Raw genomic sequence first — 72,089 nt, 5'->3', positions numbered from 1 at the left:
GTTTGAGTCAATATCCTCACAATTCAAGTAGGACGGGGTTGATATTGACGAAACCAATAATGTCAGCTCCCTAATCGAACATCTGTCCATGTTGAATGTCAAGGGACTAATATAGGAAGCAAATGTTGCTAACTCTAGTGAAGTTTATCAAAGAGGTTAACTCATGTGAAATTTATCAAAGAGGTTCATCCTCTGAGAAAATACTTGGAGTTTATAATAAGGGTTCGTATGTTCTTCCTATCAGAGATTTAATTCATGGAAATAATTGGAAGCTAGAGAGATAACTCTTCGAGTCAGTACTAGTGAGACCATTGCAACTATTGTCATAGGCAAACTTAAGTTATTTTTTGACAAGAAACGATATATGTTATTAGATGACGTATCTGTAGTTCTTAATATCAAGAGGAATTTAATCTTTGTTTCACCTGATTAAGCAGAATTATTCTCTCTCCATCTCATAAAATAAAATGTTTATTTTTAAGAATGGAATGGAAATAGGCTTTGCTTCAATAGAAAGTAACTTACATGTACTAAGGCTATTAGTTACAAAGGTTGTCCTAAATACTAAAATATTTAGAATGGCAACAACAATCAAGAGTTTTCTCTAAAGAAAATACCCACTTTTGGCATCTAAGATTAGGTCACATTAATCTCAATAGGATTGAGATCAATTACAAGTGGACTTCTAAATGGTTTAGAAGAAAACTCTTTACCTGTATGTGAGTCATGCTTTGAAGGCAAGATGAAAAAAATGACCTTTTACTGGAAAAGGTTATAGAGCCAAAGAGACCTTGGAGCTTATACACTCAGATTTCTGTTGTCCGATGAATGTAAAACCAAGAGGGGGTATGAATATTTCATCTCTTTCATAGATGATTATTCAAGATATAAGTATATTTGCCTAATGGAGCACAAGTCTAAAGCACTTGAAAAGTTCAAGAAATATAAGACTCAGGTTGAAAACTTGATAGGTAAAAAGACGAACACTACGATCTGATCGTGGTGGAGAGTATACGGACTTAAGATTCTGGAACTATTTGATAGAACATGGAATTATGTCTCAACTCTCAGCCACTAGCACATCTCAACTGAATGGTGAATCGGAAAGGAGAAATGTAACCCTTGCTCCATTTTAGGATTTGGAGATGTCCAGCTCATACACTCATGAAAAATCCCAAAAAGTTGGAACTTCGTTCGAGAGTATGCATGTTTGTAGGCTACCTCAAGGAAACGACATGTGGGTACTTCTTTGATTCAAATGAAAATAAAGTGTTTGTATCGACAAATGCTATCTTCTTGAAGAAGACCACATGAAAGACCACAAACCACAAAGAAAAATAGTTTTCAGTGAGATTTCTGATGATACTACTAAGACTTCAACAAGGTTTATTAACGAGGCTAGTACATCAACAAGGGTAGTTGTTGTCGGTTCATCTAGCCAAGCTAATCCATGTCAAGAGTTGAGATAGCCTCGGCGTAGTCAAGGATTGTGAACCCACATGTTCGCTACATGGGTTTAACAGAAGCCCAAGACATCATATCTAATGATGGGTTGAGGATCCATTGTCTTACAAGTAAGTAATAAAAGATATTGACAAAGATGAATAGATTAAAGACATGAATCAAGAAATGGAGTCAATGTACTTTAATTCTGTATGGGAGTTTGTAGATCAACCTGATGGGGTAAAATCTATAGGTTGTAGGCGAATCAATAAGAGAAAAATGGGTGTATATGGAAAGGTACAGACCTTTAAAGCTAGATTAATAGCAAAGGGTTATGCTCAGGTTAAAGGAGTAAATTATGAAGAAACTTTCTCACATGTTGTCATGTTAAAGTCTATTCAAATTATCTTGTCCATAACCAAATATTATGATTATGAGATATAGCAAATGGTAACCTTGAAGAGACCATCTACATGAATCAACCAAATGGATTCATTGAACAAGGTCAAGAGCAAAAGGCTTGCAAGCTTAATCGATCAATTTATTGACTGAAACAAGCATTTCGATCTTGGAATATAACATTTGATATTGCGATCAAATCTTATGGCTTTGACCAGAATGTTGATGAGCCTTGTGTTTACAAGAAATCATCAACAGCTCAGTAGCTTTCCTTGTTTTGTGTGGATGATATCCTACTAATTGAGAATGGTGTAGGCTTTTTGAAAAATGTAAAGAAATGGCTAGCCGACCAGATCTAAATGAAAGATTTGGGTGAGGCGTAGTTTGTTCTAGGGATCCAGATCATGAGGGATCATAAGAACAAAATGTTGGCTTGTCTCAGACATCATATATTGATAAGATGCTTGTCAAATATTCAATGCACAATTCCAAGAAGGTTTTATTACCTTTTAGGCATGGAATTGTTGTCTAAGGAGTATCTTAAGACTCCTTAAAAGGTTGAGAAAATGAGATGAGTTCTCTATGCACCGGAAATTGGCAACCTTATATATGCAATGTTATGTACCAACCAAACATTTGCTATACAGTCGAGATTGATAATTGATATAAGTCTAATCCAAAATTAAATCACTAGACAGTAGTGAAAACAATCCTCAAGTATCTACGGAGAACAAGGGACTATATGCTTGTATATGGAGCTAAGGATTTGATCTTTACAAGATACATTGTCTCTGTCTTTCAGACTAATAAGGATTCTAGGAAATCCACATTAGAATCAATGTTCACTTTGAATGAAGGGGCTATAGTACGACATAGCATTAAGCAAGGATGTATTACGGATTCTACTATGGAGCCAAAATATATAGGTTCTTGTGAAGCTGCCAAAGAAGTTGTTTGGCTAAAGAAGTTTCTTACTGATTTGGAAGTCGTTCCAAATATGCCTTTGTTAATCACACTTTATTGTGATAATGTGATGCTATGGTAAATTCTAAGAAACCTAGGAGTTGTAAAAGCGGCAAACTATTGAGCGCAAATATCATCTCATTAGGGTTGTATGTCCAAAAACCCATTATTTTTAAATATTAAACATATTCTATTTACAATAAAATTGTTATTGAGGTTTATTCAATAAAGTTGTTATTGAATATGTGAATTGCACCGTTTAAACTTTAAATTCTATAAACTAAGAACCCTTATATATAGCATGAATACTTGAACTTTATGTGGAGACATAAAAATGGATCAAGTTCGAGTAATAGCCAAAATGGTCTATAGTATAGGGATTAGGTTGGGTACCTTATCCTGGGGATACTATGCATGCGGCCCACTTTGTAACTGTTACAATAGTTGTAAAGTGATACAAATGATGTGATCTTGAATCGTTCAGTGGAGACATGCGAGTAGTGGCATCATATACAGAAGATGTTTGCATAAAAGAAGACCACGAAATAGTCACTTTTACTTTATAACACCATTTACTATCAAAACTGACTATTTTAAATCAATGACCTAGGTAACTCGATCTTAATACTAAGCTAACTATGAACTCTTGTTTATTCGGGATTATCCTTTAATCTGCATGGGTGAGAGTGGCTCAACATCGCCGACTCAATAAGCCTCCCATTTTAGGGGTAAGACCGGATAGATAGCTGGGAACATAGTTCTGCAAGATGAAATTCGCTCCTACCCGTTTCTATAGTTAGTAGAGAGGTTGTTCTCTTAAGCATTGACTCCATGTCTTGAACAAGGGGTCTCGCCCTCTTTAAGATCTAAGAGGGACTTGGTTTGGTGGTTGGACCACAAACCAATTGTTCATTAAAGAATCAGTGGTACTTAAAGGAACAAGATGTAATTTCAGGGGAAACAGTAATTTTGACCCAACTGCCATTACAAACAACTTGTGAAAGATCGATTTACTAATCATGTTTAAATCAAGTAGACAAAATTATATCTATATTGAGGAGAGTGCAGCTACTGGGCTTTAGTGCAGTGCCCCAATAGTTAATGAATGTTGATTAATTGGGTTAATAAGTTTAGTCGATTAATCTCAGATTGTTGGAGCTCATGATCTGTAGGTAAATTACGTTCCCCTGCTAGCTCATATTGAACTAAACCTTGCGACAATATAATGAGAGAATTTGAATTGTTCAAATTTGATTTAAGGAATAAGGTATTAATTAGACGTTTAATTATCGAATTAAACGAATTGGAGAGTTATGAATATTTAAATATGATTTAGATATTAACTACATGAATAGGGATTCATGTTTGAGATTGATGTTTTATTAATTTAATAGTTGATATTAAATTAATTTTATTAATTAAATTGTTTAATAATTTTTTTAAATTTTTATTTAAAATTAATTATAAGAATTGATTCTAAAATTGTTTTAGAATTAAGAAATAAATTATAACAATGAATTTTTAGAAATTTAATTTTAAAAATGTATTTAATTGGAAAATGGGTTTATCCCACATTTTCCATTAATTCCCATTTTCAATCCCATTTGTTTAGTCACCTAATTGGTGTCGATTTATGGTTAATCTAATTTGCATATAGTTCTTCTATATATAGAGATGATTATTTATTTAAAGTTTCATTCAATTTTAGAATTCTTGATAGTAGTGGTTCTCTCTAGCTTTCACATCATAAGCTCTCCAAACTCACAATATTCCCTTAAATTCATTCTCATTTTGGGACCCACAACCCCTTCCAAGGCTAAAGAATAGCGGAGAAGACTCTTGTGGTTGTCCAAGAGTTGTTTGTGATCAAATTCGTGCAAGGAAATGGTTGAATTTGGAGATTTTCAAAAGTTAATTTTTTGAAACCCTATTTTTCTGTTTTAAACTTGCATGCGTGTTTACTAAAATTAATGGAATTAGAGTGCTTATGATCCGAATTAATTTCGTTTGTTAATTGTTAACACCAATAACTGGTATCAGAGCATGGCATAAGCATTCAATTTATGTTAATTTTAGCTTGGTGTGTGTTTTTCATGAGATGAATACAATGGTTACTGAAATAGATACATTATGGATTTGGCATGTAGATTCCTCCTCAATTATGTTGCAATTATTGTAACTGACTCCTTTTTTATGGGTCTTAATGTGTGAAGAAGGGTCTGTAAATTTGTTAGAGTCGTTAAAGTTGAAATTAGGCTAGAATTGGAGAAGATTTGGAGCATGCGCAACATGAAAATAGAGTTGGTTCTACTTCTACCAAGAGGCGTCACGACATTGTTTTTCAAATTTTTCTCAGAATCACGAGAGCACCGTGACGCTCTTCAATAGCGACAAGGCATTATTCTTCCTTTAGTTCAGACGCACGAGCTCGTGAAGGATCTAGTCCTGCTGAACCGATTCAGTCATTTTCGGTCCGGTTCAGTTGATTTGGAACCTTGGAGGTTCGATTCGAGGGTCTTTTAGTCGGTTCGGGTCGGTTTGAGCAATTCAGGGGTGATTTGGAGCTGAAAACTCATTATTCTTGTAATAGTTTAGCTAATTGCTTGCTTAGGATGCCGAAACCAATCCATTTTAGTGTGTGTTTAATTAACTATGCATTATGAAATGTATGGTCTAATTAAATTAAATCTTGGATGTGCACAAAGTATGCCATGTAGATTTAAAATCCCACCATAGGAAAGCACGTTGCACGCATTTAAAGAATGTTATAAATTGTTATAATGTATAGTATGCATGTATAGGGTGTCATAAATTTTTAATATAAATTGTTATATTATATCATGAAATGCATTATGAATGTTATGGATGAATATCTATGTTATAATTGTTATAAAATGAATTAGAAATTTAAAATCTATAATAAAGATAAATGCACGCTCACCTAGGGTTGACAAATAACAACTTGTTTTAAATAGTTAAAATAGGTCGTTAGCTTAAATAACTTTGGTTACAAACTCACCCGGGTTAATCTTGTCTAAGGCTCGAGGTATTTAAGTTAACAATTTACAAAACACTTGCTTCTTGGGGATTGGTTCTTGATTATTGTTAACCCGATTTTATGAGCATGTGTGAACGATGTGATGTAATAAATGGTTTATCACTTAGACATTGTAGGTTAAATCCAGTATAAAAGTTATACTCAGATAAACACCTAGACTTAGGTTGTTTTTTAGCCGAAATATACCTAAGTAAAAGTATACCCAAATCGTCTAGAACACTTCACTAAGAGTTTAATGATATGTATGATATATTATTTTTAGCTCTCTATCCCTAAGATTTCACATCATAAGATTCATGCTCGATTTCGTGTCGCTTTTACCGTGGCTGCTCAATTCGGAAAATGTTTACATGGGTCAATAGCAAGGTGAATAGGGGAAGTAGTTCATAGTAAATGGGAGAAGGAAATGTGTCAAGATATCCTACGGTCTTCTTCATTAGATTGCACCGTGAGATTCCCATATTCCGCTTGCGTTTCATTTTTAGGTGACCACCCATTCGGAAGGTTGTGGCTTGGGAATCGGAACACCACAAACTCCAAAAATGGATAGGGTATCTTAGTTCCATCTTCAGCATTTTCGGCCCCTCGATAGCTATACTGTTCTCTGAGATCAGAAAATGGAGGGTTACACTTACAAGAGTTACTAAGTGTAGTAAGTTCTTGACCAAAAAGTGATAAATAAATGCTATAGGAATAAGAGTTATTCTGGTATTAGTATTTAATCAAGAATGTCTTGGTTCAATGAAAGAGTAATTGGCTACCCTTCGGTAGCGGTTATTCTTACTCACTAAAGTATCGTTGCAATTAATAATGAATATGGGCACATTATTACTTTTGCTAGAATTGATTGGATTTAGTAGCATTTCGCTAATAGAATTTGTTTATATTTTCAGCATGTCGAACTCTATTATACAACTACTTGCTTCTGATAAAATTAACGGTGATAACTACTCAACGTGGAAATCAAATATAAATATAATACTATTGATTGATGATCTAAGGTTTGTTTTAACAAAGAAATGTCCTCCGACTCCCAACTCTTCAACAGATCGAAATGTTTAAGATGCTTATGGTAGATGGGTTAGGGAAAATAAAAGGGTCTGAGCCTATATCTTAGCAAGTATATCAGATGCTTTGAAACATGAGAGCATGGTCATTGCTAAGGAGATCATGGATTCATTACAGGCAGTATTTGTACAATCGTCCTCACCTGTCAGGCATGATACTCTTTGAGAGGTCTACAACCACCATATAAAGGAAGGAACCTCTATTAGAGAACATATTCTGGATATGATGGAGGAAGTAAACACTACTTTCATAGATAAGAAAGCTGGGAATGCGAGACAAGGCAAATATGATTTACTCATTATTGAAACATGTTTAGTGGAAAATGACAAATTGACCTAGATATTAGATTCAAATGTCGTTAATTATATTTGTGCTTTCGCTCAAGAAACTAGTTCTTGGAGACAACGTGCAGAGGGCGACACGACTTTCAAAGTTGGTACAAGAAAAGTCGTCTCAGCTAAAGTAGTGGGAGACATGAAGTTGTTTTTTAGAGATAGATTCATTTTACTAGAAAATGTATATTGTTTTTTAACTATGAGAAAGAATTTGATGTCTATATCTTGTTTGTTAGAACAATTGTACAAAGTATCTTTTGAAATTAATGAAGTGTTCATTAATTAAAGAGATATTCAAATATGTTCTGAAAAACTTGAAAACAACTTATATGTGTTAAAACCAATTGAGGCTAAAGCTATTTTGAATACTGAGATATTTAAAACAACTGAAACTCAGAATAAAAGGCAAAAAGTTACTCCTAATACCAATCTTTGGCACTTGAAACTTGGATACATTAATCTCAATAGGATTGAAATATTAGTTAAAAGTTGACTCTTAAGTCAGTTAGAAGACAACTCTTTACCTTCATGTGATTCCTGTCTTGAGGGTAAGATGACCAAAAGATCTTTTACGGAAAAAGGTCTTAAAGCCAAAGAACCCTTAGAACTCATGCATTCAGACCTTTGTGGTCCAATGAATATCAAAGCACGGTGAGGGTATGAATATTTCATCAGTTTTATTGATGATTCTTCAAGATATTGCTATATTTACCTAATGCATCATATGTCTGAAACTCTTGGAAAGTTCAAGGAATATAAGGCTGAGTTTGAGAATCTATTAGGTAAATAATTAAAACACTTCGATTAGATTGAGGTGGTGAGTACATGGACTTAAGATCCCAGTACTATTTGATAGAACTCGAAATCTAGTCTCAACTCACAGCATCCAATACACCCCAGGAAAATGATGTATTGGAGAGAAGAAACAGAACTTTGTTAGACATGGTTCAATCGATGATGAGCTATGCTCAGTTGCCTAATTTGTTATGGGGATATGCAGTACAAATTGCAGTACATATTTTGAACATGATTCCTTTCAAAAATGTTTCAAAAACATCATACGCGAATTATGGAGAAGGCGTAAAGGTAGTTTATGTCACTTCAGGATTTAGGGATGTCTGACATATGTGTCGGTGCAAAACCCAAAGAAATTGGAACATCGTCTAAAATTATACCTATTTGAATGATACTCCAAAGAGATAAAAAGAGGTCAGTTTTATGATCCTTAAGATGAAGAAATGTTTGTATCGACAAATGTTACATTCTTAGAGGAAGACCACATGAGAAATCATCAACCTCGTAGTAAGCTAGTATTGAATTAAATTTCCAAAGAAGCTAGAGATAGACCAACTAGAGTTATTAATCAAGTTGGTCCTTCGACAAGAGTTGTTGAGGAGCAGGAACATCTGGTCAGTCACATCCTTCTCGAGTGTTGAGAGAGCCACATGTAGTGGGAGGGTTGTTCAATAGCCTGACCGTTACATGGGTTTAACAGAAACTGAGGTCGTTATACTTGATGATGGCTTAGAGGATTTGTTGACGTTTAAACAGGCAATGCAAGATGTAGACCGAGATCAGTGGATCAAAGTTATGGACCTCGAAATGGAGTCTATGTATTTCAATTCAGTCTGGAAACTTGTTGATCAACCAGAAATGGTAAAATCTATTGGTTGCAAATGGATCTACAAGAGGAAACAAGACCAAGCCGGTAAGATATAGACATTTAAGGCTTGACTTAAGGCAATAGAGTTTACCTTAAGAGGGGGGTGAACTATAAAGAAACCTTTTCTCCCGTTGCCATGCTAAAGTAGATAAGGATACTCTTGTCCAAAGCCACTTTTTATGATTATGAGATCTGGCAAATGGATGTAAAGACGGCCTTTTTGAATGGCCATTTTGAGGAGATTATCTATATGGCTCAAACTAAGGGGTTCATAAAACAGGGTCAAAAGAAAAAGGTTTGCAAGCTAAAATGATACATTTATGAATTGGAACAAGCGTCTAGATCCTAGAATATGAGATTTGACACTGCGATCAAATCTTATGGCTTTGAATAGTACATTGACGAACGTTATATTTGCAAGAAGATTGTCAACAAAACTATAGCATTTTTAATATTGTATGTTGATGTTATCCTACCCATTGGGAATGATGTAGGATTCCTGGTTGACATTAAGAGATTGTTAGCAATACAATTCCAAATGAAAGATTTGGGAGAAATACAATATGTTCTTAGAATCTAAATCGTTCAGAATTATAAGACTACAGTTAAGAACTTGCTAGTGACCCAATTCCAAATGAAAGATTCAGGAGAGGCTCAGTTTGTTTTGGGTATACAGATCTTTCGGGATCGTAAGAACAAAGTGCTAGCGTTGTCTCAGGCATTGTATATCGACAAAATCTTGCTCGAGTACTCGATGCAGGACTCCAAAAGGAGCCTACTACCATTCAGGCATGGAGTCACTTTGTCTAAGGACGTGTGTCTTAAGACGCCTCAAGAGGTTGAGGAAATGAGACGGGTCCCATATGCACTGTTGTTGGCAATTTAATGTATGTGATGCTCTACATTAGACCAGATATCTGCTATGCTATGGAAATAGTCAGTAGGTATCAATCTAACCCAGGCCAGGGTCACTAGACTACAGTTAAGGACATCCTTAAGTATCTTCGAAGAACGAGGGACTACATGCTCGTGTATGGGTCTAGGGATTTGATCCTTACTGGATACATGGATTTTAACTTTCAGACTGATAAGAACTCTCGAAAGTCTACTTCATGGTCAGCCTTTACTCTTAACGAAGAAGCTGTAGTGTGGCGGAGCATTAAGTAGGGTGCATCGCCGACTCCACAATGGAGGCCGAGTATGTAGCGGCTTGTGAAGCTACTAAAGAGGTCGTCTGGCTCAAGAAGTTCTTGACAGAGCTGAAATTTGTTCCAGATATGTCTAGGCCCATCACCCTCTATTGTGACAATAGTGGTATTGTGGCAAACTCCAAGGAGCCCAGAAATTAGTGGCGCGGCAAACACATAGAGCGGAAGTATCATCTGATTCGTGAGATAGTGCATCAAGGAGACATGATCATCACGAAGATCACCGTGGAGAAAAATGTTGTTGATCTGTTTACGAAGGCTCTCACGGCTACAGGGTTTGACGGTCACCTTCAGAGCATGGGTCTACGGAACCGCCAGTGGCTAGACTAGGACAAATGGGAGATTTTATTGCACTGGGTTTTTATGCCCTAGTTTATTGTTTTGTACTTGTTTTTGTACTCTCCACTTCTCTTTAGGAAAAGTTGGAAATTGTTTGGGTTTGTGCCCTAAAGTCTCATGTCCTGAAGTTTGTAAACAATTTTGTACAAACACTTGTGATGTATAATACATATGATATTTACTTCACTTTTTTTACTTTTCACATTTAGATGTTTTTATTTTACCACAAACCAATAAACTAAATATCTCTGGTTGTCTTTATGTAACAAGAAGCATGTATGTAGTGACTTACAAGTGGATCATGTCTTAAGTGACAACCAAAATGGTCTGTAGTATACGGATATAGGAGGAAAACCTTATCTTGGTAACATCATGGATGCAACCCGCTTTGTGGAATAGTTACAAGTGTTGTGACTTGTTACAGATGGTCTGATCCTGATCATTCATGTAGGGGACATGTGAGTAGGGGCGTCCTATACAAAGAGTTTGTATAAGACTTGACCACGAAGTGTTAACATCTCGTCTTATAACTCTGTTCATGATAGAGACTTCACTTCATTCAGATGACCATAGGTAACATGACCTCAATCCTGAGTGAGTTAGGAACTCCTGCCACTGAGTGGTAGTCTTTTTATTTACATGGAGGCGAGTGGCTAGAGCGCCGACTCAAACCTACCACTTTGGGGATTCATTTGATTTAGGAGCTGGGAACTCAGCTTCACAAGATGGAGTTCACTCCTTCCTTGAAAAAAGGGTAAGTATATAAATTACTCTCTTAAGGACTAATCTCGGGGCTTGAACGATGTGGCACCACACTAAAGGATCTCTTAAACAAGAGAAGCCATGAGCGGAAGCATATCTTCCCGATTTCATTGTGACAGAATTACCAAACAAATATTCTAACAAATAGATATGTATTGTAACACTAATTACTGGCATGCTTTAACAATTAAAATACAAAAGACTGAGTAAACATACTAGTTAAAGACAATCTTCAATCAAACTCAGTCCACCAGAAGTGAACTTCTCTACACTTCTTATCGCCTAGCAAACAGTCGCCTAACAGCACCACGGTTGTCTACTCAATCAGCAGTGCACGAACCAATAGCAACCGGGGACGGCACCACCACTTGAAGCCCTCGGTATTTTCAGAGTGAGAATCCAAAGGCTGAACTTTGATGGAATTGGTAGAGGAAGAAGGAAAAGATGATCATGTTGAACGAATAAGCAAATGGGAGATAGTAGAAGACTGTTATATAGTCGGGTGCTTGTCATTTAGGAAAAAGGTACACGATCGTGTAGGTTTAGTTAAGCGATCTTCTATCAAAAGGTAAGCGGTCATTTAGGTCTGCTCGGTATGCTAAGCGATCGTATAGGAAAAGTAAACAATCATTTAGCGTGGGGTGTGCGATCGTTTAGAAAGATGGGCACTATCGTATAGGCTTTCAACGTTATGTGATTGTATAGGTTCACACCATGAATGATTTTTCATGCACGTCCTTTTTTGTCTCTCGTAAAAATGAAAAAAAAAATTATTTTACTCTTCAGTTACAAGAAATGAATTCGAACTTCCCACTTTTGCATGATTCCAGAGAATTACTCGGCCAATTATCTCATAACTGCCTAATTAATTAAATAATGAATATAATCATATTATATTCTTAACCTATAGTTTGATATCATATATCTAGAATAGTTTTTTCTCCTCTATTTGATAGAAATCATATTTATATCCAATTTCTTCTAAAATAATGTATCTCATATATTTAGTCAATTATATCATATATAATTAACTAGTTCAATTATATCATATATAATCGAACTCCCTCTTGTCAATTTGAAAATTTCAAATTGACCCAAAAACTGATTCTCAACTTTATCCAAACTACCAAGGGGACCTTATGAACCTATGGTTCGAAGATCCAACGGTAGATGAATAGCTGACTAAACTCTTTAGCCACAAGATCCACCATCCGTTAACTGCCAGGCATTCCACTAAAGTCCAACAGTTCAACTCTTCTTACCACAGATATATTTCTATGTCCATCGGATATAACCAATTATGAGTACGATGACCCTTCACAGATGCTCTTAAGTACAGCTTGGCCAATTTACCAAGTTATATCTCACTCCTTAAGTACCATTGATCCCTCAAATGAACAATACAAAATAGTCCAACTATGTATGAACACCTCTCGGGCCAAGAGAAGGTGTGTGACGCCACATCATTCAAGCCTTGGAATCAGCCCTTAAGGGACCTATCTATCTGCTTACCCCTGTTTCGGAGAAGAAGTGAATTTCATCTTGTGTAGCTGAGTTCCCAACTCCCAAATCAGACGAATCCCCAAAGTGGTAGGTTCATAAGGTCCCTTTGATAGCTTGGATACAAGTTGAGAATCAGTTTTTGGGTCAGTTTGAAATGTTCAAATTGATAAGTGGGAGTTCGATTATATATGATATAATTAAACTAGTTAATTATATATGATATAATTAACTTTATGTATGAGATGCATTAATTTGGAGGAAATTGGATATAAATATGATTTATATCTAGTGCAGAAAAAATATTATGATTAATATATGATATTAATCCATAGGTTATGAATATGATATGATTATATTCATTGTCTATCAATTGGACGGTTAAAGGGATAATAAGTCGGCGTCTCTTATGTTTTCATAACAGATGAGTAAGTTAAAGAATCTCTTTGAGACGCTTAAATAGCTCACTATGTGTTAAGCATTGTATGCATGGACATTGTGTTGAAGTGTGTCATCGCTTAGCAAAACTTGTGCTTATACGATAGTGCTTGAACGATCGCTTACCTATACGATAGTGTTGAGCAATCGCTTAATGCTTACACCTGCACACCCTATTTACTAAACGATCGTTTACCCTTTTGTAAGCGATTGTTTAGCGCCCGATATTTACCAAACGATCATATAAACGATCGCTTAGCTTTTCTTACACGATCGTTTAGACGATCGCTTACCTTTTCCTACACGATCGTATACTTCACCTAAACGATAAATCATTTTGTCTATATGATAGACGCGTCTATCTCCCACTTGTTTAATCGGTATATACGATCTCCCTTCCTCCTTCCCTTTACCAAATCCGAACAAAGCCCACCCTTTGGGTTCTCACTCCGAGAATACTGAGGGCTCTGAGTAGTGGAGTCATCCCCATTTCCTTCTGTTCATGTGGAGACTGTTCAAGGTAGACGATTGGGATTATCTGAGTGATAACTTACCGTCTCAGTGAAAGCGAGATTTTCTATGAAGAATAAGTCTTCAACTTGTATGATCTCTCGATCTCTTATTTATTGTTCCTTTGAGCATGCCAATAATTTAGCAATATGAATGCATATTAGTGTATTTAAATGTAGATGTGGAAATTCGGTCATAATGAATTGAAAAGATCCGCTTCCGCTCGTAGGTACTCTTGAATAAGAGTTCCTTCAAAAGCGACCTTTTAATGAAAAGATTAGAGCCAAAGAACCCTTGGAGCTTATACATTCATACCTCTGTGGCCCGATGAATGTTAAAACAACGGGAGGTTTTAATACTTCGTCACTTTTACTGATGGTTATTCGAGATATAGGTATGTTTACCTAACGAAACATAAGTTTGATACACTTGAAAGTTCAAGGCATAAGGCTGAAGTTGAAAATTTATTAGGTAAAAGGATAAAAACATTTCGATTAGATCGAGGTGAAGAGTACATGGATATATGATTTCTTAACTATATGATAGAACATGGAATCACATCTCAACTCTCAGCATCTGATCCATCTCAACAAAATGGTGTATCATAAAGGATAAACATAACCCTATTAGACATGGTTCAATCCATTATGAGTTATGTTTTTCTACCAATCTTGTTCTAGGGTTATGTAGTGGACATTACAGCATACCTTTTGAACCAAGTTCCATCAAAGAGTGCACCTTTTGAATTAAGGAGAGGTCGTAAAATTAGTTTACGGAATCTCAAGATTTGAGGATGCTCAGCACATGTGCTTGTGGCAAATCCGAAGAAATTGGAACTACGTTCAAAATTGTGCCTCTTTGTAGGTTACTCTGAAGAAACGAGAGTCAGCCTCTTTTATGATCCAAAAGAGAATAAAGTATTTGTATCGACAAATGCAGCTTTCTTGGAGGAATACCGCATTAGAGAGCATAAATCAACAAGTAAAATCGTATTAAATGAACTCACCAATGAAGCGACTGAAACTTCAACAGGAGTTGTTGAAGAATGCAACACTTCAACAAAAGTTGTTCATATTGCTTCATCAAGTCAATCACATCGTACTCAAGAGTTGAAGGAGCCTCAACGTAGTGGGAGAGTTAAAACCCAACCCTTTCACTATTTCGGTTTAACTAAAACTCAAAGTATCATACAAAATGATAACGTTGAGGATCCATTAACCTACAAGCATGCAATGCATGATGTGGACAAGGATGAATGGATTAAAGCCATGAATCAATAAATGGAGTCTTTGTACTCTAATTCTGTCTGGAAACTTGTAGATCAACCTGATGGGGTAATACCTATAGGTTGTAAGTGGATTTACAAGAGAAAAAGAGGTGTAGATGGAAAGGTGCAAACCTTTAAGGCGAGATTAGTAGCAAAGGGTTATACCCAGGTTGAAGGAGTGAACTATGAGAAAACCTTCTCACCTGTTGCTATGATAAAATCTATCTGGTTTCTTTTGTACATTGCCACATTATGACTGTGAAATATGGTGAATGGATGTCAAGACTGCCTTTTTGAATGGTAATATTAAGGAGACGATCTACATTTCTCAGCCAAAAGAATTCATTGAACAAGGTCAAGAGCAAAATATTTGTAAGCTGAATCGGTCCATCTATGGATTGAAACAAGCATCTCGATCTTGGAACATAAGGTTTGACGTTACAGTCAAAACCTATGGCTTCAATAAAATGTTGATGAACCTTGTGTTTACAAAAAGATCATTTACGGTTTAGTAGCATTCTTGGTGTTATTTGTAGATGATATCCTACTCATTGGGACTGATTTAGGTTTTCTGACCAAAATTAAGGAATGGTTGGCTAATCAATTCCAAATGAAATATTTGTGTGAAGCACAATTTGTTCTCAGGATCCAAATCATTAGGGATCATAAGAACATATCTCTAGCCTTGTCTCAAGCATCGTATATTGACAAAATGTTTGTTAAGTATTTGATGCGAAATTCCAAGAAAGGTTTACTAGCTTTTAGGCATGGAATTATGTTGTCTAAGAAATAATGTCCTAAGACACCTCAAAAAGTTGAGGAAATGAGAGGGATTCCTTATGCATCAGCAATCGGTAGCCTTATGTATGACATGCTGTGTACTATGCCCGACATCTGCCATGTAGTGGGAGTCGTTAGCATATATTAATCCAATCCAGGATTTGATCACTGGACAATGATTAAAGCCATTCTTAAGTATCTTAAGAGAACGATAAACTATATGCTTGTGTATGTTACTAAGGATTTAATCCTTACAGGATACACTAACTATGATTTTCAGACTGATAAAATTTATAGGAAATCCACATCAAGATCAGTGTTCACTCTAAATAGAGGAGCTATAGTATGGGGCAGCATTAAGCAAAGATGTATTGTAAATTCCACTATGGAGGTAGAATATGTAGTTGCTTGTAAAGCTACTAAAGAAGCTGGCTGGCTCAAGAATTTTCTGACGGATTTGGAAGTCATCCCAAACATGAATCTTCCTATCACCCTATATTTTGATAATAGTAATGCAGTGGCAAACTCCAAAGAGTCTCGAAGTCACAAACGAGGAAAACACATTGAGCACAAGTATCATCTCATTAGGGAGGTTGTGCAATGGGAAAATATGCTCATCACATAGATTTCCTTGGGGCACAACGTTGCTGATCCATTTACAAAGGTTCTTACAGCTAAAGTTTTTTAGGGCCACTTGGAAAGCATGGGTCTACAAGATATGAGTCATAAAATCTAGGGCAAGTGGGAGATGATGTTGGGTATATTCTATGCCTTAGTTTATTGTATTGTATTTGATACTGTACACTCCACTCGTTTTAGGACAAGTGGGAGATTGTTGGATTTGGTTTCTTAAATCTCATGTATCTTTTTGTAAATATAAATCATATATTTAATAAAATAAAGGGTATTTTATTAACATTTAGACTTCGTTAATTCAATTCGATAAACTAAGATCCAAGGTTATTTTATGTAACTTAAAACATGTATGTGGTTGACATACAGGTCGATCATGTTTAAGTAATAACCTTAATGGTCTTTAGTATTTGGATAAGGCTAGGTACCATATCCTGTTGACAGTACGAATACGACCCGCTTTGTAGTTGTTACAAGTATTACAAAGTGCTACAAATGATCTGATCATGATCGTTCATGTAGAGACATGTGAGCGACAGTATTCTATACAAAGAGTTTGTACAAGACCGAACCACAAAATGAATAGTTTCTCTATTCAACACCGTTACTAGAAAAGACTTACATTTCACTAGGATGGCCATAGGTGACTTGCCCTTAATCCTAAGTGAGGTGTGAATCCTTGTTTATGAGGGCAATCCTTTGATCTGTATGGGTGAGAGTGACTATGTTAACCAACTCAAAAAGTCTACCATTTTGGGGCTTTGTCTGAGTAAGGAGATGGGAACACAACTACACAAGATGGAATTCACTCCTTCCGAACTTAGGAAAAGTAGATAAATTGGGTTCTTAATAGTAGATTCTGGGTTTTGAACAATGAGGCCTCAACCTCTCATTGGTCCGAGAGATGTTAGTTTATAGTTGGACTATAAACTATTTTTTTATTAGATGAATCAATATTACTCAATGAGTTAGATGTAACTATAGGGGCAAAATGGTAAATTAGTCCAGTTATACTTACGAGCGATTTGTGAAGGTTCATCGTACTGTTGATTGATTATATCCAATGAACACAGAAATATATCTGTAGAGCGAAGAGAGCAGCTATCAAACTTTGGCACCTAAGACTAGGACTTATCAAACTCAATAGGATTGAGAGATTGGTGAAGAATGGACTTTTAAATGAGTACAGATATATTTCGGTATCCATTGGATATAACCAATCAACAGTATGATGACCCTTCACAAATTGCTCGTAAGTACAGTTGGGCCAAATTATCATTTTGTCCCTATAGTTACATCTAACTCCTTAAGTACCATTGATCCCTCTAATGAACAATAGATCATAGTCCTACTATGACTAAACCGCTCTCGAGCCAGGAGAGGGTGTAGCGTCACATTGTTCAAGACCTGGAATTAGCCCTTAAGGGAACAATTTATCTACTTACCCCTGCTTTAGGGAAGGAGTGAATTCCATCTTGTATAGCTATGTTCACAGCTCCCCAATCAGATGAATCCCTAAAATGGTAGGCTTGTTGAGTCAGCAATCTGACCACTCTCACCCATACAAATCAAAGGGCCACCCTCATAGGTAGGATTTCACAACTCACTCAGGATTCAGGTCATGTTACCTATGGTCATCCTGGTGAAATGTAAGTCTCCATTATGAACAGGCTTATATAATGAGACTAAACATTTCGTGGTCCGATCTTATACAAACTCCTTTGTATAGAATATCCCCGCTTGCATGTCTATACATGAATGATTAGGATCAAATCATTTGTAGCACTTTACAACAATTATAACACCTACAAAGTGAGCCATACTTATAGTGTCACCAGGATAAGGTACGCAGCCTTATCCATCTACTACAGACCATTTAGGTTATCACTTAAACATGATCCACCCATATGTCTCCACATACATGTTCAAGTTACAAAGATAACATTGGATGTTAATTTATTGGTTTGTGGTTAATGCAACTAAAATATCACATATTTTATAGACAATGAATAAAATATCAAATATTTTATTAAAAACATAATGAGTTTATTCATACAATATTTACAAACTATAGGACACTATGAGATTTAGAGCATCAACCCCAACAGTCTCTACATGAATGACCAGGATCATATCATTTGTAGCACTTTACAACACTTGTAACACCTACAAAGTGGGCCATATCCATAATGTCACCAGGATAAGGTATTCGGTCTTATCCATCTACTACAGACTGCTTAGGTTATTGTTTAAATAAGATTTACTTGTATGTTTCTACATACTTATTTAAATTAATGAAATAACCTAAGATCTTAGTTTATTGGATTGAATATATACTGATAAAATAACACTTACTTTCATAAAATAACACTTATTTTATTAACAAAAATATGTTTATACAAAGTTTACAAACTACGAGATTACAAGGAGATTTAGGAAACCAATCCCAACAATATATTCTCTCATGCCCTATAGATTTAATATGAATCAAATTCACATTAATTTTAACCTATAGTTTAATATGAATCCAATTCACATTAGTTTAATATTTGAATCATTCAAGTGTTAATGCTCTCACATTATAAAGTTTAATTTGAAAAAAAAAAAACTTTATATTATAATGTATCTTATACATTATACTAATTTCCTTAATTAATTTGAACATTTCAAATTCCTTCAACACTAAATACCTTTGTTTAACCCATTATGAGCTAGCAGAGAGACTTGATGCACTTACAGTTATAGGCTCCAATGATTCAAGATTAATTAATTAAACTCTTTAACTATAATAATCAACTTTCATTAACTATATGGAACTCCACTAAAGACTCATTGCATTGCTATAAATTGTAGTATATTGATGTGTTCATTGAATTAACCATATTTTATAAGTCAGCCATTCACAAATTGTTCATAATTACAGCTGGGTTAAATTATTGTTTTACTCCTATAATTACCTCTTGTACCTTAAGTATCACTGATCTTCTAACGAACAATTTTGTTCATGGTCCAACTATAAATAAAGTTCTCTTGAGCCAGTGAGAGGGTGAAGTCTCATTGTTCAAGTCTCTGAGTCAGCACTTAAGGAAACAATTTGTCTACTTTCCCTAAAGTGGGGAAGAAGTGAATTTCATCTTATGAAGCTATGTTCCCAGCTCTTCACTTTGTATTGTTTCCAAAATGGTAGACTTATTGAGTCGACAGCTAAGGTCACTCTCACCCATACAAAGCAAAGAACGACCCCTTATAAGCAAGAGTTCATAACTCACTCAGGATTGATCGAGTTACATGGTTATCGTTTGAAATATAATTCTCTTCAATTAACAATGTTTCAAAGAGAGATTACATTTCATGGTCCGGTCTTATACAGGCTTACTATACATGAGACCTCCACTTGCACGTCATCATATGAACAATTTTATCAAATTATTTGTAGTACTTACAACTGTTGTAACATTTCCAAAGTGGGTCGTATCCATAGTGTTATTAGGATGAGGTATCCAACCTTATCCATATACTATAGACCTTTCAAGTTATTCCTTCAACACGATCTAGTTGTATGTTAACATACTGTTTAAGTTACATTAAATAGCCCCAGATCTTAGTTTATTGGATTTTTAATTATGCAAATAAAAGAATACTTTATTCATGAAATAAATATTTTATTTATTTATTTACAAATTCACACAGATTACAAGATTTAGGACATAAATCCTAACCATACACAATTGAAAATTATTCATTGACCTCATACATTTAGATAAGTTCAAAACATGATTTGACCTCATACACAATTGAAAATTATTCATTGACCTCATACATTCATTGACCTTAATAGATGGTCTAGTTTGGTTTGCCTATGTGAACATAGAACAAACAATTTTTTTTTTTTTTAACAATTTCAAAAGGTTAAATGAAACTTTTGAAAGTTTAGACATATGATTAAATCAAGGAAATTATACAAATTACCCACGAATTATAGAGTATTTTATAATTACACTTCTAAACTTGTAATTTGGTCAATTACCCTTCAACTATGTGGTTCGTTAAAATTACACTTTTGAACTTTTACTTTTATCAATTAACCCTTATAGTTGTTTATTGTTGCAATCAACCTATTTGTCAGTCTTCATGTTGATATATACAATTTAAATTTTGATATCAATATCAACATCAATTTTTTATTTTTTTTATTTTTTTAATGATTATCAATGGTTCAATATTATGTTAAGCTTGTCAATTTATGGTATGTCAATATTTTAATCATTTAATGAGCATTAAAAGTTAAATCCAACTTCATCTTAAACTTAAATATTTTTTTAATTATTATCTAAGTGAAAATTTTCAATTTTACTTTACATTATAGTTCATTAATTTTGTCAATTTTCTTTCAAAACCTTAAATTTCATCATATGTCACTGCACAATTGCATGCATATGTAATTTATGAATAATGATTGTTGAGGGTTGTTTAACACAAGTCAAAAAGCCCACAGACAGATCTAAGCTTTGGGTGTTGAGAAAGAGCATAGGGGAGTGCACATCCCAAAAGGAACACTTTGGGGGTTTAGACGATTAGCCGAGTTGGTAAAATGTATACCAATCAAGAAATAAATTGAGCTGAAACCAAATTGGACCTTGCAACTTTGAGTGCCAAAAGCATTCCCGGCACCTCTACTGTCACACGCAACCATGGGCATGTATCAGAAGAATAGCATATAAATAGCTCATTCAACCACCCGAAGAGGGAGAGTAAGTAATCCTCAAAGGAGAGATCCAACCTTATTTCTTTTTGTATTTAGTTGAATTAGTCACTCTAATACTAACTTAAGCATCACAGTGGAATAGGCTTGGCACCAAACTGGTGCGATGATCTCTTACGCAAGCTAATTCGAACAATAACAAGACTAGACTAAATGGAGGTGAGATAGAGGGGAAATTTGTACGGATGACCCAATTTTTTGGTCCAAAATGTCAAATGACCCATTTTTAAAAAATAATATCAATTGACCCTCTGCTGACATCATCGCCATACCAAATTACGTAAATTGCCCTTACTTCTTCGTCTTCTTTCCTTTTTACTGAGAACCCACCAAAACTAAAAACTCTTCATACTTGTAACAAAAATGGATAACTTCATACTCTCTCAATCTTCATACTTGTAACAAAAATGGATAACTTCATACTCTCTCAATCTTCATACTTGTAACAAAAAACAATAACTCCATACTCTCTCAATCTCGCTCTCTCTCAACATCTTGCTCTATCAATCTCGCTCTCTCTCTGAACATCTCGCTCTCTCAATATCACTCTCTCAATCTTTGAACTTTGAACCTTGAACCATATAATGTTCTACATACCATTGATATAATGAAAAGAACAGTAGCTCAATTATGCATGTTCTGATAAAATTCTGATATTAAACTTTGAACTTTGAACTTACATAAAAAATACATGTTCAATTATACAATGAAAAGAGCAGTAGCTCCATTATACATAAAAAATGCATGTTCTGATAAAATTCTGATATTGAACTTTGAACTTTGAACTTTGAACTTTCATAAAAAATATATGTTCAATTATACAATGAATGTTTTTATATACATAAAAAATAAATGAATGTTTTTACATACATAAAAAGTAAATGTTTTTACATAAATAAAATACACAATAAAAAATATATATTCTATACACATAAAAAATATGGAGTGTTTGCTCATAAAAAATACATCTATGTAAAAACATTTATTTTTTATGTATGTAAAAACATTCATTTATTTTTTTATGTATGTAAAAACATTCATTGTATAATTGAACATATATTTTTTATGAAAGTTCAAAGTTCAATATCAGAATTTTATCAGAACATGCATTTTTTATGTATAATGGAGCTACTACTCTTTTGATTGTATAATTGAACATGTATTTTTTATGTAAGTTCAAAGTTCAAAGTTCAATATCGGAATTTTATCAGAACATGCATAATTGAGCTTAGAATATTATATGGTTCAAGGTTCAAAGTCCAAAGATTGAGAGAGCGAGATTGTGAGAGAATGCAAGATGTTCAGAGAGAGCTTCTCACTCTCACAAACTCCAGAAGGTCTTTTCCATTCAGACATGTGACCAAGTGGATTTATAGGCTCCGCATACGCAGTCATTAGAGAGTCCACTGTATAAAATCAACTGCAAAGACTGTGGATGGGTATATTCTTTCCTTGGCAGCAACAATTGCATGCGAACATAGGATACCAAGTGAGTTAAATTCCTTACACGTGCATTCTTTCGTGTGAAGATTGACAATATCGTCCAATCGATTATCTCGCACGTGTACCCGATAACAATCAATAGGCTCCACCCGATACCGTCTGCCCTTATCGACTTCACTTGCCAATCGGGTTTCACAGTAATCAGAGTGCAATGTCATTTGAGATGTCTAGTAATTCCTCCGTTCATAGAACCACGATTGGAGCATTCCTCTAACATGTTCAATCAAGCATACTATGGGCATTAGTCGATACTCTTTAGTTAAGGAATTGAAATACTCTGCATTGTTGGATGTCATGTTATCATATCTTTGTTCTATTTAGTAAACTCGTGTCCACCTTTGAAGACCGATGTCTTCCAAATATTTCGTGATAGCACCGTCTTTAAAACTGCAGAGTTTGTCCCATTTTATCTGGAACTCTGTCATGTGAAATGCCCTTACTGCATCTTTAAATATCTCAACAACCATGTTATCCTTAAAGTTTGTAACCAGATTCTGTTCTATATACCATATGCACAATCCATGAAATGCTGTGGGAAAAAATGCACGAATAGCATTGCCGATAGATACCATCCGATCAGACACATACACCAGATTATCGGGTTCTTTGATACTGCATTTCAAGTTTGATATAAACCATTTCCATGATTGATCGGTTTCATTGTCCACTATTGCATATGCTAGTGGATATAATTGATTGTTCCCATCCATAGAAACTGCAACCAATATGATACCTTTGTATTTCCTTTCAAGTGTGGCCCATCAACAATAATACAAGGCCGAAAGCTTGCAAAACCTCTAATACAAGGTCCTAATGCCATAAACATATACTTGAAATGCACCTCATCTTCAAGTCCAATCTCAAAGACTGTACCCGGATTCTCTATTTTTAGCGCTTCTCCATAAGCATGTAGTATGGAGTATGAGTATTCTGGAGTACCTCTAGTGAGATCATACGCGGCTTCCCTTGCACGCCACGCTTTATCATAACTTATGTTCACGCCATAATCTCTCCTCATATCCTCAATGATATGACAAGGTTTATAAATACGTCCTATTCCCGTGAATTTATCTTTGATGAGCTGACCAACAACCGTAGCATTTGCTTGTCTATGGTCGTGATTCAAAATTCCAATGGAACATGTGTGCGAACTGCAGTACTTTTTGATCTTGAATATATTAGACCCTTCCATTTTGACTGCACGAAGGCTCCACTTACATGTCTCCCCAATGCATTGACAGTGAACAGTGATTTGGTTGATTTCCTGACCTTAAATTCAAAATTTCTGTTGATGGACAGAATTGATAATCTCATTTTCAAGTCCTTTTTGCTCAAAAATAGTTGACCAACTTTAACATCCTCTGTCCCAGATGAAGAGGTGCCAGGCATAATCAACTATGTCCTATGACTTAAAGACACAGATGGTGGAACCACTGAAGCTGCTGTAGAACGATGCACATCTCCATGATCACGATCCATTTCATTCAATCCTGCTGGTTGCTCATTCACATCCACTGAACGACCACAATCTATATAATCGAATGTTGATGGTACAGTGTTGGTAGACAATGGAATATCAGTGTTGGTAGACAATAGAATATCATCCTCTTCCCGAAGAAACTGATATGATTCCTCGTATTGTCTGTCTACAGCCGTATCATCATAACTCACATTTCCAAACCTCATTTCAACCCTTTCGTCCTGTTTAGATTTCAACGTTACAGTTATCTGAAGTCTACTAAGCTCTTCTCGCAAAAGAAGGAAGTGAACATCATCATCATCCATTATGCATTGTGGAGGGGCTTCAAATTCAAGATTATATTTAACTTTTAGGATAAGATCAAACTCTGAAAAACTGACTTTTGTAACCCTGTAAATGCAAGATTTAAGTTCTTTATAATTCAATGTATGAGGCACAACGATTCCTTTCAACTATCCCCCAATATACAAACTTTCATTCTCATCCCAATCACCTTTAAATCGAATAAATAGACACTTTTTTGTCATCCTACAAAGCAAGAGAACATTTGTCATTAAGCTGTACAAGCAATTGAAGTGTACTCTCGCTCTCTCTCTTACTCTTCCTCTTTCTTACTCTCTCCCAATACAAAATTTCGTAATGCTACCTTTCCAGAAATAACACATAAAAATAATTAAACAAACTCAAAATAATTCACCTTTCTGAAAAAGTTGTTCCTTTCTAAGAAAACCTCGTCTTGGAAATCCCTGTTCGAAAAATCTTCATTCAACAAAACACTGTAAAAAAACCAGAGAAGTAATCACCTTTGAAATGGAGTATAGAGTTTAAAGAAATCACCATTGTATTATGTTTAGGTATTATAAAATTGATTTGAGGCTTCCATTGTGAAAATTGTCAAATCAACAGTACACTGACGAGCAATCACATCAAACCAAGGAATTTCAAGTGAGAGCGAGCGCGTTTAATCAGACGAGAGCGAGATTTACCTCGTGAGGCTGGTGTAAGGGCAATTTATGTAATTTGGTATGACGATGATATTAATAGAGGGTCAATTGACATTATTTTTTAAAAATGGGTCATTTGACATTTTGGACCCAATTTTTGGTCCATCCTTACAAATTTTCTAAGATAGAGGTCAAGGCCATCAAACACTCGCACTGAAACGAGAATTGATAATTGTAAAATTTTAACAAACTAATAGGGTTAATTCATAAAATTAAAAGTTAATTAGAAAATAACCACATAATTTAGAGAGTAATCAATCAAATTAAACATCTATGCATTTGCAACAAACCACAAGGATAGTTTGTGCAATTTTCCTAATTAAAACCTACTTCTAAAACTAAGGGGTATTTTGTAACGTTAATATATATATAGAAAAGATAGAAGCCCCAACGAATCTTAATCGCTGTCGACTCAATAGGGTCGGTTCTAGGGTTCCTCTTTTGCAGCGTACCATTTCTTTCTCCCATTTCCCTTAGTCATCTGATTTTTTAATATCATTCTATTTTCTTCATCGTCATCGTTTCGATTTTAATGTTCTGAATCAGAACCTTACTATCGGATCGACCTTAAAGATTGAGTTTTATTATTGTTTTTTTTTTCAGATAAAACAAATCTTCGTTTGTAAGTAGATTTTCCCCTTCGTAACCCATCGGTTATTTGGTTATATGCTTTATAATCTGGAACATTATTGGTAATTTTGAAGCGAAACGATTTTGAGTTAGAGCGTCTTTGATCTGAGATTTAGAGATGAAGCGGTCGAGGAAATCAAAGGGTGTTTCATGGGCTCATGGAGTTAATCTTTGTCAGGTATAATCGTAATATCTTCTAATCGAAGTCTGGTTTCCTTACAAAATCTCTAAAACTAATATACTTTTGACAAAACCTCTAATCGAACCACTTTTCTTATTGATTTTAAGTTGACGTTTTCTCCTTGATGAATTTGATCATATCAATTTAGGTCATTTTAGAAATTAAATCTTTGGGACAATGTTTTTCCAAAAATCGGAGCCATTAACAACATTTTTGTGCTAATAAATTCGTTATCTTGATAACAAACAAACAGTTCTAATTAATATCGCTCGCTGCGTTGATTAAGTAATTAAGAATTTAAGATTGTGAACGAATTATCGATTGGGCTATAAATGATTAATACATTTGCTCACATTTACGGAATTAGATCGACCGCAGTCCGTTCGAACGATCTGAGAGGCGTTCTTGAAGATACGATGTTAATCTAAAACCTGGTTTGTTAAAGATTGACGAAATAACAATCGGTTTCAGATTATAGTTTCAAGTACAAATTGTAATCAAAGCTTCTGGCGACCAAATATTTAAGAGAAATGATCCGTGTGCATTAAAACTACAAGTTATTGTTCATGATCAATAATCCAAAAATTAATAATAAAGAAAGAAAAACAACAAAGTATATGCGGGGAATACAAATGGGTTTTGTGAATTTCTTCAAGAAGAAGTAAAAGCGGAACCTTTATTGGAAGAATTATCATTTTGTTTCTTTGAAAAAACTCAAACATATAGAACAGATATAGAAGAAACTCAACCGTGTCAAACTTTCTTTTTCCCCATTTTAATGATCTGTTTTCTTGGAGTATTTGAATTTTGGATAAATTATTATGAGAACCAATAAAGATATCTTCAATCAATCAGTCATCCTAGGTTGTTAAGTCACCTGCTGCAGACTTCTGCCTTTTGAAGATGTGGCTGGGAGGCCAAAACAAAGCTCAGTGTGGAAATATTAAGGCCACTCATTTGCAGTTTAGGAAAACTTCTTATTCCCCCCCCTAGAATGCACATTTTTAAGTGTTATTATATAGTTATAGGTAGAAACCAACCCTTTTCCTTCTTATGTTCCTGAGGCTGAGACCATTTGATTTGTAATCTGAGCATGTAGCTGCACAGACACATTTTCATCCAATATTCTTTTGTTATTATCACTTTTTCAGAAAATATTCTTGTCTTTTTCCCCCAAAACTTAATGGCTTCTTCTCAGATGTGATTGATTGAATGTCTATTTCTTGCATTATATGAACACTTTCTGGTTCACTTTTTGTCATTCTGAGAGTGACAAGGTACTTGCTTAAGTACGCCATTGATGGAGGCTTTGGTTCGAATGGAGGCAGTGCCTTAATAGGGTGCTGCATTGATTGGAGCTTGAAATGTTACACAATGTCATACTTAAATGATTAGATTTTGCAGAATGATTCAACAAATGTTGATATTCATTAGTTTAATGGTTTTCCTTACTGATTTAACTTCCAATTAGGTTGTAAGAGTTATTATCTTTTGGAATTTTCCTCCTATACTTCTGGTTGTGTAACTCATGCCAATTTAAGTATATTGATATTTAGAATTAAGGTGAATATCTATGGTTTTAAATAGGTGAAGCTATTCTCATCAGAGGACTGTCCTTCAAAAGTTGGCCTAAAATCTCCAGATCATCTCCAAGTAAAAACTCCCTGGATGTTGCATCCTTATACTGCCGAGTCTAACGATTGCCCTCCCGGATTTGAGGTTACTCCTTTGGGGAACCAATTGGCAGATATGTCCTGCAACCCTTTGGTTAAGTGGAACTGCCCTCTCAAGGTGAGCCCTATTTGATATTTCTGTTCACTTCACATGGCTATGTAATGTATGTCTGCTTGCATCTTCTTCTGATGTGTAACATTTTCACTTCTTCCAATATGTCAAAATTGCAATATCATCTCTCCGTACAGTTTGTTATGAATCCCAACTGGTGTGTGAGAGCAGGAGAAGAAAGTAAAGAGGTAGAATCTCAGAAGTTGAGGGAAATGAGATTGCTCGAAGCAGTTTATCCCCGAGTGTCTGCTATTCCTCCAGGGTAATTTCATTCTTTTGTTTTTGACATCAATTCGGGAACACGCTCATTATTGTGTTAACATCAGCCTTATGTAATAATTTCCTTCTTTCTTTGGTCTGTATAGTGCAACTGTTTCTACTGATATTGAAGACGAGCTTTACGACGATAGCCTCACACCTCTTGTCCCTATTATTCCTATTGAAGAAGATGAGTGTGAAGATTTAGGTTCAGATTCGGCTGTTGCAGGGAACTTCTCTACGAGCTCTCCCCCGAAGGTTTCCTACTTTCAGTTGGAACCTTCAATCCCTGTAAGTACCATTGAAACGTCTGCTGCAGGTGAAAAGCCAATTGAGAAGTTACCTAATGTCGGTGTGGATGTAGCCGTTGCTGCGTCTACTGCATATGCGGTATTAACGAAAAGCATGGAGCAGGGAAGCCTGATCGACACGAATTTGCTTATTAAAATTTTCAGTGACCCAAAAATGATCCAGAATTTGTCCAATAACCCTCTATCTGTAGCAGTCTCAGAGATTCCACCAATATCTTTGTCAAAGCCTGTGAGTGAATCACTTTCGTTGTCTCTTCCAAAATCCAATACAATACCAGGATTGTGGAACGCACTCCCGTCGAGAGTCACTGCTGCTCTTCCTCAGATGAGTAATATTCCTACGTCTGATGTAAATCTAGTCGCAGTTCCCAGCAACATACCTGTTCCAGATCCTAACAAGGTAAAAATTACCGTACGAAATGCCGGGAACTATTCCGAAATAGGTTTAATTCCCGCGCAGTCAAACATCTCTCTGGTAAGTTCAGTGAGAAGAGAAGCTCAGCAAATGAAGGATCTTAGCTACTATAAGAACTTAGTTAGACAACATGGAGACCAGAGGGACTTTAAGAAACAGAAACTTGGACAACAAGATGGCAATAATTACAATCATCATAATCTGAATATGGTAAATGAGATGAAAGCAGAAAACTTGAAACCCAAGATTCAGAAACAATGCATTTACTTTAATAGCCCAAAAGGGTGTCGAAATGGCGTTAATTGCCAATTCAAACATGATAATACACTTGAGAATCAAAATACTAAGAGAATGAAACCGTTTGGTAAAGTAACAAGGAGGACTTAATTGGGTTATGTTGCTCTGTTCAGAAGGGTTTGTTTTTTCTTCTTCTTTTTTTCTTTTTTTCTTTTTTTTATTTTTTTTTTGGGGGGGGGATTCAGGCAGGTAAATTATGGCCTCTTTGAGGAAAAAGGGAAATCTTGTGTTAATTATTATTAGGAAATCTGGATGAATTTCAACAAGATTTTTAAGGGGGAATTTTGAATCTGGTGCTAATAGTGGTGGTTTTTTTAGATTAGCTAGGATAAATGGCTCCCTGTGTAATCCTTTAGCATTAATGTGAATTCTTTGCATGATATTCTATTTTGTAAATAGAGCCTGTTTCTTTAGGCTTTCTGTGGTAAGGAAGTATTCAATTTTTTTGGACTTTTAGGGCGGCGTTGGTTAAAAAGTAAGAGTATAGGAAGTGAAGCTCTTAACTCCCTTTATTGTTCGGTCCTAGGAGTTCATGGATTTATGACTAAAAAAACATCAATTTCATGATTTTTTAACTTCTTATATTCGAGATCTTTCAATTAAGTGACTCTTTTAACTTAGTAAATTTTTAGATTAAAGATAATTTAACGGCTCTTTAAACCCAACAAGTTTTTAGGCTAACAACTTTACTCTTTGTTCCATGCATGCGTTTTTTTTAAAGACTACTCTTATTTTATAAATATTATTATTAGAATTTTGGAAGTGGGTTGTAAACATAAGAAAGCTTGAAATATAATGGCTATAAAGTAGATTCTTGAGCATATTCTTTCTAACATCGTGTTTTCTAATTTGTTTCGAGTACTTAATTTCATTATTCAAAAAGTATATTTATATATGCATAGTTCTGATGTGGTAGAAGTCAAAATTTTGAATTTTTAATTCCCACACTTGTATTTAATTCTAGTACATGATTTCATTTTCAAATTCGAATGTAATTTTAAAATGATTAAAATTACTTTTAGACATATCTTTAGTCATTCATAATCAATTTACTGTTTCATTTTATGTGTATAATCTTTGTAAAATCAAAATTAATTTTGAATGATTTAGATAATTATTTTAATTATTTTAAAGTTATTCATGTTTACATTTCCTAAATAAGCAATTATGAAGTCAAGCGGAGCATATCTCAGTTGGCTTGAAATTTGTACTATCGATCTCAAAATTAAAGGTTTGATTCCTTCCTCCTATGTTGTAAAAAAATAATAATAACTATGAAGAAGTCAACTACGTGTATGTAATAGTTTTTAGAGCGTTGACTTTTGTATATAATCATTGACCCCATATCCTGATATAATTTGGAGGGGAAAGCTAAAAGAGAATTTGCCTCCTGTTTTGGGGAAGCATCAATTACATAGAAATTAATGAGTTGAGATTGCAATTATCCTGGACTATGTTTTTGTTCAATTATTTTATGTAATTGATTATATCAATTACATAAAATTACATCAAACGAATTTTCAAAATTACATAGGTTTGAAAATTACGTAGGTTTTTTCTTCTCCCCCTTCTAATTATATCAAACGAATTTTCAATCTTACTGGTAATTTCAATTTGGCTTTCATCTCTTGAAATTATTTAATTAACCTTTTACATTTTCAAAATGTAACAACTTGCTTTTAGAGTTTCAACTGAGTTCAAAAGGAGACGTTAACAGACTTGATTTATATACTTAAATAGAAAGTTTAACCCACTTGAATATATAAATATTAAAAATCAAGATCTAAATTTGAGTATAAATACTGGTAGTATCTTTCCCTCAAGACACACAACTTGAACCGAAAAAGAAAATTATATCTTCCTTTCATTACTTCTTGCGGAGCTTTGAGCTCAATTTTTCAGTGCAGAGTAGTTTGAGTTATACAACGTTTCAGTTGGGTGGTTGTATCCTGGAGGGGACAGGCCAAAGAAATGTGTTGCACTGATGGTTGATATTATAAAGAGATACAATATGCACCATAGAGGGCTTGAACCTTCTTAAAGAGAGTGAGATATCTGCGCCTCAACCTAATTGTTAATGTATTCGTTTTCTCAATATTAACTTCATTTTTTTCTATTATTTGAAATTCTACCATCAATTTTAAGGAGATTCAAAGATGGAGTTTACTATTGAGAAATCAGATGAAAATGTTAGAGATCTCAACAAGCCAATTCAATTTAAGGGAGCACATTTTAAGAGATAGAAAGAGAAAGTGTTGTTCTACCTTAATCTTCTCAAAGTAGCTTATGTCCTCACAGAAAAATTCCAAAGAAGATTGATACTGAAACCATGGATCTTATGAGTTCATGGAACACCAAGAGAAAATTGATAAGTATGAGAAAGATGAGTACAAATGTCGGTATTATCTTCTACATTGTCTTGTTGATCATTTTTATGATTATTATGATACTATATTCACTTTTGCCAAAAAAATATGGAAAGCTTACTAGAGTAAATATGATATTGAAGAAACATGTACAAAAAAAATATATTGCAAGTCGCGTCTTTCGCTTTCAAATGGTGGATGAAAAATCTGTAGTAGAGCAAGCACAAAACTTTCAGATGATAGTAGCTAAAGTAGCATATGAAGGAATTAAGATTTGAGACAATCTTATTGTTGTTGGCATAATTGATAAACTTCCACAATCATGGAGAGAATTTCAGAAAAATATGTGTTATAAGCAAAAGAAAATCTCTCTGGAAGTATTAATTATTCACATTCATGTAGAGAAGAGGTAAGGGGGCAAGATGCTTTGATTCAAGAAGGTAATGAAAATTTCATAAAGCTAAACCTAATCTTTTCTAATGATAATTTAATGATCAAATTCCTAACAATAGTCATTTAAAGCTAAAGAAGAATAATATGAAAGAAAATAATAAATCTCAATTTTCTAATAAAAGATATCCAGACTAAGTGAATAAGAACCAAACACATCCTCAACACTCTAAATCAATTTATTTTGTTTGTGGCAAAAGTGGGCATATTGTTCGAGTTTGCAAACTTTGAAAACAAGGACCTGTGCCACAGGTCAATGTTACCGAAGAGCCATTTGTGGCTATGATAAGTGATATTTGTATGGTTCAAAGTGTTGCCTGACTCTAGAGTCAACAAGGCATATCTGTTATGACAAAATTTGGTTCAAAGTTTATATTTCTTTTGAGGAGCCTAAAATAATAATGCTGGGTGATTATCATACCACTTAAATTTTAGGAATTGGTGAGATTGATTTAAAATTCACATCTGGAAGGGTTATGGTTTTGAAAAATGTGCTTTACACATCCTCCATGAGGAAGAATTTAATGTCGAGTTGTCTTCTTAATAAAGCTAACTTTAAACATACTATGGAATTTGATGAGTATGTGATAACAAAAAGGAAATTTTTATTGGGAAAGGTTATGTCTGTGATAGAATGTTCAAATTAAACATTGAGAATATCAATAAAGCTATCTACCAGTTCAGTTTATATGCTTTCTTCTTTAAAATTTTGGCATGCTCGTTTATGTCATACAAATAGTAAATATTTGGGGATAATAAGTAGCCTTGGATTAATTCTTAGCTTAAAAAATAATTTTGAGAAGTTTAAACCATGCAGTAAAGCTAAGATCACAAAAGAACCTCATAAAAGTGTAGAAAGAAATACTAAATTATTGAAATTAAGTCACACGTATTTGTGTGAATTTTAAGTAATTTTAACTAAAAGAGGAAATAGATACTTTACCACTTTTATTGATGATTTCTCAAAATATACTTATGTTTTTTTATTAAAAAATAAAAGTGATGTATTTGAGAATTTAAAAAAAATTCTCCTCGAAGTTGAAAATCAATTTGGTAAAAAAAAACAAAAGAGCTAGAAGTGATAGAGGTCAAGAATATGAATCATTTGAACTTGATTCATATGTTGAATCATTAGGAATAATTTTGTGAGACTACTCCCTATATTCTCCTGCTTCCAATGAAGTAGTAGAGAGGAAAAATATAACCTTAATTGGTTCAATGAATGTTATGCCACTAGAATCATGTACATCTTTTAATCTTATGGGTGAAGCGATTTTGACTGCTTGTCATATGTTAAATAGAGTGCCACAAAACATTATCACTAGCCAAATTTGGGATAGTTTGGGGATGTTTAGCTTTTATAAGACTAATAGATCCTAAAAGACCAAAATTAGGATCTAAAACTAGCACTTTTGTTCTTCTTAGATATGTAATTAATAGTACAACCTATAGATTTCTTATATTGAACCTAATGTGATTTTTTAATCAAATAATGCAATTTTTTCATGAAGAAAATTTTCCTTCAAGTCAAGAAATAGTGGGTTCAAAGCAATGAATAAATTTCTAAATTTGGTTCCTCGATTCCTAGAGATAATAATGACAATAATTCTTCATTTGAATTGAGGAGGAATAAAAGAGTTAGAATTGTGAAAGATTTTGGTTCTGATTTTTATGTTTATAATGTTCAGAAAACATCAATTTCTTTGCAAGAAACTTTAATATCTTTAACATCTCTAGATGCAATTTTCTGGAAAGAGGTTGTAAAAGATGAGATGGAATCACTAATTTCTAATAAAATTTGGAAACTAGTTGATTTACCACCAAGTTGTAAAATTATTAGGTGTAAATGGGTCTTGAGAAAAAAATTTTGAAACCAGATGGTAGCATAGACAAGTATAAAGCTAAATTTGTCGCAAAAGATTTTAAACAAAAGGAAAATTTAGACTTCTTTAATACCTTTTCTCCGGCTACAATAATCATATCCATTAGATTGTTAATTGCAATTGCTGCAATTTTTTATATGAATATTAATCAAATGGATGTGAAAAACAACTTTTTTAAATGGTGATTTAGAAGAAGAAATTTACATGGACCCACTTGAAGGTTTTATAGAACCTGGACAAGAGAACAAAATGTGTAAATTTACTAAATTCCTATATGGCTTAAAGCAAACTCCAAAGAAGTGGCATGAAAATTTTGATTCTTGCAAGTTAAATAATGGTTATAAACCAAATGAATTTGACAAGTGCAACTGTTATAAATCATGGAAAGATTCCCATGTTATTATTTTAGCCTTATGTTGATGATTTACTGATTTTTTGCTCAAATAATTTTGTTATAAATGAATCAAAAAAGTTGTTGAGTAGTCATTTTGATATGAAAGATCTTGATGAGGCTAATTTTATTCTATATATAAAATAAAAAATTCGGATGAATTTCTTCTTGACCATTCACATTATATCGAGAAAATACTCCGAAAATATAATTATTTTGATTGTAAACATGTGTCCACTCTATTTGATTCAAGTGTTCACTTATTTCCCATTGAAAATGAAAGTGATGTAACTAATCAAGAGTATGCTAGTGTGATTGGTAGCCTACGATATGCAACTCATTGTACAAGGACTGACATTGCATATGCAGTAGGAGTTCTTAGCAGACTTACAAGTAATCCAGGTAGAGAGCATTGGCTTACTTTATAAAAAATATCCTACTGCAATTAAAGAATTTTTTTATGTCGACTAGAATACATTGTCTAGGTGATTTTCTATCTACTACATGATATACTTTTACCTTGGGAGGTTGTACTATTTGTTGAAAATCTAAAAAACGGACCATTGTTGTCAACTCCACCATGGAAGCAGAGCTTATTGCTTTAGCTTCTATTTGCGAGGAAGCAAGTTAGTTAAGAGATTTATTATATAAATTTCCAATGTGGGAGAAATCAATACCTCCTATCTTGATAAATTGTGATAGCACTGCCACAATTGGTAGAGTAAAAAATCATTTTTATAACGATAAATTCAAACCTATAAGAAGAAAACAAAATACTGTGAGATCTTATTTGAGTAAGGGATCATTAGTGTGAATTACATTAAATCTTGTGATAATCTTGCAGATCCATTAACAAAGGCCTTAACTAGAGAAAGGGTCGTCTGGAACACATCGAGAGGGATGGAGTTAAAGCCCTTATAATTGTCATGAGTCATATATAAGAATGCTCACCTAGTGATTAAAGCCCTTATAATTGTCATGAGTCATATATAAGAATGCTCACCTAGTGATTAAAGCCCTTATAATTGTCATGAGTCATTTTAATCCTCCCTATGATGTGAGTGCATTATCCTATAAGGATGTGAGGGGATGAGTTTTTCATTAAATTCTTAATAAAATTTGTAGCTCTTATGAGCGGGGTGTGTTATGTTATAGGAGTACCCTTGACAAATTTTACTTATATGGGTGTGAGAGTGGAGCCACTCTCTACGACAATATGGGGCTTATTCTCAATACACTCATGAAATCTCATGATATGCACGAGACTTTAAAGTGCTAACCAATAAATCTCATATCAACACCGAGATAATTATGTGTGGATAATAAGTTTTCTATCTCCCCAATAACCGTTATAATTCAGGTTAGAAACCACTACTAACACTTGAATAGAGATTATTATTTCACTAAAGATTTAATACAAAGTCACACCTTTTATGATGCATGATTATCTTTCTTTTGGCCAATATTATTTTGATACCTATTTTGAATATTTAAAATGAATGAGGGGAATGTTGTTACATTTTCAATATTTAACAACTTTCTCTTGGAGTTTTAATTGAGTTAAAGAAATAGATGTTAATGTACTTGATTTATATACTTAAATAAAAGTTTAACGCACTTGAATTTAGATGTTATTTATTATGAACATTAAAAATCTAAATCTAAATTTGAGTATAAATAGTGGTAGCATCTTTCCCTCGAGACACACAACTTACACAATATATATATATATATATATCTCCCTCTTATCTTTCTCTCATTAGCTCTTTGAGAGCAATTGGCCAAAAGAAGAGTGTTCTTAATTGTGGAGCTTTGAGCTCAACCTTTCAGTGCAAAATAGTTTGACCTACACAACGTTTCGGTTGGATTGTTGTATCCTAAGGGGGACAGACCATAAAAATATTTATTGCACGGTGGTTGATATTATAAAGAGATACATCACACATTATGGAGGGTTTGAATCTTCTTAAAGAGAGCAAGATATCCGTGCCTCAACTAATTATTAACGTATTTATTTTCTCAATATTAATTTCATTTTCCTCTATTATTTGAAATTCCCCTCAAAAAGATCTCAATCAAGTCTTTGTGTAAACAAATTGTAAAAGTTTATTGACAAAAAAAAAAAAAAAACAAAAAACTTTGGCTATCAATGAATTATTATTTTGGTAAAATACATATTTGGTCCTGAAACTTAAGTAGGAGTTTCTATTTGGTTCTAAGATTATAGTCTAAATCTCAATTGTTAACCATTTGGCTTTTGAAAATTAAGAATATAAACTCGACTTCCATCTATTAGTTTCTATGGTTTGTTAACGACATTTTAAAGGGGTGTTTATTTTAAGAGTTAGGTTTGTGATAGGTTAGGCATCCTAAGCCCAACCCTTGTTTGGGGACAAGGGTTTAGGAAATCAAGACTTCCTACATTCAAACCCATGCGTTAGACTTTTTTTTTTCTTTTCTCTTCTCCAATTTAATATAGGAAATTCCCCGGTCAACTTTTGGACACCATCTCCGGTGACTACCATCGGTGTCGGCCAACTTCACTTCCAGCGATCTCGCCAGTCAACTTTCGACCACCAACTTCGGCCACCACGTGCCAACCTTGAAAAACATTAATCAAAACACTTTTAATATATAACAAATCAAACAAACTTGTATATAAAAATACGTATAAGAAAAGAGTTATTAGATGTTTTTATTTTAAAGAGTTTTTATCAAAAGTGTTGAAAATTAAAATAAATTTTTTAAAAACAATTTTTTCTAAGTTATTCTAAAAAAACCCTTAGTTTAATTACGATAAAATTTTCTAAAATACTCTTCTAATTTTTTTCTTTTTTGAAGTTTTGTGTTAAATTATTACCATTTTAGATTATCTTTTTAATTCTCTCTCCTCCCTTTTGTATTAACATTAATGTTTTCTTTATTTTAATAGATTTCATTTATTTTCTTCTATTTTTTCTAGTTGAAAATCGATCATCTATCTATGGGTTCCTTACTTGTATATGTTCTAGGAAAAAAACTCAAGTTCATAAAAGCCTATGAAATTTTATTTCAAAACCTATTAAATCAAATTATCAAATTGTTAAAACAATAAATTAAATAAAATTAGAATTTTAGTCAAATCTCTCTCATTATATATAATATATATAGATATTCTTCTAAATATTTGTTTATTTTAAACTTTAACTATATTAAAATAATTATTATGACAAATTAAAACTAATCTACAGTCTTACTACTAATCAAATACAAGAAAATATTTCACAAACTGAAGATCCCCGACTTTCAAATTTGCACTTCATTCTCCAACTTCTTAAGCGTGCACTACAAACAGGAACATCTTAAGCCTAGGTTACTCCAAAGTATTCTTAAATCCAAGTTTCCTTAACCTCCCTCAGGCTTAACATTCCAAACCTGCGTACCAAACACCCCTAAGAGTTTTCAAACCCCAGGCTTAACATGCCAAACCTGTGTGCCAAACACCCCTTAAGAGTTTTCAAAATCAAAACCAAAATTTGAAAGATAGACACAATTTTTAAAAACCAAATAGTGCTAAATTGAAACCTTCATGATCAACTTGTTTTATGTTTAGGATTTTCAAATTTAAAATTCTCCAAAATATCATTTAAAGATTTAAAAACCTTCAGAATTTATAGTTACACAAATCCACAAAAATATTATATAAAGAAAAAAAAAATAACCGTCTCAAAATCTAATTTTAAGAAAAAAAACACACTCATTCAATCTATCGAAAAAAGAAAAAGGAAAAATAATATCCTTAATGTATAAACGAATATTCTTAAATCACTTATTAACCCAAAAGTTAATTGGTGATTTAAGATAGTATCAAAACAAATGATGATCCAAGGAAGTCCTGTGTTCAAATCTATTACTACGTTGTTTTCTCCCAATCAATATTGGTTTCCACTTGTTTTCATATTTCAAGTTCACAAGTAAGAAAAAATGTTAGATGATATTATATTAAATTTGTCTTTGATCTATCCATTTTAACTTTTAGGTCAATCAGTGATTTAAAAGGTAAGTCATAGAATTCGAAAGCAGAAAATAATCATATTCATTGCTCACACACCAAATATAGGTAAAAAATCAAATCACGACTCAAGGCTATAACTCATTTTCCCTATTTAGAATCAACGTAACTTTGATATAAAAACGTTTTGCTAGTGAACCTGAATCTCAATACCTGTTACTCTAAATCAGAAATTGTGGAACAATACAATACAGCTCAGTTTCTTGATGCGAGATACGGAAACGAAAGTTTTAAAGAATGAAAATTTCCCAATTGGAAATGAGTAATCAATCTACATGATGGGTTTGAACCCAAAAAATGAAATTTGTAGATACACAAAATTGAAGCCGAGAGAGTAAATTCAATCGAGATCCAAACAATTTTGGCTTCTGCAACCTACCAAGAAGATCATCTGATGCAACAGCATCGCTTTGCCATCCAAGCTAGAACTTTGTAAGAAGATGAACTTATTTTTCTCTCAGAATGGGCCATCCTTTTTTGATAATGTCGTTAATCTTGGCATCAATCTGCTTCTGAGTCTTCGGAGGACAGAGATCTGCAGCATATCCATTCATATTTGCTGCCAAAGTGGACATCTCAAGCTCTTCTTCTGGCAAGTTTCCCATTAATTGAAGAAAAAAGGGATTCCTCTTCAGCTCAAATTTCTGCGTGTAAATATGTAGAGTATGAGTGAGATTTTTGACACAAAGGTCTGGCAAATGTAACGATCTGAAACTAAAAATTGATTCTCTTATGATGGGGTCATCCATTTCTAAAGTTACGATGCACTTCATCTTTCAAATGGGAAAAGTGGGACTAGGAGGTAGCCATGGGGTGTTTGGGGTGTTAAGTTGAGTCATGAAGTCTGAAGTTAATATGTTGAAGTAAAAAGTCTGTCTTTGGGGTGTAGAGTTGTGAAGATGGAGTTCCTCAATCAAGTGCAAACTTCAATAGTAAATGTTATTAAAGTTGGTGGAGTTAAAGTTATTTAACACCAACTTATGAAGTTGGTGGGTCAAACACCCCCTAAGTACCAAAAAGACTAGACATCATAACCTTAGTTTGGCTTCAAATAAGAAAAGTGGGGCTGAGGATAACGACTTACTAAGTAGGCAGAGACCAAAGACATCTCAATCTAACTTGTAAAGGTGAGTTGCATGTCAAGCCGCATGATATCTTAAAAGCTGAAATTTCTCCTGATAAATACTTCAAATGATTATATTAATCAATGATATTAACCTGATGTTCAGCCTCAGCAGGATAAAATGCTCCAAGTTCCTGAATTTGAGTAGTTACAGCACTTCCTCTTGACTTCAGTTGCTCTTTTTCTTTGCTGACAGCAGCCAGTCTAGATTCTTCAGTATCATTATTAGTAAAAATGATAGATCTGATACAAAAGAATACATAACACCATTATTAAAGGTTAATTTTATCTAAATCGTGAGCTAGAATTTATAACATAACATACCTGTACTGGTTGCCCACATCAGGACCTTGCCCGAACACTTGCCTAGAATCATGACTGGACCAAAAAACCTCTAAGAGTTGCTTAAAACTAATAAGCTTAGGATCATAATCAACCTGCAAATAATTACAAACCACGTGATAAATAATCAATCACATCAAAACACACATGTAATGTAATGAAACCTACAATGAAACTTTTTTAAGAATTTATATATATCAATAAATGATTCGAAATTTGTAACTTCAAATAATTCTATGGTCCATCAATGATAGCTACAAATTCAAGCACTTATCATAGGGGCAAGTTCCTCAAATAATTTCATCAGCACAATAGAATACAACATCAACTTATCTAGGATTAAGTGAAGACACCGTTGACTTCAAAATTATACAGAACATGCAACCTCACTTGAACAATTTCTTAAATGCATGTAAGTGAATGCCTCATTTGAATTGTAGGTCGTAGGTGCATAAATAAACAAGACGATTTATATTGAAGTTATTAATAATTCCTGTTCCAAGCATCGACAAATCGTCGACAAAAAATAAAACTAGATTTAATCCATTTGCACATCAGAGATCTGCGACAAACAAATTTGACATAACACCAATTGCCGGGCAATTTAAACCTCATTCCTGCCTCGCATAGGGAGAATTTCAAGACAATAAATCCGATCAAGAAAGCAAAACAAGATTGAAAAGGTAAATATACAATATCACCAAATGTATAGACAGGATCTGTCGAAATAATGACATCCACAACACCATCCGAAATGTAGAGTACAGAAAATTCACAAAGGGAAAAGTAAAAATTAAGCAATAAGAAAAATAAGAAATGAAAAGGAGATGAGAAGGTAAGAAGCCGAACCTGTACAGACTCGGCGTGATCCCCCAAGCTACGATATTCAGGATTCTGTTTCGTACCACCGGCGTAGCCGACGGTGGTCCGGACAACTCCATCCAAACAACCAAAGACGGCTTCGGATCTCCAGAAACTTCCCAGAGCAAAAACTGCAGTTTTCAAGGACTGATGGCTTGATGAAATCTTGATTGGTTCCGCGATTCGATTCGGAATTCTGATACAATAAGATTTCCCAGACAGCAGAAAGATGAGGAAGAAGATGATTGTGGCAATGCGAAGGCAGATTGTGGTCTGCAAATGAGCCATTACTGTCTGCGACTCAGGCGGACAGTTCGAGCAATTGAATCATCATTTTAGACATTATGGACTCCAAAATTTAGCAACATGGCTTTTGGGCCAGCAACCCGCTATAATGTTGAAGCCCAGGCCCATTTAAACCCCGAAAAAGGGATCGAAAACCTTGTTTCCCCCATTGTGTTACACCCGTTTTGAGCCATTTTAAATATTTTTCAGATATATTATATTTTTAATGTTGCAGAACTTGAAATTAAATACTTTTTTTAGGCTAAACAAAATATGAAATTGAAATGCCAATATAAACGTAGCTCAACTAATATAATACTTGTACCATTGTACCATTGACTTTGAGATCAAAGGTTTGATTTCCTCATCCCACTTTAATTATATATATATGAGTCTGAAAAATTTAGACCCAAATAAATATCGAACAATAGTATATATATATGAGTCTGAAAAATTTAGACCCAAATAAATATCGAACAATAGTGAACATAGAACGACGGATGGACAATGTTAAAACTTTATATTGCAGGAGTGACAATACGTCTAAACTGAACGAAACTAGTTTAGGTTTCAGGTGATTTAGATATTTTAGAGTCTAATTAGATTTATGAGGTATGGACATTTTTCAATTGTCGAGCTGATATATTTACTTTTAAAAATTAGGGCATTTAACCAGAACAAAACTTCTGATCGAAGAAGGAACCTTCAAGACAATGTGAACACCAAACAGAAATTAAAACAAAAATTCTAAGAATCAACTAAAAATATAATTATCGGACCAAACTTGAAAACCAAAACAAAATTTCAAAATGTAAACACCAGAACTAAATAACAGGTTCTCAAAAAGTTATATTGGTCGTACACGACTAGTCTTGGAAAAATTGGCAGACGAAAATAAAATGGAATGACCTCAAAACCGAAGTAACAATCTAAATTATAATACTGTCTATGCCTTATCAGCTTTAGCGGCAGTTGCTGCAGCTTGTCCTCTGAGCCTACCAGTTCTTCTTGCTGCAATGAGACCAACCTTTTGACCAGGAGGTGCATCACGCCTGACTGTGCTGGCATGCCCAATATGTTGATGGTTACCTCCTCCGTGAGGATGCTCAACAGGATTCATTGCAACACCACGAACCTTAGGCCAGCAGTTCCTCTTCACTCTAAACTTATGGTAAGCATTACCAGCCTTCAAAAGGGGCTTCTCAGTCCTACCTCCACCTGCAACCTGACCAACCATGGCACGGCACCCACTTGGAACTATTTTCTTCGCACCAGATGGAAGCTTGATCCTGATGGTTATTAAAAGATGAACATCAGTCAAAGGTCAGAATGAAGAACGAACTTAAACAAGATAAGTTCTATAGGTTATATAACTGTGTCCTTGAATTCTAAAGTCAAAATGTTTGAATGAATAACACAAGCAACAACCAAATGCCACACATCCGTTCATTATCAATTACACAAAAGAAAAAGGATAAAATTACATAAGCCAGCAAACTTCAAAACATAGCTCAAAATAAGCAATAAGCATCAATTCAATTTAGCACATAACGCCAAACAACGAAAATGGAGATGAACTAACCAATAACTTACACACAAATAAACCCTTGTCTTTGATTCTTAAATTCCAACAAACAGGTATGGAGAAGTCTATGTCAGTTATTCAACAGACATTCGATCAGAACCTATCTTGCAAGCGCCTAACAAGAGATAAATTTCCCAGAACACCCATCAAGGACCATACGAGAAATAACTGTCAAACTTCAGATAGGCTTACTCAATAATTTTTTCCTTCAAAATGCAACCTTGATTTCAATTTGTTTCTACTATCTCTTCTTGACTTACTCTATTTGTTGTCTGATTTTGGTCTGCTGTCTTTTCCAACCTTCAGACCTTCATTTTTATTCCGAACCTCACCCCGAGCTCTGCTCCTCATTCTATTTATTATCCTCTCTTGATATTACATCCCTTCCTTTTTCATCCCCCTCTCTCTTCCCCTCTCTCAAAAGCCTTCTTGCGCCCCCTCCGAGACGTCAATGCAATTTATCTTCTTGAATTGAATATGTTCATAAAATCTTAAAAATAAACTAGAAACTAATTAGACTAGACACCATAACTAGGTTGGTTCAACAAATAACATAATATTAACGCAAAATAATATCCAAACACGATAAACAAAGTAAATTTCTAGATAAGATCAAACGAATTAGACAGACACACAAAAAACCGTCACCATACCTGGAAGTGTCATTATCGGGGTTGTGACTGATAACAATCGCGTAGTCTCCTGAGCACCTGGCAAAAACACCACGGTCACCGACATGGTGTTCGACGTTGCAGACGACAGCACCTTCAGGGATCGATCTTACGGGCAAGACATTTCCAACCACGAGATTTGCTTTCTTCCCGCAGTAAACAAATTGGCCAGTGTACATACCCTCAGCTGCAACGAACAGCTCATTCTGTTTCTTGTACCTGAAAGGATGGCGGAAGGAAACTCGAGCAAGTGGCGCTCCACGGCCAGGGTCGTGAATAATCTCAGTGACGACTCCTTTCAGATAACCATTTCGTTCCCCGAAATCGAGACTTCTGAACCTGGCCGGCCCCTTCCGATGATGGGTGTGGGACTTGAAGACGGATCCCGCTCCCTTACGCTGAGCACGAATTACTCTTCCCATGGCGGCTCCGCGAGATGGGAGATTTTCAGTTCGCTACCTCAGCGATTATAGAGACGTCTAGGGTTTAGACGAATTTATATCACATCAAACTAAGACTGGCTGGCCCATTCTGCTATCCGGTACATTGATGAAGCCCATTTTTGTTGGGCCTTTTGAGGCCTCCGGCCCACAAATGTTGCCTGCATAATTGGATATTTGGATATAAGCAAATAAGGTTGCAAAACATATGAAGATTAAAGAATACTTTGATTCATACGTAACAATTTAATTCCTTTTACGGTTTGTTTAAAAAAACAAACGCACGTTTTAATATTTTGTAGTTTTTTTCTTGAAGAAAATAAGAGAAACAAACAAAACTAAGAAAAGCAAATGCGTGTCACTTATATTTAGCAAAATAAAAGTCTTTAATAGCACCACAACGATATAAAGCACGTAGAGAATCGATCTCATCAAATTAGAGAATCAGTCCCAACACTTAAGCACTATTTATTTCACAAGTTTTCCCATAGAATTTCAGACAGACATTTGTTTCACAAAATTCTATTTTTTAGAATTCGGGATATTATTATTCAGAGATCTTTAAAACATATCTTACTTGGATTTTTTAATACCATGCAAAAGTATAAGATTTTTATGTCGGAAAGATGGACTGTAAAAATATAGCTTGATTAATTAATAAATTAATATCAAGTGTTTATTACTATTAATTTTAATTAATTATTAAATATAAATATATTATTTAGACTTAATAAATTTCGACTAAATATATTTACCATTAATATTTTATTTTATATTCACTATTTAATATAAATTATTATTTTTAATTATCAATATTCTAATTAATTTAATTATTTTTATTAACTAGTTTAATTATATTTAATTAAAAAGTATTTGTTTATTTATTAAATAATTAATTAACATAACAATAAATTAATTAATGTTAAATTTATTTGATCTCTTGTATTTAATTAAGTAATTATTTACTTTAGTTTCTACATACAAATTATTAAATTGAACATAAATATTGAACTTTCAAACATTAAATATCATACGCATCCAAACACGTACATTAATTATTTTAGACATTCAAATCTTAGATATTTAATATCTATATTCACGAAATACTATGATCCAAACCGCTTGTTAGAAGATAATTATCACATTCCAAAGTCTCGGTGATGCCTTCCTTGAGGGCCAAGGCCTTCCCAAGTTCCATAGAAGAAGGAATTTGAAGAAGGACAGGGCCGACCAACTATCAAACAAATCCACCAACGGAAACGGCCAACCAATAGGATTTGAAGAGATGGAAGAACTACCATAAACAACCAACGAATTGCGATGATGCCAGTTTTTTTTCTTTTTATTTTTTAGTTTAAATTATGTAATAATTTATCTATGGAAAATCTGATTAAAGTATTAATATTTTCGAAATTAACTTAGTAACTGATATACACTCACTCTCTTGAATCAGAGTTTGGACCCTTCAACCCTACCATCTTTGTATTAAAAAATGTATCAATGTCAATCCTATTTTCTTTATATAAATTAATTTTTAATCGACATTAACTTTTGAAATAGTTATTATTGTATTTTTCATTAAAAAAAAAACACAAAATAAATTGACAAGAATAAGTTGAATTTATTGTGTTTTCTCCCCTTTAGGATTTAAATAGAATTCTTATTAAAAAAAACAGAATTAAAATATAGTAGTTTATTTATAGCCCGATAGATGGACAATAGTACAAAAATAACGGATCTAGACATTTCAATCAAGAATATACTCCATCTCTACTATATACTGACCGTAACGTAAAATTATATTCTATTTCACAGTCAAATTTTGATTAATGGTTTGCTATTAAAAGCAACAATTTATTGATTGGAAGTTGAATTGATAAAAGATTGTCTACTTGGTAAAATAAAATTTTATTCAACTTGATTAAAGTAATATTTTAAATATCCATGTCATTAGATATCAGGAAAATCAATATTTCAATTTTCTAAAAAAGTCAATAAAAATACAAATACAAATATATATATATATATATATATATATGAATAATTTTTAAAAAAATTATAAATATTCAAAATTCATAAAAATATTTAAATTAGTAAATAATTATTTTACTATTTATAAGAATTTCGCTTTTATCTAAGTTTAAATTTCTTACTATAGATATAAGGGTCATGATTTTTTTAAAATATTTATATTATATTTCATCAAATTTTTTTATGATGCTATGAAATATTGATTCATTATTTATATCAAAGTCAAACTTATGACATAAAAAAATGTCAAGAAATTGAAGACGTGTGGATGAAGATTTAAAACGCTTGATTAAACCAATATTTTGATAGTAAAATTTCAAATGTTTCATATTTTTAAAATGTATATATGTTTGCAAATAATAGTAGTTTTAAACATTTTTAGATCTATTATAAAAATAAATAAATAAAATCTCAAAGGTATAAACTTTTTAAAGCTAACAAAAAAGGAAAGAAAAACCTTTCTTAAATAAAATACTTTTATATGAGCACGTAGAGAAAAAATTACTTATTTAAAGCGTATGTAGCATGTGTATACTTTCATGATTATTTTTAAATTACTAGAAATGTTTTAAAAAATTGTAATGCATGAAAAGTATTTTTCCAAAAGTAAAAAATATATTAATTTAAAAACTAGTTTTGACTCTTGAGGAAATCCCTTGGGTTTGGGCAGTGATAATCCAAAAGGCCTATATATAAATTAATTAATTAAGTAGAATCGCGTTTAAATTTGGTGCAAGTTGGCAAAAAATAGAATTAAAAAACATGATCACTTAAAGTACTTTATGAAGAAGTTTTCAACAAAAAGGCAGGTCAAACTCAAATCTAATAAGCCATCCTAACCTATTGCTCATAATATTACCCATAATTAAATATATTTTATTTTGTAAACTTATTCTCTATATCAATATTTATAATATTATATATATTAAAAAGTAATTTCAATTTCTTTTGAACTCAACATCATATACATAAATGAGATGATTTGAACTTCTAACCTCTTGATCGAAGATATATACCTTAATTAGTTGAACATATATTTTATTTAACCTAGAAACAACGTCATTAAAAGTTAACAAATCGTTATCTTCGTCAATTTTAGAGAAACCTAGAAAGTTGAACTTAGTTGAAACCAACAATAAATAAGGTATTTAAATCCCAAAATCAAACCCACATGCCCTAAAGTTTCCTTATGAAATGCAATGCAATGGTAGTCAACATGGTGTGCCCTACAAACATGACCCTAAAGCCAACCCCATTTTCATCTTACAAACATATGGTCTCCAAACTACTCCCACAAGGAAGGGGAAGGCTTGGTCTCAAAGAATGTTGTCCTAAACTTGCAACTATCCATTATTATGTCATCATCATTATCATTATCATTATCCTTTTTTTTTTTTTCCTTTTAAAACAATTTGGTATTGAAAATTTGTAACAAAAATTGTCATCCATCCAATTTTATCCATTAAAATTGGTACCTTTTAATTTGGTGTTGTGGTCAGATTTGGGGTTCTAGAAAGATCTTTTCCAAAGCATATGAAGGTTTAACCTTTCAGATACTCCCTTTCTCTTGTTGCTTGTTAGGGTAGGAATTTTGGTAGAATGTATTTAATAGTTTTCTTGTCTTTCAAATTCAAATTAAATTTCATTTGGTCAACATATATAAATAACAATAAATAAAGATTGAGATTTTGCGTTGGTTGAATTTTGATTGTAAATCGAGATGATTTCATACTATCAAGTTTTATCTAATAGTACGAAGACTAAGTTCATTAGCCAAAATAAATCAAAGCTAAAAATGTAAAAACTATAACGAAAATTTTAAAATACATCATCTAAAAAGTATAGAACCTATTTAAACTTATTTTCTTTTAATAAGTATTTTCCCGATATAATTTATATACCTTGTTTTATTTATTTATTTTTTAATAAAAAAACAACACTTTGAATTATTAGCTAACTACTAAAAAAAATTGAATTTTGATTATTTTTAAAGTAATATATATATATATATAAACACACCCTTATTTTTAGATATAAAATAGTTATAAACTACTTTTCAAACTCAGACAATATAGTTGATGTTCACATTATTTCACATATATAAATATATTTTAGAGATGAACCAATTAAAGTAAAAATTCCATTTATTGGCTTATAATGGTAACGTGAATAGTAATATCACTGTTGATTGTGATTATCTTATCTTACTTTATCTCATTCCTTGTTTTTTCTTTTTGAATCTTTATAGCTTCATATTATCTCTTAGATACATTTCACATCAAACCTTTATTTTTTTACAAAAATAAAATACGTTTTTTTTTTTAATTCTATCGAACTTCAGCAAAAAAAAATTGTTTCCAATTCTTGAAATAAATTCACATAATTTTTTTTTTATTTTATAAATCTTAAACTTGTTTTTAAAAATAGATTTTAAACTTCCAATTTTTATGTCTAATGGATCACTAACATGTATGCAAATGTTTTTTTAAAATTAATATAATTATTTGACATAATATTACCTAATAATACTTTTAAACTTTCAATTTTTTGTATAATAAAATTATCAATTAGGTCAACTAAATATTACTTGAGAGCTCAATTAAAAAAATAAAAAGGTAGTGTGCTTAAGATTGATTTTTTTAATTTTTTTTTTGAGGAAATTAAGATTGAAATCTAAAATTTGGTAAGATATGCAAATAATAATTTTAAAAAAAGGATGGATGATAATGACGAAGAAAACGAAATTGATTTTAATTAAATTAATCACAGAGTCCTGTGATGTGATGAACTTTGTCTCCATGTAATTAATCACCGAAATTAGCTCATAATCCCTTTATTTGAGACGTAAGTATGGCACAATATCATAAAATTAATGAATATTACGGAAGTTAATTAATAAATTAAAGAAAACAAAACGACACTTAGGCAATAATTACGGGGAAAATAAAAGTCATGTTGTGCGGCTGTTGATAGATAATACTTAATGAAGCAAGGCACGGAAGGTATACAATAAGCACTGTTTGGTAGAATGATCCACTACGTGTGGACATCCCCACCCCCACTCCCATGTGCTTTCTTTTTCTTTTTCTTTTTTAATATTAATCTTTAATCTTCATTTTTTAAAGGATGTTGATTTTGTTTAAACCTAAAGTTTTATAATCTTATCATTAACAAATGATTAAATTATTAAAAATATATATATACTTTTAACTTTGACGTATTTATTTTAAAAAAATATCTTAATTCTTTTAACAGTTATAATAATGTCTCTAAACTTTTGTAAACATTTTAAAACTATCATTAAATTAGAAAATTTTCAAAATTCTATATGCCAATTGAGACATGAAATTATGTGAAAATGGCGAAAATTTAGACCATCACATTGTTTTAGACCACTGCTACACTGTACATAATTCTTATTTCAATTAAAAATTCTAAATGATTTCTATTATAAAGTTAATTCTGATAAAACCAAACAAAAAAGTAAAACTATATATATTATAATTTTTGCTTTAACAAATTGCACTCTATTTTTATTACTCAATAGTTGTGGATTATTTTATGATGAATTTTGGATTGTGAAACTTACTCCTCCTTATTCAACTTTGAATTCCATTTTCCAATTCAAGGATCTAATGTGTCAATGGAGAGGAAAATAACATGATTACAAGAATTCTAAACTTACAAATTAAATTATGTTTGATGTTAAAGAGATATATTAATATTAGAAATACTCTAGTGTATCTTGAAATCCACGCTTCTTTTTCTTTTCTTTTAACAATATATAAGGTGTGGAATCGAAATTCTAACCTCGTAATTGATAGTACAAACTTTTATATCATATGAACTACACTCAATTTGGCAACTCCACTAATCTTTTCATGGTCCACTCTAATTACACAACAAAGATGAACTAAAAAATATTTAATTAACAAGAATAAATCTGAATTTATTACGTGAAAAACTTAAAAGATGAGTATAGTCCAAGATGTACATATGAAAATAACATTTTTTCCAACATATAGTTAAAAGCGACTTAGAATATTTTTAATCCAAACTCCATAATACACATAAAACTAAACATCAAAATGATTTGCCTAGTTTTATTTGAAACAGAGTATGAAAAACCTGAAACTTTTTGCTTTATACTATTAATGGTAGATTCAAGAAGATCGAGAACATAACACAATAATAGAAAGATCAAATCCCTTGCAAGGTTTTGGCATTTCATCTTAATCACCCAAAAAAAAAAAAAGCAAAGAAAAATAATATATGCTTTAGCTTCACAGTTTGAAAAAAACTGCACAACCAAATTTTTACAATATATAATCAAAGATGATTTTACGTCAATGATCGTGTTAAAAAAGAAGAAAAAAAAAGGGGGAACTGCTGCAAAAGGAGGAGGGCAAATTTGGCTCCTTCCAATTCCTTCTTTCCAATTAATAATCAAACAACTTGAAAAAAAAAAAAAAGAAAAAAAAAAGAAAAAAGAAAAAATGATGAGTATTTGTATTTGTTTGATCTTCATCTGATCTTAATCATAGCAGTTAAGGAACGAAAAACAACTTCTTCACAAGGGATAGTGATTCCCATGTCATGGCTGAAACCAAACTCCTCCTCTGCTCTCTGCAGCAGGCTTTGGAACTGCGGATGAGCTAGCCACGATATCGGGACAATGTATCGGCTTCGGTTTTCTCCGACATAGACAGGGAAATGGCCTTTTGGGACGTCGTCGGGGAGACCGTCTTCATTGCAGCCATTTGATCTCTTGCCAAAGCTTGAACATCTTTTGAGAATATGTTTAAAGGAGGCAGAGGGCTGAAGTAGATTAGCCTTTTTGATAGCCATAATATTATAAGAGTAGAAAAAGTATGTGTGTTTTGTGGCTGGTGGGAGGGAGGGAGGAATATGATAGATAGATAGATAGATAGATTGAGTTTTGAATATAAGTTTGAAAAGAAAATGGAGAGATTAAAGAGGGTATTTAAGAGGAAGAAGAAGAAAAGGAATGAGAAACAAAATCATGTGAGATGTTGGGAGTAAACAACAGACCACAAGAGTTTTAAGCCAATTGTGTATTGGAAGAGTTTGCATATTGCCAACCTAAGTGGGTCTTTTCTCTAACCAGTTGGGTCTCTTAAACACACAACATGGGGCCCTCCCTCTCACCCATTCATCATTTTTCACAGCTTAGATTTTGGGGAGATGAGTTTCGTTCAGGTGGAATGGGTTAGAACATTGCATATATTGACAAAAAATTTCCACTAACTACCAAATCCACAACTTACATATTACATTTGATTATCAATTAAAAATGACTAGCAACCCAACATTTTCCAAAGAGAATAGGAACAAGTTGTCGATAATATAATATGGTTACACTTCACGAGAGTAGTATTAGGATTTGTCTCCATTACGCACATAATATAATAATGATTATTACAGACTTAGTTTTTTTTTTTTTTTTTATTGTGTCTATTTACATTTCTAAACTTAGAAAAATGTTTACGATGTGTTTGAAATACATTTTCAAGTGTTTAATTTAAAAAAATTAGTCATTTTGAAATAAATAAATGTATTTTAATAAGTTTATCCAAAGTGTTTAAATAAAAATAAATTTTTTAAAAAACATTTTTTTACTCAAATCAATCCAAATGGGTCTTTAATAGGTCTCTAAATTTTTAATTGTGTTTAGTAGATCCATTATTTTTTTAAAAAAAAATGGAAAATTCAAGACTAAATAGAGAATAATAATAATTTATTAAGGTACTTCAACATCTTTGACCATTTATTGAGGCTCTTCACACGCATAGGTTGAACAGAGTGTGGATTCATTAATTTTGGCATTGAATTGAATTGTATTGTTAGACCACATGACCATTCTACGCTACAGCTCTTAGCTTGTTCTATGTAAGAAAAACATTCCACAGTTATTGGTTGTTCATTTGGTAAGAATTAAACCTGTTTATTTAGGGGGAAAAAAAGTTACCAATGTATTTACAAGAACACACACAGAGAGATCCAAGAAATTGACAGCTGATCAGAAAGTTGAAAGCAAAGAGCAAATATTTCGGGAATGCCAGAGCATTTCAACAAAGACGTGCTATAAAATGAAAGCAAATTCTATATTACATGTTTCCCACATGAGACTTAAAGAACTCGTAAATGTCGATTTCCTGGTAATATTTTTAGGAGGATTCAAACCATAGATCTTGTAGTTACTAACACACTTATATGTCAATTGAACTATGCTCGGTTTGACTTTTTTTGTCCTTTTTCCTTTTTTTTTCTTTGATAGAAAACAATATTTTAACAACTTCCTCATAACTAGGCTACACAAAGCCACTTCACCAGATTGAAGGACCAAACTCGAGATTTTGTCTTACATATTTGGCCTGTTCAACCCAAATCTTGAGGCTCTGTATCAACAAAATCCGCTCAAGTAAAGACTTGTGTTTCCAACTCAGTTGTGGAGTGGTCCAAGTCCAGGACATACGGTTCTACTTTCGGGCACGAAGTAGAATAGATTTGACTTATAGTACCTTATTTAGGTAGTGGACCATGGAGAAGAAACTTTGTTTCTTTATTCTTAACTCTCTGTGTACTGGTCTGTCCCTTGGATTACACAAGTTTGTCTTTGAAAGCTCAGCTTAGCTCAAAGCTAGGTAGATGTTGGCACATTCGAACGATTCAAAAACCGTCGCATTCCAAGACTGTTGTTACCTGTTTACCTGTATGTGAAATGAAACATCTATAAATGTTAATAGTAAATAATGCTGAGAGATGAAAGGATACACATATTGAGTAAAGAATATGTCATTATTCTCCTAGCTAGTTCCCTTGAATGTCTCCACATCAAAAGACCACCCATGTGGCAATCCAAAAGCTGGAAATACACAAGTTCAAGATACTATAGAGTTTTGATAAAAAAGAGTTTTATCTTATGTAAATGAGCACCACTCATATATCCAGCCTTACTTTGCTGACTTGCTTCAGTTTCCCATGTTCCAAGGCTCAAAAGCAATCTCGTTGGCTATAATATAAGCAGCCACTCTGTCAACACAACTGACGTAGGACAGCCAAATTCACCTTCTAATCCTTTCCAATTCTCACCCCATTGAGAATTATTAGGGTAAATGAGTAGAGCTCCAAACTGCCTGCATTCAGCAATTTCATAAAAAGCAGGCTTTTCAATTCCGTTGTGGGGCATATAAATGGGAGCTTCTACCAATCCAATAATGTCATTAACTTCAGCTATCTGAGCTTGAAAATTTTTCTAATTTCCATGTACCGATATTAACGCAGCCAGAAGCAATAAATACGAGAATAGATAGGCATTATCCATAGAAAACAGCTGTCTGCACAATCTGCGAGCTGCAAAAAAATGATGGAATAAGAGAGAAGGATGAACTATCATTGTCAGTATTTCCTGTGAAGCTGAGGCCATTTTTACTAAGCAACAAAAGACAATTTCCTTTTAGCACATGGTGACCTGAAAATCTGATGATATCATAAGCATGTTTATCATATAAAAAACAAGATTATTTGCCACTCCAGTCTTCGGTGTAAAGAAAACCTTAAATAGTGCAAGATCATACTTTTATATATTCTCCTTGACTTAATCATTATTAGATTTTTTTTTTTTTTTTGGGAGTTCCATTAATCTCTTTAATTTATAGAAAAACAAAATTATAGAAAGGGAAAGAAACTATATGAATGAAGATTTTCTGGCTTCCATTCCATGTTTGTGCACCCACAAAAACATAATAATGCCAGTAAACTGATCACTACGCATGGGTTTAAAATGGTAAACCAGGAACACCACAGAAACATACGGTGAGGATTCAATCAACTACATTATTTCAGTTCACAATGGTCAATCATAAATTACAATCATCTGGAGCTCTTCTGGAACTTCTTAAGGACTTGGGGCTGAGCCAGAGTACCTGCAAATCTTTTAAGTCTATGTCCAAGGGGCAATGCACCTACTAGACAATTTGAAGAAAGCAAAAATGCTAGAGAAATCATATTCTTCCCTTCATCTCTTGCTTTTAAGAGGATCATAATCCAAAAGAGAGAGTTTGAAAAGTGTCCTGACATTCACATCACCCCAAAAGATGGTCGAGGAGAGGATGGAGAAGCGGAGGCTGACCACATATTTGTTCATTGAACTTTTGCCTAGAGAGTTAGGCTCCACTCCAGGTCTAAATCCAAAGCTAAATTTGCATTCAGATCTACCTACTCTTTGAAATATTTCAACAGAGAAACAGCAGAATTTTTTAGGATTGGAGTGAAATTATGCAAGGCTTAAGGTTTAATATTTTTAGCTAGTAATTCAGGAACGGGACTTCCTGTAGCTATTTCTTCTTTTATACACTTGCCAATTAGATAGGGTTTCTTAATGGCAATCTCCTTGGCCCATTGGATTTTGCAATGATTGCCAGTTCTTCCTTCCCCTGCGGATTCATCTTCATCAATGCAGATGTGGAGCATCAATAAAAAAATGAGTGATTGAGCACAAGTGAAATAACAAGTTTACTAAGAGCGACAAATCCTACTTTAATTTACTTTAACTGCATGGATATTTTAAAGAAAAACTCAATACATCGTTGTGTACATTGACCTGAACCATGAGAACAGGCAAGTAAACCTAATTACATCAAAAAACTCCATCAGCCTCCAGCTTATCAAGTAAATTCATAACCAGCAGTTGGTTTTGAAAACTGAGGTAGTCCATCCATCACACTGAGTTGTCGTCTCAATTTGACAATATGAGCTTGCACCTAGCAGATCAACCATAATGTTAATGCAAAAATCTACGTTCTTAATCATGAGCCTTCCGATAGATTATCGCTCATGGGATCAGAAAAGAAAGAATAAGCTAATAATGATTGATTTTGAATTAACACATCATGTAACCAGAACCAATATTCCTATTTTAAATAAAAAAGTACTTATAAAATTTTACAATAAAATCCACCAAAGTCTAGGAAATGTCAATTATAAGTGGACTTCAATTTTCCACAGTTTGACATATTATTACACTGCCACCAACAAGATGAAGAAGACCATCAAACAAACATATATTAACTCTTACAAAAAGAAGAAGAAGAAGAAGCAAACATATATTAACAAAATCACTGATCATTGTGTTGTAAGAAAAAGCCAGTAAGTGTGTTCTGTTTAGAAACTAAAGTATTTCAACAGGTAGAAAGAGAACAATTAAGACATAGGAGAAAATATTATTCAGAAGCGAAGGATGTAAGAAAACAAGATATTCATACTTGTTGGCGAGCAGCTGCAAGTTTTAACAACTCGTCTGCCTCTGAGAAATTCAGGAACCATTGACTAAGGGGATGATCTTTAGTGTCGCCTCTCTCCCTTTCTGCTATGTTATCAATTGATGCTGCATATATCCAATTATTGAATTAACTTAGAGACTGCAACAGCAGCTAAGAAAGACAAAATAACAGATAATTACCAGGATTGGGTAGATTGAAACCAGCAGGAAGTCGAGGCACAACAACAGCTGGATGATTCTGAACACGAGAGAAAAATGTTTCGGATGGATCGGGAAACACAATTTCATTGTAAGATTCCACCACAACAGGTTTCTTTGTTGTTTGTGGACCAGACTCATCTTCAGGGTACAACTTCAGATGGTGAAACCTATAATAATTTAAAATAGTCATTAACATAGGATTTGCTTCTTACCCCCACAACTCAAGTTGGATAACTCTCTATCACATACCCCTATTATTCCTTTCTCATTTGATCTACTCTTTACTGTCTCCCGATTATTTCATATTCGATAAAATCACAATCAATGCCACAAGAAAATAACAATAACTTACAGATCTAATTGTTTATCGCAGACGTCGCTGTGGAAAAAAAGTGTGATGGCAATCTCAAATTCTCCCCAACCACATTCTGATAACTCAAAAGGCGGGGATTCAACCACTCTTGTTGGGTTATTAAAGCTAGGATGCAACTGAAACACAACTCTCTTTATCACCACCCCGAGATCCTCATTAGTAGCACCACGTACATAGACTGTCCATTTATGTGACTGGGACCTAAAGGGGAAATTTTATAATCTTCGTTAGCCAAATGCCTGAAAGGAGGAGGGGAAATGAGGCAGCCCCTGAAGGATGTAAACTCACTCGCTAGCCTTCCTGCCAAGGTAAAATGCGATGGTTCCACAGACTATTGGTACACAGATTTCCATGTCTTTAAGCTTCCTGCTAGCATTCTACAGTAGTAGAAAATGCCATGAGATTAAATGGGGCTAGTTCAATGTGGTACAAATTTTTCATAGATAAACAATTTAGAAAACCTATGCCCACATAAAACTCAAGGATTTCGTTATCTATTATGTCTCTTGAACTACGAGTACCAACGTCAAAAATCAATGAAACTAAGGAAGGATAAGTCTGAGAAATATATACAGTACTTTTCAAGACAGTCAGAAAGATCAAGTATGAAAAAAATGAAGTATGAGAACCTTGGCATCGCTTCCTTCGGAGGATTTTGAGATTTTGATGCGCGGTGGCTTCGTACCAGATCCACCTTCGTCGGCCGGCGTTTCACCTTGTTTTCTGCCGGACATTGAGTTGGCCCTCTAAGTCTATGGCAATTTGATCAACAGATTACAATTTCCTTTCATTCAATTTCATAATTTCGTGGGAACTCAAACGCGCGAATCTGAATTGATTGGGGGGTTAGGGTTTAAGAAGGTTCTACCCCAGAGCCTATGATGATATTTAGTCCAACTTACCATCCCCTTAATCATCATTGTATATATATATCCCGTTCAACAATTGCACGGTATAGATCTACTCCTTTAATATGATTAATTAATATTGTGTCTAATATTCGGATTGACTACTATTTTTGTTAGAAAAATTTTTAGTACTATGAAAATATTTTATATTACCTCTTTTCATTGTTGGTAAATTTTAAAGATTACGTGGAGTCCACGAAAAAAATAAATGATAAAATAATATATTATTTAATAATATTTCAAATTAGGAAGGGAATGATAGTACTGTCGTAATAGTAGAAATTTTAATTTACATTTGATAGATAGTAAAAGTTATTTGTCACATCCGAATAATCAACTTATGAATAAATACATTTTCTTTTACAAATTGCCTATTTTGTGTGACCAAAATGAAATTTAATATAACTTTTAAAAACCTAAGATCCTGATTGTTAACCATTTCGTTTTTTGTTTTTGAAAACTAAATCTAATTCCTTCCAATTTCTTAATGTGATCGGCATCTTTCTCAAGTACAATAGTTGAATCCTTAGCCATATTTCAAAAATAAAAACTACGTTTTGCTATTTTTCAAATTTTGATTTGGTTTTTTAAAATATTGATAAATAGTAGAAAGCAAAACAATAAATTTAAAGTTAAAATGAGTGTTTATAAGTTTAGTTTTTAGAAACCAGAAACCAAAAACTAAGCCTCGTTGGTAACCATTTCGATTTTTGTTTTTGGTTTTTGAAAATTAAGCATACTACTTATACCTCCAAATTTCTTCATTTGTTATCTACCTTTTACCGGTGGTTTAAAAAATTAATCCAATTTTTTAAAACAAAAAAATAGCTTTTAAAAACTTATTTTTGTTTTTGGAATTTGGCTAAGAGTTCAATCATTGTACTTAAGAAATATGCAAATCATTATAAGAAATGAGGAGAAAATAAAAGTATCAAATACAAAAAAAAAAAAAAAAAAACAAAATGGTTACCAAATAGGGCCTACTTTTTTTTTTCTTCTTTTTTTGACATTTTGCTTGTATTATCGCCGGGTGAAACTAACAAAATGACCAACAAAGTACACGTGTAGGTCTCTCGATTCTCTCTCTTGACCTTGAACCTCAATTATCTCTCCTCGCTCCTCTCTCGATCTCTTATCTCACTCTCGATCTCCTCCTCCTCTTGTTCTTCTCGCCCTCGCTTCTCCTTTTTTACAACGAAACCCACACATCCGCATGCCAAAAAAAAATTGCAAAACAAACCCATGTTCCAACGCAAAACCTGTTAGGGTGTATACCCTAAAGCCTCGTAGTTTTATGTTAGTTGAATCAATGGTTGATTTAGTTAGACTTTCGTTTGCTTGTTTTTGCCAAAACTAAAATCATATCAGCCTGTGTTTAATTATTTATGCATTGGATATATGTTATAATTAAATAAATCTTGTATGTGCATATAGTATGCCATGTAGATTTAAAATCCCACCATAGGAAGCATGCAACATGCATTGAAAGTATGTTATAATTTGTTATAATATATAGTATGCACATTAGGGTTTCTTGTATTTAATATAAGTGTTATATTAAATATTTAATGCCTTTATGATGTTGTGGATGTTTAGCATGTCTATAGTTTTATAAGTTGTTATAAAATTGGGTTAGACATTTAAAATCCATAACGAAGAACAACTGCATGCTCATGTAGGTTAACCACTTGTTTTAATAGTTAAAATAGGTCGTTAAATTGTAAAACCAGGGTTACAAACTCAACCAGTATATAATCCTATCAAAGGCTGGGGGTATTTAAGTTGACGGTTTACAAAACACCTCCTACTTGGGGATTATAGCTGAATAATTGAGTGTCAGTAACCGGTTTTATGAGTATTCGTGAGTAGTGTGAGATAATAAAAGGGTTTATCACTTACACATCGTAGGTTTAAGTCAACTTATAAGTGTTCTACTAGGATAAACAGATACTTAGGGTTGTTTTTATTAGCCGGAAAAGAACCTAAGTATAAATTTACCCAAAAATTAAAACACTTCAGTGGTAGTCAATAACTTCTATATGATAGAGTTATTAGAAAACTTCAATGGGAGATTAATAACATATACAATATGTTATTCTTAGCTCTTGTGTCCCTAAGAGTTCACAGTCTGGATTTAAGTGGTACTTCATGTCACCCTGGATGTGACCTCCATTCGAAAAGTATTTTTTTAGCTTAAATTTAGATTCCGGTGAATAAGGGGAAGTTGTTTGAACAGAAATCAAGTGTACGATTTCAACTACCACGTCTCCACATAATTCACACCGTGAGATTCATATGACACTTCGTGTCACCCTAGAAGTGACCTCAATTCGGAAAGTGGATGTATGAGTCAATACCAAGGTGAACAGAGGAAGTAGTTCATAGTAAGTGGGTGAAGGAAATGTATTAACATATCCTACGGTCTCCTCTATTAGTCTGAACCGTGAGATTCCTATGTTGCGCATGTTGGTTAGCCTTAAGCGGCCCTTTGCTAGTAGTTTAACGACGGTTATCCCCTCGGAAGGTTGTAACATAGGATTCAGAACAACCCAGGCTTCAGTAAAATGAATAGGGTCTTATAGTTCCGTCTTGGGTATTGTCTTCTATTTCAGAGGTATACTCATACCGTTCTGTAAGATCTGAAAATGGCAGGTCTACACTTACAGAATTATCAAGTGTTAATAATTTCTTATCGAAAGCGGTACCTAAATGACTATCGGAATATGAGTTATTCTAGAGATAGTATTTAGTTAAGAATGTCTTGATGTAGTATCGTTGCAAAAGAATAATCTTGGGTACATTATTAAAATTGATAAAACTTGATTGGATTTAAAAAGTAATTCACTTATAGAATTTGTTTATAATTTCAGAATGATGAGTTCAATAATACAATTGTTGGCATCGGATAAACTTATTGGGGATAATTATGTGAATTGGAAATCAAATTTGAACATGATACTTGTGATAGACGATTTGCGGTTTGTCTTAACTGAGGATTGTCCTCCCATTCCTAGCTCTAATACAACCCAAACTGTTCGAGATGTATATGACAGATGGGTCATGGCAAATGATAAAGCCCGTACTTATATCCTCACCAGCCTATCTGATATCTTGGCAAAGAAGCATGAGAATATGAGTACTGCCAAAGAGATTATAGAATCTATGCGAGGGATGTTTGGACAACCGTCCCTTGAGGCATGATGTCATCAAGTATGTTTACAACGGCCGCATGAAAGAAGGGACCAATGTTCGTGAACATGTCCTAGACATGATGGTCCACTTTAATATGGCAGAAGTAAACAGTGTTGTCATGGATGAGAGAAGTCAAGTTGGTTTTATTCTAGAATCTCTTCCGAAGAGTTTTCTGCAATTCCGTACGAATGCATTAATGAATAAAATTGAATATAACTTGACTACTCTACTAAATGAGTTACAGGCTTACCAGACAATGTTGAGAACAAAGGGTCTGGAGTCAGAAGTAAATGTTACTACTGTCGATAAGAGAGGAACGTCCTCCAAGCCTGATGTTGCCTCCTCTTCAAAGAGTAAGAGTATTTCTGTGAAGAAGGGCAAAGGGAAATGGAAAAAGAAGTCTGTTGGAAAGAAAGGCAAGGATAACACTGCAAAGAAAGGGAAATGTTTCTACTACAACGAAGAAGGGCACTAGAGGAGAAATTGCTCTCAGTATCTTGCCAAGAAGAGAGCAGAGAAAGGTAATCAGGCTAACTAGTCCCTGCGACCATTTGCTCAGCTCGACCAGTGGGAGAAGTTGCCGCTTGATGTTACTTGTTTTTGTAAAACTTGTAAAGAACAAATTGTATATATTTTTGTGATAAATGAAATGTTCATTTTCAAAAATTATGTTTGTTCTAGCAACTTCTGTTAAGAATCAAATTGTTAAAAGCCATTTGCAAATATTCAGATATTTAAACGACTAGATCAAAGTATAGAAAGTTTAAAGATTTCTAAATCTGACTGTTAACAAAGAGTTATTGAGACAGGTCAAATGCGTCTTACTCAAAGTATTGAGAGTACCTCAATGTAGTGGGAGGAAAGTGTGCTTCCTAACCATTATTGAGAATAAGATGCAGTCCTATATAGTTTATACAAAAGCCTATTATATACTAACATGTTTACAATAATTTTGTCGACTAAAGTGTTTGAGAATCACCTAGTAGGACTAAGAATACCAAATAACCTAGGGCAAGTGAGAAAAATATCGAGTGTGAAATACCGAATGGTAAAGGATGAGTATGGGATATCCTAGTTTATAGTATTTCTCTATAAAACTCAAAAACTCATTCTTATATATCGGATATATAAGTTACCACTGGAATTTTTGGCCCAAGTGGGAGTTTGTTGGGTTTTTATGTCCTAAAACTCGTGGTATGTAAACAATGGAACTTATTCTGAAAGTTCAATAAGGTGTTATTGAATAGATGTATTGCTTATAAGAAATCCAATAAACCTGAAAGTCCCTTGACTATTGGATGAGTACTTGAACTTTATGTGGAGACATACAAGTGGATCAGGTTTGAATAAATAGTCAAAATGATCTATAGTATATGAATAACATTAGGTACCTTATTCTAGTAACACTATTGGATGCGACCTACTCTGTAGTTGTTACAAGAAGTTGTAAAGTGCTACAAACAAAGTGATCCTAATTCGTTCATGTTGGGACATGAGAAGTGAGGGTGTCCTTGTACAAAAGGGTTTGTACAAGATCAGACCACGAAATTAGTCACTCTTACTTTATAATGTTGTTTACTATTTAAGACCGATTATTTCAAAGCGATGACCTAGGTAACTTGACCTTAATCCTGAGCTAACTATGAACTCCTGTTTATTTGGAATTATCCTTAGATTTGCATAGGTGAGGGTTGGCTCAACAGCGTCAGCTCAATAAACCTCTCATTTTAGGGGTAAGACCGGATAGATAGCTAGGGACATAGGGTGCAAGGCGGAATTCACTCCTACCCGATTTTAGGGATAGTAGAGAGGTTGTTCCCTTAAGTGCTGATTCTGGGTCTTAAACAAGGGGCCTCGCCCTCTCATTAGCCCGAGAGGGACTCGATTTTGTTGATTGGATCACAAAAAAATTGTTCATTAGGGGATTAGTGGGGACTTAAGGAATAAGAGGTAATTTCGGGGGTAAAACAGAAATTTGACCCAACCGTTATTACGAACAACCTGTGAATGGTTGACTTACTAATCATGGTTATATCGAGTGGACATAATATATCTATAGTGAGGGGAGTTCAACTACGAGCTCTAATGGAGTGACCCATTAGTTAACGAATGGGGGTTAGATCGGTCTAATGAGTTTAGTCAATTAATCTTGAATTGTTGAAGCCCATGATCTGTAAGTCCACGAGATCCCTCTGCTAGCTCAAAAATGGATTAGTTCTAGAATAGCGTGATAAGTTAATTTGAAACGTTCAAATTAGAATAAAATAGAATTGGAGAATATATATATATATATATATATATATATATATATATATTTAAATATGATTCAAATATATGAAGATAGATTTCTGTAAAATTAATTTAATATTGGATATTAAATAAATTAGAATTGTTTAAATTGTTTAAATAGTTATTTATTAATTTTATTAGAAAATTAATTTATGAAATTAAATTGTAAAATTAATAAATTTTGATTTTAGAAATAAAATATGATTTTAAAATCAAAATTGATTTTTGGAAATAGGAATTACACAGAAAAGGAAAATTAGATTTTTCCAACTTGATAATTGGCAGAAATGCCAGTTATTATAAGCCTTTATTTAGAATTATGAGGGCTAACAGGTAGAAAACGCAGTGATAGTACTTAGAATTTGTGAAAAATTGAGTTTTGCGTCGATAAGCACCTAAAACCTCACTGACCCAATATTATGCGTTATTTCGTGCCAAAATGTCTATTGTTGTATCTATCGTAGGAATCAAATGTGTGCGTTTGTAATAAGCAATCACAGACAAATGCATACGCTGAAGCCAGGCGACCACAAAAGATGCACGTAGACGGCAACCCCATGCGTCCAACGCATGGAAGTTGCAGTAATCGCATGCGTCCAACGCATGGAGAATACGGTGAACAAATAGAGATTGCGGCCGCAGATTGACAGCCATAATAGAAGATCGCAAGATGGGTAGAACGTGTTGATAACTTCAGCTAAATTCGGACACATACCTTGGGAGTATCAATAAGATAAGGCGATGTGACAATGCCCATACCGCGACAAAAGCAGCAGTGAACCATACTTCATCATTACAGCTGTCGGCGTCCAAATTCTATAAATAGCCCTTGAGACCTTCATTTTGAGACATCCAAGCTTGTGCCTCAAGGCAGAAGTTTGTGATCACAGATGAGAGCTCGAAAGAGATTTCCAGTGAGAATTCTTCATCTCCACAACCCAGACCGAGTGACGATCGGAGCATTCGCCGGAGATAGAGCTCGAGAGAGACATCTCCACCATTCAACCATGGCACCACTGGCAGCCTTGACGTAGAGTCCTTCATCTCCCTTCTAATCTTTGTATTGTATTACATTTTAGCTTGAGATATTAAGATATTTTGTGATCAATGCAAATCTTAATTCCTTCATTACCGTTTTCTTCATCATTTTCATCTCTATCATAGTTTTTCTTCAGCGTTAATTTATCAAAGTCAATCGCATGCTTAATCGTATAGCCTAGAGATAGGATGCATGTAACAACCCACCGAGAGGTATGCATTGTGCAAGTATGAGTGAGTTAATCCTCTTTGCTTGGTGAAAGGCTGTGGCAACACCTGTCTATAGGATGTTGCATTGCTTGTCTATAAGTTAAATATCCGCATCTAACTGCTTAAGAAGGTAAGGGATGGAGCGCATTAAGCAAGGTTCGTATTGTTCCTAGAGATAGACACAATCTTATGCTCGACGCAACCATGCACTATAGAGATATAGTCATGCGGCTGACCACCTGGAGGCGTGATGCGTTAGTGCAATGAGCTGGGATTACCAGGGCGATTTAAGATAGTAAACATTACTATGCGTTATTGGTTGTTGTGTCTCTACTTATTCTCATTGCAAGTCTTATATGGCTCAATCTGTTTAGTTAGGAGTAGGAGTAGTATGTAAAACATTTAAACCTTCCTTGTTTTATTTTTATTCTTATTCATCGCCTCAAATGCATCACTTCACAAATATTATTGAGTGACAAGTCCCCGTGTTTGACCTCAGATTACCCGAGAAACTTGCGTTTGTGTTATACTTGGCGCAAGCGTAAGAAAACTTGTGATAGGAACACGTGATCATTGCATGCTAAGATTAACACATCATCATTCCGACGCATGACCTCAAACGCATGGGAGCAAACGCATCAGTTATGTCTAATGCATGATTTTATGTTCAAATCCATCCGTCCTTAAATGATATAAATAAATAAATAAACAAACAAACAAAACGGGTCCATAAATTATCCCAACATAACTTCATCTTCAACTAGCTCACAAAGAACCCACCATCTTCAAGCTTCATTTACTCCAAGCATAAGCTGCATCCCATGTAGCAAATCTCTTGCATGGTAGTCTGCAATATATTGAAGAGATTTGAGTGAAGTTGAAGTGGTTGCAACTAAAAGAATTTTAACTGAAAATTCATCAGAAGAAGGTGTTCTTCATTGGGTTACTGTTGTGAGCATTCTCCAAATTCTCTTTGATTCCAGCTTATTTTGAGTCCCACAATTCAATCTAGAGCACCAAGAGAATAGTAGAGAAGATCCTCGACGCTTCCGCTGTTGGATTTTATGTCCTAAAACTTGTGGTTTTGTAAACATTAGAACTTATTCTGAGAACTCGATAAAGTTGTTATTGAAAATATTGTTTTTTAGAAATCCAATAAACCCAAATCCCTTGACTATTATATGAGTACTTGAACTTTATGTGGAGGCATACAAGTGGATCAGGTTCGAGTAAATAGTCAAAATGATCTATAGTATATGAATAAGGTTGGGTATCTTATTCTGGTAACACTATTGGATGCGGCCTACTCTATAGTTGTTACAAAGAGTTGTAAACTGCTACATACGAAGTGATCCTAATTCGTGCATGTGGAGACATGAGAAGTGGGGGTGTCCTGTGCAAATGAGTTTTGTGCAAGATCGGACCACGAAACTAGTCACTCTTACTTTATAACGCTGTTTACTATTTAAGACTGACTATTTCAAAGCGATGACCTAGGTAACTTAACCTTAATCCTGAGCTAACTATGAACTCCCATTTGTTCGGGATTATCCTTTGATCTGCAAACGGTGAGAGTAAACCAATTGCTTCTGCTCAATAAGCTTACCATTTTGAAGATAAGACTTGATGAATAGCTGGGAACATAGGGTGCAAGAGGGAATCCACTCCTACCTGATTAGGGTTAATAGAGAGGTTGTTTCTTTTAAGTGTTAATTATGGGTCTTGAACAAGAGGCCTCACCCTCTCATTGGCCTGAAATAGATTCTATTTGTTGATTGGATCATAAATCAATTGTTCATTAGGAGATTAGTGGAACTTAAGAAACAATAGGTAATTTCGGGGGTAAAACAGAGATTCGACCCAACCGTTATTACGAGAAACCTGTGAAGGGTTAACTTACTAATCATGGTTATATCGAGTGGACATAATATATCTACAGTGAGGGGAGTTCAGCTATGAGCTTTAGTGTAATCACCCATTAGTTAACAAATGGGGGTTAGATCGGTCTAATGAGTTTAGCCGATTAATCTCGGATCGTTGGAGCCCATGATCTGTAGGTCCGCAAGGTTCCCCTACTAGCTCGTAAATGGATAAGTTCTAGAATAGCGTGATAAGTTAATTTGAAGTGTTCAAATTAGAATTAAATGAATTTGGAGAAATAATATTTAAATATGATTTAAATATTTGAGGATGGAATTGTGTTAAAAATTAATTTAATATTTGATATTGAATTAATTAGAATTATTTAAATTGTTTAAATAATTATTTATTGATTTTATTAAAAAATTAATTTATAAAATTAATTTATAAAATTAATTTTATAAAATTAATAATATTTTCAGTTTTATTAATTAAAATTGATTTGTGAAATCAATTTAGATAAAATTGAAAAAGAAAAGAAAAACACAAAAAGTGGAAAAATCGTTTTCCTTTGTCTTCTTCTACTAGCTCACCAACAACTTACTTTAACTCTTCATTAACTCCAAGCATGAGGTGCATCTCATGAAGCAAACTTCTTGGCATGAATGTCTGCAATATATAGAAGATTTTGGAGTGTTTTGGAGGGATTGCAACCGAACAAAATTTTGAGAGAAGAAGGGTGTTCTTCTACTTGGTTACTGCTGTGAGCTTCTCCAAATTCCCTTAGTTTCAGCTTATTTTGAGTCCCACTACTCAATCTTGTTAAATTACCTGCTTTTGTTAAATCTTGTAATGAACCTTTTGTACATATATTTTTTTTATTTTGAATGAAATGTTCTTTTCCAAGAAATCTGTTTATTCTATCTCATAGCAACTTTTGTTAAGAATCAAATTGATAATAGCCATCAACAAATATTCAGATATTTAAATGGCTAAGATCAAAGTATAATGAATTCAAGATTTCTAGCTCTGACTGTTAACAAGAGTTGTTAAGGAAGGTCAGACCATCTTAATCAAAGAGTTGAGAGTACCTCAATGTAGTGGGAGGAAAATGTGCCTCCTAGCCATTATTGAGAATTAGATGAATTCCCCATAAGAAGCCTATTTGTATACTAATATGTTTACAATGATTCTCTTAGCTAAAGTATTTAAAAATCATCTAGTAAGACTAGAAATACCAAAGGTTAATAACCTAGGGCAAGTGGGAGAAATATCAGGTATGAGACACCAAATGGTAAAACTATGGGTATGAGATGCCCTAGTTTATTGCATTTCTCTATAAAACTTAGAAACTTAGTCTTATATATCAGATATATAAGTTACCATTGGAGTTTTCATTCAAGTGGGAGTTTGTTGGATTTTATGTCCTAAAACTCGTGGTATGTAAACATTAGAACTTATTCTGAGAATTCGATAAAGTTGCTATTAAAAATATTGTTTTTTAGAAATCCAATAAACCCAAATCCCTTGACTATTATATGAGTACTTGAACTTTATGTGGAGGCATACAAGTGAATCAGGTTCGAGTAAATAGTCAAAATGATCTATAGTATATGAATAAGGTTGGGTATCTTATTCTGGTAACACTATTGGATGCGGCCTACTCTATAGTTGTTACAAAGAGTTGTAAAGTGCTACATACGAAGTGATCCTAATTCGTGCATGTGGAGACATGAGGAGTGGAGGTGTCCTGTGCAAATGACTTTTGTGCAAGATCGGACCACGAAACTAGACACTCTTATTTTATAACGTTGTTTACTATTTAAGACTGACTATTTCAAAGCGATGCCCTTGGTAACTTAACCTTAATCCTGAGCTAACTATGAACTCCCATTTGTTCGGGATTATCCTTTGATCTGCAAACGGTGAGAGTAGACCAATTGCTTCTGCTCAATAAGCTTACCATTTTGAAGATAAGACTTGATGAATAGCTGGGAACATAGGGTGCAAGAGGGAATCCACTCCTACCTGATTAGGGTTAATAGAGAGGTTGTTTCCTTTAAGTTTAATTATGGGTCTTGAATAAGAGGCCTCACCCTCTCATTGGCCTGAAATGGATTCTATTTATTGATTGGATCACAAATCAATTGTTCATTAGGGAATCAGTGGAACTTAAGGAACAATAGGTAATTTCGGGGGTAAAACAGAGATTCGACCTAGACGTTATTACGAGCAACCTGTGAAGAGTTAACTTACTAATCATGGTTATATCAAGTGGACATAATATATCTACAGTGAAAGGAGTTCAGCTATGGGCTTTAGTGGAACCACCCATTAGTTAACAAATGGGGGTTAAATCGGTCTAATGAGTTTAGCCGATTAATTTCGGATCGTTGGAACCCATGATCCGTAGGTTCGCAAGGTTCTCCTACTAGCTCATAAATAGATAAGCTCTAGAATAACCTGATAAGTTAATTTGAAGTGTTCAAATTAGAATTAAATGAATCTGGAGAAATAATATTTAAATATGATTTAAATATTTGAAGATGAAATTGTGTTTAAAATTAATTTAATATTTGATATTAAATTAATTAGAATTATTTAAATAATTTTTTTCATTAATTTTATTAAAGAAAATTAATTTATGAAATTAATTTTGTAAAATTAATAATATTTTCAGTTTCATTAATTAAAATTGATTCATGAAATCAATTTAGATAAAATTGAAAAAGAAAAGAAAAACACAAAAAGTGGAAAAATCATTTTCCTTTGTCTTCTTTTACTAGCTCACCAACAACCCACTTTAACTCTTCATTAACTCCAAGCATAAGGTGCATCTCATGCACCAAACTTCTTTGTATGAATGTCTGCAATATATAGAAGAATTTGGAGTGTTTTGGAGAGATTGTAATCGAACAAAATTTTGAGAAAAAATTAAGAGAAGAAGGGTGTTCTTCTACTTGGTTGCTGCTGTGAGCTTCTCTAAATTCCCTCAGTTCCAACTTATTTTGAGTCCCACTACTCAATCTTGAGCTCCAAGAGGATAGTAGGGAAGATCTTGGGGTGGTCTTCAACAAGATTCTGTGGAGATTTACAGCTGAATCAAAGGTTAGAGGAAGTTCTTCAAAGGTATGTCATGAAACCCATTTAATTTCTGTTAAAGCATGTTTTCTTTTCTACCAAAATTAATGAATTAGAGTGCTTATGGATCCTGGTTTCTTCTGTTGCACATTGGTACCTTCCAACATCCGCTGCGTGTTGGTACCTGCCCAACAGAACTCTTGTTTATTTGGGATTATCCTTTGATTTGCATAAGTGAGAGTAGTCCAATATCACTGCTCAATAAGCCTCCGATTTTGGGGATAAGATCGGATAGATAGCTGGGGACATAGTTTTGTAAGATGGAATTCACGCCTACTCGGCTTAAGGGATAGAAGAAAGGTTGTTCTCTTAAGTGCTGAATCCAAGTCCTGAACAAGGGGCCCCACCTTCTTATTGGCCCGAGAGGGATCTGGTTTAGTGATTGGATCACAAATCAATTGTTCATTAGAGGATCAATGGAACTTAAGGAGTAAGATGTAGTTTTGGGGGTAAAACAACATTTGACCTAACCGTTATTACAAACAACCTGTGAAGTGTCGACTTACTGATTATGGTTAAATCAAGTGGACACAGATATATCTACAGTGAGAAGAGTGCAACTATCTATTGGGAATGTCCTAGAACTCGCAGTTCGTGTTAAACATTCTATTTATCAATAAAATATTATTGAGTAATTTATTCAATAAAGTTGTTGATTTTGCATTCTATTATGAAAATCCAATAAACATATCCATGGCTATACTATGAATACTTTAACTTTATGTGGTGACACAAACAGGATCAAGTTAATAGTATATAGCCTAAATGGTCTAATAAGTATATGGATGAAATTGGGTATCTCGTCTTGGTAACACTATTGGATGCGGCCCATTTTGTAGGTAATACAAATAATGTGATCCACAAATCATTCATAGAGACATGTGAATGGAGGTATCCTATGCAATGAGTTTGCATATAGATTGGACCACGAAATAGTCACTTTTCTTTATATCGATCATTTATTGTTAAAATTGACTATTTCATTTTAAGTAACCTAGGATAACTCAATCTTAATCTTGAGCTAGCTATGAACTCCTTTTTGTTCAGGATTATCATTTGATCTGCATGGGTGAGAGTAGTCCAACAATACTGCTCAATAAGCCTTCCATTTTGGGGTAAGACCGGATGAGTAGCTGGTGACATAGCCCTGTAAGATGGAATTCACTCCTACCCGATTTAGGGTTAGCAGATAGGTTGTTCTTTTAAGTACTAATTCCAGGTCTTGAACAATCGGGGACCGCCTTCTCATGATAGAGAAAGGACTTGATTCATAAGTATTATGGATCAAATTGTTCATTAGAGGTCAGTGGGAACTTAAGGAACACGATGTATTCACAGGGGTAAAACGGTGATCTTGACCCAGCTGTGATTACAATGACCGGTGAAGGATCAACTTACTGATCATGGTTATATCGAGTGAACATAATATATCTACAGTGAGGGGAGTTCAACTATGGGTTTTAGTGGAGTGACCCATTAGTTAACAAATGAGGGTTAATTCGATGTAATGAGCTTAGCCAATTAATCTCGAATCGTTGGAGCCCATAACCTGTAGGTCCGTGAGGTCTCCCTACTAGCTCGTAAATGGATTAGCTTTAGAGTAGCATGATGAGTTTATTTGAAACGTTCAAATTAGAATGAAAGGAATTAGTAATTATATGAGATATAATTACACATTTAATTTTAAGAATTAAACAGAATATGAGACTTTATATTTAAATATGATTTAAATATATGAAGATGGATTTGTGTAAAATTAATTTAATATTTGATATTAAATTAATTAAAATTAATTGAATTATTTAAATAGTTATTTATTAATTTTATTAGAAAATTAATATTACAAAATTAATAATATTTTCAATTTTTGAAATCAAATTGATTTTTGAAATCATTTGGTAAAAATTGAAAAGTTTGAAAAACAACACAAAATGAAATTATAGATTTTTCCATTAACACCTTCAACTAGCTCACACCAAACCCACTTAAATTTGGCTTCAATAACTCCAAGCATGAGCTAAATCTCATGCAATCATCTTCTTTGCATGAAAGGCCTACAATAAATAAAGAATATTGGAGTGGAACTGAGGCATGCATCTATAGAGTTTTTGCTGAAAATTTCGTGTTGAAGAAGTTATTCTTCAAGTGGGTTGTAGTAGTGAGTTCTTCTCCAAGTTCCATTCATTCAAGTTGATTTTGAGTCCCACAACTCAATCTAAAGCTCCAAGAGAATAGTGGGGAAGATCTTGAGGTGGTTCATAGTAAAATTCGGAGAAGTTTACAGTTGAGAATCAAGATTTCAAGAAGTTCTACAAAGGTATGGCTTGAAACCCTCTTGTTATTGTATAAGCATGTTTTAGTTACTGCCAAAATTAATGAATTAGAGTATTTATTGGTCCTTGTTGCTTCTGCTGCTTGCTGATATACTCTAACACTATCGAGCTATAGTGGAGTAACCCTTAAGTGCTGACTCCGGGTCTTGAACAAGAGGCCCCACCCTCTCATTGGCCCGAGAGGGACTCAGTTTGTTGATTGGATCATAAACCAATTGTTCATTAGAGGATCAGTAGGACTTAAGAAACAAGAGATAATCTTGGGGGTAAAACAGACTTTTGGCCCAGTCGTTATTACGTACAACCTGTGAATGGTTAACTTACTAATCATGGTTATATCGAGTGGACATAATATATCTATAGTGAGGGGAATGCAACTATGGACTTTAGTGGAGTGACCAGTAATAACGAATGGAGGGTTAATTTGGTATAAAGAGTATAGCTAATTAATCTCAGATCATTGGAGCCCATGATCTGTAGGTCCACGAGGTCCCCCTACTAGCTCGTAAATGGATTAGCCTTGGAGTAGCGTGATAAGTTGATTTGAAACGTTCAAATTAGAACTAAGAGAATTAGTAATTATATGAGATATAATTACACATTTAATTTTTGAAGGAGCAGAAGCAACAAGAATCAATAAGCACTCTAATTTATTAATTTTGGCAGTAATTAAAATATACTCATACAATAACAAGAGGGTTTTAAGTCATACCTTTGTAGAACTTCTTGAAATCTTGATTCTCAACTGTAAACTTCTCTAAATCTTGCTGTGAACTACCTCAAAATCTTCCCCACTATTCTCTTGGAGCTTTAGATTGAGTTGTGGGACTCAAAATCAGTTTGAATGAAGGGAACTTGGAGATGAACTCACGGCTACAACCCACTTGAAGAATAACTTCTTCAACACGGAATTTTCAGCAAAAACTCTATAGATGCATGCCCCAATTCCACTCTAATATTCTCTATTTATTGCAGGTCTTTCATGCAAAGAAGATGGTTGCATGAGATGCAACTCATGCTTGGAGTTATTGAAGCCAAATTTAAGTGGATTTGGTGTGAGCTAGTTGAAGGTTAAATGGAAAAATTCATAATTTCATTTTGTGTTGTTTTTCAAACTTTTCAATTTTTACCAAATAATTTCAAAAATCAATTTCATTTCAAAAATTGAAAATATTATTAATTTTGCAAAATTAATTTTCTAATAAAAATAATATATAATTATTTAAGTAATTCAATTAATTCTAATTAATTTAATATCAAATATTAAATTAATTTTACACAAATCCACCTTCATATATTTAAATCATATTTAAATATAAATTCTCATATTTCGTTTAATTCTTAAAATTAAACATGTAATTATATCACATATAATTACTAATTCCCTTAATTCAAATTTGAACGTTTCAAATCAACTTATCATGCTATTCTAAGGCCTATCCGTTTATGAGCTAGTAAGGGGACCTAATGGACCTACAGATTATGGGCTGTAATGATCGAGATTAATTAGTTAAACTCTTTACACCGAATTAACCTTCATTTGTTAACTATCGGGTCACTCCACCAAAGCCCAGAGTTGCACTTCCCCCACTGTAGATATACTGTGTCCACTCGATATAACCATGATTAGTAAGTTAACCACTCGATATAACCATGATTAGTAAGTTAACTCTTCACAGGTTGTTTGTAATAACGGTTGGGTCAAAAGCTTGTTTTACCCTCGAGATTACCTTTTATTCCTTAAGTCCCACTGATCCTCTAGTGACCAATTG

General features: G+C 33.6%; 5 protein-coding genes and 1 long non-coding RNA gene across 6 annotated transcripts; 1 reads left to right on the top strand and 5 right to left on the bottom strand.

Moving 5' to 3' along the window:
- Positions 1 to 25,473: 25,473 nt before the first annotated feature.
- LOC120074696 (zinc finger CCCH domain-containing protein 6-like) lies at positions 25,474 to 29,420 on the top strand. The gene is made up of 5 exons (XM_039027912.2): positions 25,474 to 25,563; positions 25,719 to 25,923; positions 27,514 to 27,717; positions 27,849 to 27,973; positions 28,077 to 29,420. The coding sequence occupies exons 2-5, from the start codon at positions 25,864 to 25,866 to the stop codon at positions 29,080 to 29,082; spliced, it is 1,395 nt and encodes a 464-aa protein (XP_038883840.1). The 5' UTR covers positions 25,474 to 25,563; positions 25,719 to 25,863; the 3' UTR covers positions 29,083 to 29,420.
- An 8,838-nt stretch (positions 29,421 to 38,258) lies between these two features.
- On the bottom strand, positions 38,259 to 40,820 carry MSRA5 (Peptide methionine sulfoxide reductase family protein). Its single transcript, XM_039025388.2, has 4 exons — positions 40,448 to 40,820; positions 39,581 to 39,693; positions 39,352 to 39,499; positions 38,259 to 38,777 (listed from the first exon to the last, which is right to left on the bottom strand). The coding sequence occupies exons 1-4, from the start codon at positions 40,745 to 40,747 to the stop codon at positions 38,580 to 38,582; spliced, it is 759 nt and encodes a 252-aa protein (XP_038881316.1). The 5' UTR covers positions 40,748 to 40,820; the 3' UTR covers positions 38,259 to 38,579.
- Positions 40,821 to 41,546: 726 nt separating this feature from the next.
- On the bottom strand, positions 41,547 to 43,484 carry EMB2296 (Ribosomal protein L2 family). Its single transcript, XM_039027740.2, has 2 exons — positions 42,983 to 43,484; positions 41,547 to 42,033 (listed from the first exon to the last, which is right to left on the bottom strand). Exons 1-2 carry the CDS (start codon positions 43,420 to 43,422, stop codon positions 41,691 to 41,693), a joined length of 783 nt encoding a protein of 260 aa, XP_038883668.1. The 5' UTR covers positions 43,423 to 43,484; the 3' UTR covers positions 41,547 to 41,690.
- Positions 43,485 to 49,665: 6,181 nt separating this feature from the next.
- LOC120074301 (SAUR-like auxin-responsive protein family) lies at positions 49,666 to 50,612 on the bottom strand. Its single transcript, XM_039027387.2, has one exon. The coding sequence runs from the start codon at positions 50,317 to 50,319 to the stop codon at positions 49,996 to 49,998; it is 324 nt and encodes a 107-aa protein (XP_038883315.1). The 5' UTR covers positions 50,320 to 50,612; the 3' UTR covers positions 49,666 to 49,995.
- Positions 50,613 to 51,575: 963 nt separating this feature from the next.
- Positions 51,576 to 52,845, bottom strand: LOC150037081 (uncharacterized). Its single transcript, XR_016528726.1, has 2 exons — positions 52,450 to 52,845; positions 51,576 to 52,202 (listed from the first exon to the last, which is right to left on the bottom strand). It is a non-coding gene; the product is annotated as an uncharacterized LOC150037081 (long non-coding RNA).
- Positions 52,846 to 54,010: 1,165 nt separating this feature from the next.
- On the bottom strand, positions 54,011 to 56,289 carry TAF14 (TBP-associated factor 14). The gene is made up of 6 exons (XM_039025150.2): positions 55,976 to 56,289; positions 55,635 to 55,723; positions 55,326 to 55,547; positions 54,953 to 55,140; positions 54,756 to 54,877; positions 54,011 to 54,254 (listed from the first exon to the last, which is right to left on the bottom strand). The coding sequence occupies exons 1-6, from the start codon at positions 56,078 to 56,080 to the stop codon at positions 54,159 to 54,161; spliced, it is 822 nt and encodes a 273-aa protein (XP_038881078.1). The 5' UTR covers positions 56,081 to 56,289; the 3' UTR covers positions 54,011 to 54,158.
- Between the last annotated feature and the right edge of the window lie 15,800 nt (positions 56,290 to 72,089).

Source organism: Benincasa hispida, chromosome 3 (assembly GCF_027475165.1).
Source record: "Benincasa hispida cultivar pf3 chromosome 3, pf3_genome.v1.1, whole genome shotgun sequence".
Taxonomy (NCBI): Eukaryota; Viridiplantae; Streptophyta; class Magnoliopsida; order Cucurbitales; family Cucurbitaceae; genus Benincasa; species Benincasa hispida.
This window is presented reverse-complemented; position numbering and strand designations above follow the sequence as displayed.

What these genes read in the sequence shown, in the direction of transcription:
- MSRA5 (XM_039025388.2), bottom strand. Translation starts at nt 40,747, where the DNA reads ATGGCTCATTTGCAGACCACAATCTGCCTTCGCATTGCCACAATCATC. An exon ending in ATCACGCCGAGTCTGTACAG is followed by an intron (nt 39,694 to 40,447) that starts GTTCGGCTTCTT and finishes AATTATTTGCAG; the next exon opens with GTTGATTATGATCCTAAGCT. An exon ending in CTGCTGAGGCTGAACATCAG is followed by an intron (nt 38,778 to 39,351) that starts GTTAATATCATT and finishes ATTTACACGCAG; the next exon opens with AAATTTGAGCTGAAGAGGAA.
- LOC120074301 (XM_039027387.2), bottom strand. Translation starts at nt 50,319, where the DNA reads ATGGCTATCAAAAAGGCTAATCTACTTCAGCCCTCTGCCTCCTTTAAA.
- LOC120074696 (XM_039027912.2), top strand. Translation starts at nt 25,864, where the DNA reads ATGAAGCGGTCGAGGAAATCAAAGGGTGTTTCATGGGCTCATGGAGTT. An exon ending in ATGGAGTTAATCTTTGTCAG is followed by an intron (nt 25,924 to 27,513) that starts GTATAATCGTAA and finishes GGTTTTAAATAG; the next exon opens with GTGAAGCTATTCTCATCAGA. An exon ending in AGTGGAACTGCCCTCTCAAG is followed by an intron (nt 27,718 to 27,848) that starts GTGAGCCCTATT and finishes CTCTCCGTACAG; the next exon opens with TTTGTTATGAATCCCAACTG.
- EMB2296 (XM_039027740.2), bottom strand. Translation starts at nt 43,422, where the DNA reads ATGGGAAGAGTAATTCGTGCTCAGCGTAAGGGAGCGGGATCCGTCTTC. An exon ending in CCCGATAATGACACTTCCAG is followed by an intron (nt 42,034 to 42,982) that starts GTATGGTGACGG and finishes AATAACCATCAG; the next exon opens with GATCAAGCTTCCATCTGGTG.
- TAF14 (XM_039025150.2), bottom strand. Translation starts at nt 56,080, where the DNA reads ATGTCCGGCAGAAAACAAGGTGAAACGCCGGCCGACGAAGGTGGATCT. An exon ending in CCGAAGGAAGCGATGCCAAG is followed by an intron (nt 55,724 to 55,975) that starts GTTCTCATACTT and finishes CTACTACTGTAG; the next exon opens with AATGCTAGCAGGAAGCTTAA. An exon ending in TTTCAATCTACCCAATCCTG is followed by an intron (nt 54,878 to 54,952) that starts GTAATTATCTGT and finishes GGATATATGCAG; the next exon opens with CATCAATTGATAACATAGCA.